Raw genomic sequence first — 72089 nt, 5'->3', positions numbered from 1 at the left:
TCATTTTCCCCTGAGGGGTTCCCTTTAGGGGCAAGGGCCATATGGACATGCCATATATGTCCAGTGGCATGTTGATATGGCCCTTGCCCCTAGATGGGTCCCCTCAAAGGCCATATCAAACATTGCATACATACAAGCTATTTTAGGATTGCAACCAAAATGGTGGTTGGTTGCACATGATAAGTCATCTAGGACTAATTGCCACCAACACATTTGTTTCTCTTTGATTATTGCAAGATGAATGGCATACAATTCCTTTGTTTAGGATTTGTGGTCACTAGCTTGATGGTTGTAAAAGATAAGTGGCATACATTTTCCCTTGTTGGGATTACTAAAACACCCTCATTTGGGATTACTAAAACACCCTCCTTTGGGATTACTAAAACAAGCAAGGGGTTGTTTGGAATTTCCTAAAACAAGTGCGGTGGTTGTTTGGGATTCAATAAAGACAAGCACAAACATTTTCCAATTTTCCAAGATAAGCGGGATACGTTTTTATTGGTTTAGGATTAACTACACCTATGCAATGAGAATACATTTTCTTATGGTCTTAGTTGTCCACCACTCCAAGATATGCCATGATGTGCTGATGCTTGTCTAAATCCATTAGAAAGGCACTCTTGCCCTTCTTTTGTCTAAGCACAACTTGCAACTAGAACTTAATAGCTCTTACTAACCTATGTTAGAGCCATTCTTGCCTGTGTTAGAGCCAGTCTTGCCATCCTCGATGTCTATTGTTGTCTCACAGCATCACTATAATGCTCATATGTTAAATACATTAGTTGGCAATGTCATTTGATAAATAGTGGCAAGTCCATAGAGCTAGGATTGTGCCTTGGAGCCAAACAGTCCAAAGGTGATTGTAAAGAGAATGAGGAAAGAGAGTGATCTAAAGGGACTAGGGTTGGTGCTCCCTTCAAAAGGTGGCATGTATAAAAGGCCAAATTGTTGACTTTGGTCTTCACTTGTTGGTTGCACACATTGGAATACAAGCTCTCCTTATCCTCTATGGAGTTGTATCTTGTTCCCTCATGGTGCCTCTTGTGAATGCCATGTTCTCTTCACCTCCTTTACCTTCTCCACTTCCCTCTCCCCTCCATCTTCACGATCGTAACAAGCCGTGAGTCACAAATGGGGATGGCATTTGCATGCATTACTCTTAACCCAAAGTAACTTGGAGGATAACTCCATCGACGTTCCTATAAGAACCCCAAGAATTTCAATTGCCAATCCAGAAGGTCCACAAATAAGACCCTCTACAGCCGAAGTTCCACCATTTCCTACTTGGTCACAAAACATGGGAGATATGTCATACCCAACAATCGGCCCTTATAGGCCTATGCCTGGGGTGAGCATGCCACTCCCCAGAAGGCCTCTAGCTCAACATATTATGTCCAATCAACCCCAAGTCACAATACAAATGCCTAGTGGGTCAAAGTCCCCAATCATACATTTGTACAATAACCAAATACATGGAACCCTCCACCAAGACTGCCAGTACATAGAGCAGGGTCACCATATGGTCAAGTTTTTCCCACTCCACAAATGGTACTTATTGATGAGGCAATGAGGATCCTAGTGCAAACACTAAGAAGGGGAGCCATGCCTCCAACATTTATGGGGAGAGACCAAAATCCTTCTAGAAGTAAATCCATCACAGTGTCCAAGTTAATCAACAAGTTCTTAGGGAAAGGAGACCCAGTCTCCCATGTTGAGTGTTTTGAATAGATGTGCGAGACATTTGGTGATATCGGGGATCTAGACAAGGTCAATGCTTTTGGCTTAAGCCTTGATGGCAAAGCTGGACAATGGTTTAGAGCACTAAATCCAGAAGAGAAAATTAATTGGGACATGCTACAAAAGTCATTTATAGTGGGGTTTGCCCCCAATGGACCTAAGTGGAGACCAATCAACCAGCCTTATGAGGTCAAGCAAAAAGATATCGAGTCTCTTTGGGATTATATTGCTAGAATCAAACACGAACTCCCACTAAGAGCCTCATGAGAGATGAGTGATGTGTGGTCATTGCCATGCTTTCTCATTGGACTATGGGATTCAAAGCTTCATGACCATCTTTTTGCTATGAGCCCCCCATCATTTGAGTTGTGCTACAAGACTGCAATGCACTTAGATGACAACATGAAAGAAAAGTCCCAAGGAGGGAAGACCACACTTGCCTCCTCAGAAGTATGATAGACGTTGAAGGCCACTACTTCAAGTGAAGTCAAGGAGACAACCCCACCAACCAAGGGTGTGAATATGGAGGGTCTCGCTACTAATTTATTAAATTAGTTAAGCCAGATTAGTTAAGCCAACAATTGGAGGGAGGGATGGCCAAGGAAGCCCCTAGTAATTCCCACCTACTCCTAAGGCATGAGAATTTGTAGTGTGGGATCTACGGCAGGAACCCTCACCATCATGGCAAGGCCTACACTCTACTACACTCATTGTGCACAATGGGGGAACCATGATACATCCTAGTGTCATTATCCCAAGGTCATTCCCAAGCTGATGTACTAGCAAAGGCCACCTCCTATCTTACCTACACTATCGAAGCTGTCTAAACCATGGACAATTAGCAATATAAGGAGCCACTCCTACCATCCAAGGGTAATTTAGGGCACAAAATCTCCCGTTGCCCCCACCTATACTAGGACCTCAACCACCTCCACCATGAATCACTCCTATGAACTAAGTCTTGGTGGAGGAACTACCTAGTAATTAGGAATAACCGGATCATGCCCTTAGTGGTAATACTCATTCTCAATCCGGTAATACTATGAGTCAGTCCAACTATATAAGTCATTATGTTATGCAAAATGACCAATATATCCCCATATATCAAATGGATTTGTCTCTCAAGATGCAAGAGATATGAACACCTTGAAAAGGAGACCACAGATTTGATGCTATACATGTCAAGATCCTCATAAGACTAATGCGTGTCCATACAACGAAGTGACTAATCCATCGGTCTCATGCTTTAAATGTCAAAGACCTCATTCCTTAAAAGACAGTCCCTACAAGGACACCCTATTGCATTAGCCACATCCCCTTCAAACACACAAGCACCATTGTGCATTAGGTGTGCAGTTGACCACCTCTATAAGGATTGCTTAGTGTAGACTCTGGAGATGAGCAACACCAGCTACTGCACCTAAGAATGCAAACCATAATCTTCTCAACGTTGAGAGAGGCCAAGTGTCCTCTATATCTTTAAATTTAATTATAAGGGCCGAGGATAAGGCACTCAACAAGGAACTTCATAAGGAAGCCAATAGAGATAAGGCCAGTACATCCCAACTTAGAGAGGTAAACAATAAGGGTGTAGTTAAGCTGGGAAAAGGTTATAACAAGGTGATTATCCAAGATGTGTCCGATGAGACACAACCACCTTTTCCACCTCATACTCTTCTTATCATACTCCCTCATCCGATAACGAATTCAATCAACCTCTAAAAGAAGGGGATGACACTAGGTGAGTGTTGACTCATAGGAAACCTACAACACCCAAAGGTTAAGGTGAATGCCTAGACTTGGTCATTGAGAAACAACACCTCACTGAGGCACAACAGCTAGTGCATGACTACCAAGGAAAATTCAAGCAACGGTTCAATGCCAACTAGGGGCCAAAACCATCCATCCTAACTACCATACCTTCAATAGAAAGATGAACGAGGAACAATCACAAGGTTCATCGATAGGACATTCACTCCTAAAGCAATTTTGGGCCAAGTGGGGATGACCTAAGATGGACAAACCTTATTGTTCAATTGGCTGATGGAGCAATAGCCCAATCGGTAGGAGTTCTAAGAGACATCAAAATCAAGACCTTCGTTCTAACCTATCGAGTGTGGTTTGTTGTAATGAACTTACCCAATCAATCAAATGGCTCTATGACATCATATTGGGTAGACCTTTCATGCGAACTGTAGGCTTGCTCCATGATTGGAGTTGAAATACAATATATTTATGTAAGGATGAGCAAGTCATGAGAGTGGATCTCCAAACTTGGAAGGCACATCCTATGTTAGGGAACCTATTCGTAGTTGAATCTTACATCACCAATAGGTCTATATCGATAAATGTATTCAATGCTTATAAGGAAGAGGACAACAAAAAGAGTCTTGAAGGCTCTAGGTGTGCTTCATTACTAGAGTTAGAAGACTCAATAAATTGGATGCATACACTGGTCACAATAGATCTACCAAGTACTAAAGGAACTCAATTTATGTAGCTTGACAATGATAAACCTACCACAAATACACCTTTTTACACCATAAGAGCAATATTACCTAATCAAACTGAGCATGCAATTGATAATTCCATTGATACTAAGGAGATAGACTCCATCTGAACTTTGGGTAGAGCTGACATCAACAGGTGCAACATGCCAAATACAAGCCTTGACAAATGTCGAGCAAGCAACAACCTCATCTCTTGGGAAACATTAAAACATCTCGGCGAGGTACTCCTTCAAGTTTGTGATTATGAATTTCAATCCATAGGAGGCACCTCAATTAAGGTTTTTGGTTTTTTAATTTTGAATGTTTCCATGGACAATCACATTGTGCCTTGCAAGGTTTTGTAACTCCTACAGGTACCTTACTAAAAGTTGCAATTCTTGACATATTTTGGATCCAAGACACTTACAAGGTTTGTTTAGTGATGAATCAACCCACCAAGATGTTACCAACTGGACCAACATTCAAGTATCGGCATCAACATCTACTTCCACCTCTCAACCTCTACAAGAGCCTCACCAGCAAAAAGACAACAAAGAAGAAGAGCAACTAAGCAATTGTGGGTCTAAGAGAATATGCTAGAGGCCCACGGTACTTTGAAGGTGAATCATACATTTGGGTTCTGACAAAACATCAACATCAAAAGCCACCCCATCATGTAAACAATGAGCCTTGACATCGCAGAACAAAACAATGCCATCCAACAAGGGGGTACAATACCGTTGGGTTCCTACAAGACTACTAGAGGCCTAGGGATATTACCTTGGAAACACCTATGTTTGGATACCCAAAGTACTATGTGTAACAAGACCACCTCCACCATCTTCAAGTAGCAACGACAATGCCCTCAATAAAGAGCAGAAGAAAGAGTGGAGGCCAAAAGCCTCTAAAATCATCAACAACAATAAATGAGAGGTAAACATCAATTTAGTCCTATCGATTATGAAAAATCAAGGCAAATATTGGAGAGCAAAACCATAAGAAACTACCTTAAAAAAGGTATAATCACAAGAACTTGCTTGCAAGGACAAGGGAAAAGCACCAGTACAGGAAGATCACACACAAAGAACATCCTCTACCTCCTATCGAGTAGTTACACAAGGATCTATGTCAAAAAGAGAGACTGTAACACAAGAACCTACTCGACCACCAATCTATTGAAACATAGTTGAATTCAATACATCATCTTCAAGGCAAACGGTAGTTACACAAGAACCTATCTCCAAAAAAGAGAGAGTAACAATAGGATCTACCAAGACAAGAATGGAAGCTACACAAGAACCTTCCTTAGTAAACAATTCAACATCAAGCTTTGTGACAGCTATACATGTCACATCAACCATGGAAGATACAATGGAAGTCACACAAGAATCTTCCAATGAGAATGATAAATTATTTTCACTAGCAACTTTCTCAAAAGCAACTTGGTCTCAACACAAATAGAAGATCTCCGAGACATTGCGGTCCTACTCACATTTTCTACAAAGAACATATATCACTTTATTACGGTGATACAAGAAAGTTTGAACATGCGAGAGGTTGTAATCAACAAAGGCACAACTTGAAGGTTGGGATCAAGAAGTCATTATGATGGCAACACTCACATGTGGATACCTAAGTATCATAAACATAGAATCCCACCTTCTCTTGCTTACCTCAAGGACAACTTCATCCCTCTTTAGCCACAATAGTCAGAGGAGAGACCTTAAAGTTTTGAGTCTATGACATCCACAATGAAGAATACACAGGCAGTAGCTACACAAGAACCTGCTCGTAAAAAGGGAGTAGTACCACAAGAACCTACTGCAAGGTTTGCGAAGGGCAAGGCAATGATAGTTCAAGGTCTTGACGAGCTTTCCCACAAGGAAATACAAAACCTAACCATAGTTAAGGGACCCAACCTTATGTGCCATATGGCAGACTGCTACAACGGAAGCTACAAGAGACTTAATGAAATGTTGCTACCATGGAAAGAAAATCCTCACCAAAAAATGGTATGCAACCCTAATTACATCATCAAGGTCTAGGGCCAGTCAAAGACATATCAACCCCTAGTGTCCCAAGCACTCCTTCACATTTGGATAAGTGGTCCTACACCAACAGCACCAAGGGTTGAGTTTGGTTGCAGGATAAATCTGATGACATTTAATTGGATCTGGATAAATTCTCAAAGCATTTTTCACTTTCATTTACCAACCCTTCATTAGCTAGCTCCAACTCTCCCTCCTCTTTTATTTTGTCTTACTCTTTTTTTTTTCTTTTGTTGCTTAACACTAGTACCCAATTAATTGTTTGAGCCTTGACACTTTCAACCATAGTCCTCATTTTAGGAGTTTGTATGGCGTATTATCAGACTCCTCTTGATTTAATGATTTAGATAAATAAAGCTCCAGATCGTCGCAACCTTATTAGGTTTAAAGAAACAAGCAAATCCCTCAATGTAATGGAATCCCATCAAATGGATTCAAAAGGAAGCTCTATGTAGAGAAGCGAGACAAAATGTCATGCAAAACTTTGAACTTACAAACATGGCATTTTAAAGACATAGTATGATGAGAACCCAATAAAAGTCCCACTCAAATCACATATGGGACTTAAGGACTCCAGAGCATGAGAATACAATGTACTGAATCTACTTATACTAACACTGCTAGGATCTTAAATCAACCCCTATTGACACATTCTTCCTACTAATTTACAACTTAGATTTTTCTTTTTCTTCCTCTTTCTTTGATAGGTCACAAGTACTCAACTCCCATCCATCCACACAATGTCTAGCCATTGCAATCACTCATCCCATGCCATGCCAACGACAATAGAATTTGGTGCTACCAGACAAAATATCCATCGTTCACGCAACCATTCCACAACAAAGGATCCACCAACTCCATATGAAGTGATGCAGCCAGGAAAAGTTCCACACAGGCACAGATCTTTAGTGACAAGCCTCCAACAACCATGACCTTTGCAGGATCCATGGTACTGGATTCGAGAAAAGGAAGGGTCGCATGTTATCTAAAGTAGTAAGCAATGTCATTTGATGGATAGTGGCAAGTCCATAGAGCTAGGAATGTGCCTTGGAGGCAAAGGGGCCTAGGATGATTGTAAAGAGAGTGGTATAAAGGGAATAGGGTTGGCCCTCCCTTCAAAAGGTGGCATGTATAAAAGGCCAAATGGTTGAATTTGGTCTTCAATTGTTGGTTGCACACATTGAAATGTAAGCCATCCTTCTACTCTATGGAGTTGTCTCTTGTTCCCTCATATTGCCTTCGTGAATGCCATGTTATCTTCTCCTCTTCCCTTCTTCTTCTCCTCCTCTCCCTTCTCCACTTCCCTCTCCTTTCCCTCTTCTTCTCCTTATGGATTCATGATTGCAACAACTCGAGGGTCGCTAGAGTGACAATAGTGGATGACATTTGCATACGTTGCTCTCAACCCATAATAGCTTGGAGGAGAACTCTATTGGCATTCTTGCAAGATCCCCATCTTACATGAGTCACCATCAGACTACACTTTTTTGGCATAAAATGTGTTGTTCGGCAGTGACTCATGTGCCGTGGGCCCACATCTTGCAAGAACATCGATGGAGTCCTCCTCCAAGCTACTCTGGGTTGAGAGCAATGCATACAAATGTCATCCACTAGTGTCACTCTAGTGACTCCCGGCTTGTTGCGATCATGAATCCATAAGGAGAAAAAGAGGGAGGGGAGAGGAAATTGGAGAAGGGAGAGGAGGAGAAGAAGAAGGGAAGAGGAGAAGAGAACATGGCACTCATGAAAGGCACTATGCGGGAACAAGAGGCAACTCTATAGAGGAGAAGGAGAGCTTGTATTCCAATGTGTGGAACCAACAAGTGAAGACCAAATTCAACCTTTTGGCCTTTTATACATGCCACCTTTTGAAGGGAGGGCCAACCCTATTCCCTTTATGCCACTTTATTTCCTCGTTCTCTTTACAATCCTCTTGGGCCCCTTTAGCTCCGAGGCACAATCCTAGCTCTATGGACTTGCCACTATCCATGAAATGACACTGCCAACTAATGTATTTAACATCATAGCTACTAACCTTTCAAATTGGAATTTTTAGGTCAAAACGAGCCAAGAAATTAAGTACTTCTCATCAAGGAGGTGGTCAGGCTTGGCTATTATACGCTTCATCCTTCCCAAGGATGTTCTAAACACTTCGACTTTCCCTTGCTTAATTTTTCCAAGTTGTGGGGTAGGGCCACCTTACAATATTTTGGCTTGGAATCTCCTTTTAAATTGATAACAGAGGGTATCCTAGGTAGCTCTTTCATCTACTAGTAGTTCTTCCTCTAATAGTAAGTCTAGATACCATTCAAAGGCTTCATCAATCAAGGCCATGGAGAACCATGCTGATTTGGCTTTGTCAGATTGGTCCCCACTGGGTATGTTAATGAGCTTTTGAAACCATTTTCAAGTCTCCTCATCCATTGTATTTAGGTGATTTTGCTTTGGTTGTCGCGCAGTTGTGGGAAGAAGTTGCTGCATTTGCATCTTCATGTATTTCTCCTTCATCCCTTTTTTGATTCACCATGTTGTGCTTGTGGAGGTAGGGATGCTAGAATCTTGTAGGGTGTTATACTTCTTCGATTTAAGTCCCTTCTTTATCAAACATTTTAGCCCTTCTTCACCAACCATTGGTGTGTAATCATCTTTATGTGACTCCGCGGTGAAAGTCTCTTGAGTAATTGGACATCTCTCTTTAGTTTCTTCCCATATTTTGAAATTTATATTTAATGATCATTTGCCCCTTTTGGATTTACTACGGTGCTATCATATATCTAGACATGCTTTATGGCCTCTTACTATGGTGCCATCACATATCTAGACATGCTTTATGGACTCGTCTAAGGGCTTATGATAATTTATTTTCCATTACACTTTGTAACCATCTTTGAGATCCCTCACAAACCCCCCCATCTTCAAGAATTCATATATGTCATAAAGTTTGCGAGCAACCTCCCCATAATTGATAATACATTGTCTATTGTGTAGTGACTTGATGCCTCCCACATTCACTCAAGTACTTCAAGTAGAAGTTAGTTTATATAAGTATTTTTCAAATTTAGGTCATTTTATGAGGTCTATAGTGCTTCCTAAGGATCATCCACCATTTACAAGCCTTCCAAGGGACAAACTAGCCTGAGCACTTGATTTTTAGGTGGGGTATTATTATGTAAGTCTGTGCATGTATCAATGGCATTTTTCTCTCTCTCGTTCCTCCCATTGAGTACTAGTGGCTTTAAATATTTCATCACATTGGAGGGATTTCAAATGAGAGGTATCCTATATATGTGGTTGAGGTGGTGTACTTACACTTGGGATGGGTATCTAAGAACTAATTACTTTTCAATACTATTGGCAAGATTTTGAAGCATAGTTAAAATGGTGTGTAATTGATTTTCCACTTCAATAGTTTGGCCTTCAAGTTTGTCAAATTTTTAGAATGGAATTCCATGAATTTCGGCGTCCATAATTTTGCCACTTTCTTTCCCTCTTGGTGTATCAATGTTTACTTCTCTACTACTCCCCCCCCCTCTTCTTTCTCACTCAACACTCTCTTCATTTGCTCCCATAATGAAAATAAGGAGACCTTACTTTTCCAAAACAAAAGAGATTTTTTGAGGGAAAGTTATTAAATTCAAAAGGGAGACAATAGAGGGATTCATATTTATTTGAGTTTCTAAAACACCAACTTTGCCTTGTGCTTCAAACATTTGATGTTGGTAAGAAAAATTGGTTCTTCTTGCCTTAATATGCCATTCTTGATTCCCCTTATGTTTTTCCTTGCTACTACTTTGGACTAGAGTGCTTAGAGATTGCATTTGTACACAATTATGAAGGGATGGAAAAAAGAAAGAGAGATTGATGATGTGGCTTTTTCTAGATCGACAAAGTTATAATTCACAAAGTTTCGCCTCTAAACCAAACAATGAAATGTAGTCTACAAAAATACTATTCAAGTGTGTCCCTTTCAATAATATATTAAGGTAGCGTACTCTAGCCAATGGGCTGACTATTCATCTGAGGTGGTCTCTTGGATGCATAGACTCACACATTCATTACATAGGTTAAAGCCTTGTACTTTAACCAAGCCAATAGATGAGCAATGCACATTCATTGATTTTTAGCCATTTGAAGCTACCCTCATGAGTATTGGATTCATATCAACATCTACCTTTGTCGTAATATAAAAAAGCATTGGCATACTATGAACTTTTTTAATTGTTAAAATCAAGGATGACGTGAATGTGTGAAGCCAAATTGCTCACAAAATTACAACGTAGGTCAAAGGCTATAGTTGGCAGTAGATACAAGTGTCACTCCTTGTCTCTGAGCATCAAGCTTTTGAAGTTCATCAAAAACCATAATATACTTAACTATAAGGAATGGTTGATGGACTAAGCAAAGCCATGATAGATGGGTTGGGACAACTAAGTTGGGAAGAGTAGTTTTCTCAACATCTCTACAACAAATTTGTGCCTCCTTAAAGGCTACACATGCACATCTCACTCTAATAAAAGTGAATCATCAAAAGAATTGAGGGCTACGTCTTTATTCATCTCCCATCCACAATTCTTATTTAGGTCTACCTTCATGCTCTATGGCCTCCTCTTTCAAACGAGATCACCTTTGGAACAATAGGGAAGCTCCCTTTTACCCAATGGATGCCATTTGGGACCCCACATAGGTGCCATATGTTTTATAATGACCCTTTCTTCGACCCCACAAGCCCTATCATGGGCCTCACTTTGTATTCCATGACTAATCCTAAGCCTAGATATATTCACAAGCCTTAAGACCCTTATCTCATAATGGCACATCATTACACAATGCCCCATCCTTTAATGTCCTAATGTTGCAAACACTGTCAAGCCCTCATGGTTTCCTCCTTACTATAACACATAAGGTCTTGCCATAACAATTGAGATTAATGCATAATGTATGTATGTGACATAGACATTTATATGCATGCATGTATGATAAATTAACTCATATACAAATTTGAATTTGTGCATTAAAAATATATAGGCATCTAAGTGAAGGGATGTGCTTGTGAGCGGTTACATTTTCTGACTCAATAGGTTGAAAAAATTATGGTATAAAACTCCAAGATCTACTTTAAAAGGTGAATAGTTTGACCATTGAAAAGACAAGCATTGATAGAGACATCATTGTAAAAAGCTTCATAGGCATGTTAGTTACAATATTAATGCATTGGAACTCTCGATAAAAAAATGCATTAAAAAAGTAGCACATGGGTTGTTGGATACTACCGTTGAGAAGTGGGAATAGGAAAAGAGAGCTTGGTAAAAAGAGAAAGGAAGGGCCATGAAAGAGATCACATACCCTAAGTGGGGGACAAACAAAGAAAACAAGCATACCTTTTTGGCAATAAACAAGAGAAAAGAGTAGGAAAGTTGTTTTTCTTGTCCAGTCTCTTTCAGGTACCTCCACATGAAAGGTTCTCGTCAAATCCACCATCTTTTGAGTACATTATGATTTTATTAAAAGCACGCAACCTCTTTTTCTTTAAAAACTATTTTTTCATGCATTCCCTCAACTATGTCTTGTCTTGTTTTCTATGCCCCTTGTTTAATATTCCAATGGTTGTCTTTTTGGTCTATACGCATCGAACCAACAAATAATTTTTAAATAGCTCATGTTTAATTATTGCTCAATGAGTATCATGCAAATTTATTGCGAACCTTCACTTGTTTGCTTTTACTTTATGCTTTGTCCTATTGATGGTCTTTTCATGTATTGTCTTAGATGTTTGTAAAGTACATTTTATATTTCCATCCACTCCTTTCTTTCTTTTCCTAAAAAAGTACGTGCTTTCACTTTCCTTAATTCCTTCTTTGATGTCGCATTGGAGGCAATTGTCAAAAGTATGGAATTTTACTTAGTGCCACCCTATTCCCCTTTTTGTTTAAAAATATTTTTGCACATGGAGTAAGATAAGATTGATTTTATTTAGGGGGTGACTTTGTTTGGATTCAAAATATGTTTGGTGGAATTGTCATAAAAGTGAAATATCTCAATGCCACATTCAATTAGCTAAATTATGAGTCATTTATTCTCTAAAATAATTAAAATGGAATCAAGTTTCCACAAATTGACGTTCAGTTTGCAACTTATCAAACTTTTAGAGTAGAAGTTCTAATTTTGGGGTAGCTTTTGACCTAAAACATTCGAGTTTAAAACGTGTTACATAAAATGGATGGACTATCATTTCCTTAAAGGCCTCAAATTTTTTATAAGAAGTTTGTGTATCCAAGTGGAGAATACACTTTTAAAGCTTGTCGGGAATAACTTCATGGGCCTAATTTGCAAAAATGAGTTTTCACTTTTCTTATATGGATTATATATATATATATTGTGTCATACCCTATAGAATTGATCACCACCCATGAGCTCTAGCCTCCACCTAGACCCATGGCTTCTTGTGCAATTTATCATGTTAGTATACAATTTTATTTAGCACGCATCTAAAGTATTTTGATTCTAGAGAATATAAATTTATTAGATTATGAAATGCTAGATATTGGTAAGGGTCTCCAAATTGTCATGTTATGGCTAGCACTGATTTCATGTATTTGGGAAACTTTGCTATATTTCTTTTGAGATGAGAGAGCTTTTATGAGATATAATATGGAAGAGTAAGACACGCTTCACCAATCATTTTCTATCATGTTGCTTAAACTTTATAGATTGTATCAAGGATCTCAAAAAGCATGATCTTTTTTTGGCACTTGACTACCTTGATGGGAAGCATTTCTAATGAACATTTTACTCCTCTCAATCATCTTAAACTTCTTGCCATTATAAGATTGTAGAAGAACACTGGGCAGTTATGTTTGCAATTTGTAGTTCTCAACCATCTTATTATTACTATCATCATTGTCATTGCAACCAATAGGAATTTTATCATATATAAATGTTTGCAAGTCAACTCTTATCACAAAATGCCCAAGTAATCTTATGATCTCATTTCATGAAGGTAGAGGCACATGTTGAGCTTTGCTAACTTCATCATCATGAATGATATTGTCATTTTTGCATTTGCACCCATGAATTTGGATAAAACTTGCGTTGTGATCTCCATCAATAATTTCTCTCGAAGATCTAATCATGGGCATCAAGCATCAAATTCTATAAATTTTGATGTAGCAAAATTCTTTTAAGGATGTTATTTTTGTGTTCTCAAAGATCGTAGTACTGCTAGTAAAAGCCAGATCGGTGGACAACATGTGATTGATGTCATGATGGCAAATGTTAAGTTTGATTAGATGGGTGGTTGCAGTTGAACATCAAAGCAGCAACAATAATAACAAATTTACGCAACATCAATAGTCCATTCTTATCATGATGACTTGATTGAAAAGACTATTTGGCCAAGCCTTAGCTCCCTTCCAATTTGGTGATTTTGCATGCATTGTGTGCCTTCTTTAGGTGCACGCATGTGGCCTTTTCTCACTTTTTCATGCACTTGTGCTATGCACATGTTGGTATAAAGCCTTATCTTTGTACATACATGATTAAGAGAAAGATCCACAAGTGTCTTGGCATAAGGATAGAGGCTATGGTTATTTGAGTATAAGATCCACACAACATGATTAAGAGAAAGATCCACAAGTGTCTTGGCATAAGGATAGATTGAAAGGCAAAGATTTTGATGATATTGAGGTTGTGCATAGAAATGGCCTCCACACATCATGATCACATCATCAACATCTGTGCTTCAAAGTTCCCAAGAAAAGATGAATGCTAGTTAGGATGGTTGTTTTTCCTAGTTACGATCACCATCGCCATCACCATCACCATCACCATCACCCCATCACTATCCCCATCACCATCATTGTCACTATCACATCCATGGCATTGCACACATCATCTTCTCATCATCAGTGCATCACCAACATCTCTTGAGTTGCTCCCAATGGCCAAAACTATGGTGCAATTTGTACTCTCCCAGGGAAATATCCAAAATCTTTGTATGAGTTTTTAAATGGTGTGTACACGAATGTTGGCCCATACGAGATGATGTGGCCACCTAGTGATTTGCTGTGCCCATGAGCATGGGTAGCATCAACTCCTCGGTCATAGTTTGCCCATCCACCAAATGCACTGACACAAGGAATTGAACCCTCAGTAATCAAAAAAATTCCCTTTGATACAACATGTGGGCCATCCACACTTCTTTGTCATTACTCTTTTGGTTTTTCTACTTATCCCGTCCAATCGATCTCTAACCACTCTCACTCACTACCCATCACTTCTCCCCCGATGGGCGGGGACTTGGCAATGTGGAAGCACACTAAATAGGTGACAAATTTTCATATGGTCACTGATATGAAAAAGAGGGGAAGGTGAAGGGGGCATTCATTCTGTTGATATATATACTATATAGTATTACTAAGGGCAAGAATCCAAGTACAGAGGAAGGGGGGCCTTTACTACTGAGAACTGTTGTTTGGGCAGAGCTCATCATCACGTCAACATCACATCAAGAGTGGCAGAAGGCCACCTCCACTCTTTAAAATTACTTTTGTCTGCTTTCTTGAGCTGCTGCTGGGCCTGCGCCTCTCTACAATACTGTAGACAGTAGAGGAGGCCCTTCCATGCATTCAACAACTGGGCACTTGTTTAATGCAATCTTGGGCCTTGCCACAACACTGTTCACGCAGATCTCTTAACAATCTGTCTGTATGGGTGTGTTTTGCTTTAGCATGCCATTGACATAGTTGTGTTTTGCTTTAGCATGCCATTAACAATCATCATCTTTTGAGCAATCCCCTCTCTCTCTCTCTCTCTCTCTGTCTGTCTGTCCCTGTGTGTCTCTCTGTGTTTGGCTGCAGCATACATCATCCTTTTGAGAACAGTTCTTCTCTCTGTGTTGCACACAATCATCCTCTGAGCAGCACACACACAGCCTCTGCCTCTGTGTGTTCTGTGTGTGTGTGTGTGTATATGTGTGTGTCTCTAGCTTTGCAAAAAGAAAGTGTGTTTGTCTGTAGCATACATTATCACGTCTTAAACAATTCTCCTCTGTGTCTGTCTGACTGTTTAGTTGTGACCAAATTCTCTCTCTCTCTCTCTCACTCATTCTCTCTGTTGCTTGCACCACATTAGCATTAAGGTCCAACTCCCCATAAGCTGGTGGGGGAGACGCGAGACCTACACCCTCTGGGCTGTCTTGCATCGATCAGTGAGCTGCAGGGCAACACTGAGCAACCGTATCTCCGTCAATCTGTGCAGGGAACAGTGTGAGAGGGGGGGATGGAGAAGGAATCAAAGGGAAACCTTTATTAAACGTGCAGGAAACAAAACATCTGATGGAAGGATCAAAGGGAAGGGAAGCTTGGAATGGAAGGTTACTGGATGTTGAAGAAAGATAGGAAGGGGAGACAAATTCAAATACTCAAATCTGTGTGTTTGTGTAGACATCTATATGTGTCTTGTGTATGTGGTCATACATCTCTGTCTCTGTCTGTGTTTTTCTCTTTCTTTCTCTGTTTCTGTGACTGTCTGTCTGTCTATCTGTCTCATCCCCTCTTTCTTTCTGTGAAAGGGCTCCAGCTTGCCCGCAGGTACGGTGCTGTTGCAACCCATCTTCATTCCTTGAAAGCCCATTTCCAAATTTTCACGGAGATCTATCTGCAAGCATATCAATCCCCCCCTCTCCGAATCCTGCTGCTTTTGGAGCCCATTTCGAGGTGAGCAGTATTGCTGTTACTTTTCTGGGGATCTGCAAAGAGTAGGAAATGCTTCTTCTCCACCCCACGAGGGTTTCACAAACCAGCAGCAGCAGCAGCAGCAGGAGGAGGAAAAGTTCCTCGTAAATTGGAGGATTTTGCCCAGATTGTGTCTGTTGTCCTCGGGAGCTTCGGGATTGATGCTCATTGCATCTTTCATCTTCTTGTTGTTTGGAGAAAATCGCAGATTCCCATGGCTATGGAGTTGCCTTCTCTTCTTTGATCACTTGCTCGGGACCTGCTCCTCCTCATCAGCGTCTTCTTCTTCTCTCCTCCTTCTTCCTCCTCTGCTTTTTTTAGCTTGGGAGCTGTGCCTGCTGGTTATCCCTCCTGTTTCCTGTCGGCAGCCTTCCTGCCGGTCGGTTCCGCATCATGTCCCTTTGAAGCGATTGCGATTTGAAGAACCACGATGTTGACTCAATTCGAGCTGCCTTTTTCAGGTCTTCCTTAAGTTGTCAGCTGCCTTCGCCTTATTTCTTGTTGACGCTCTCGCTTCTTTCGGCCTCTATCATTCCCCATACTGCCCCTCGTCTCTCTCCTCTCAATGCCCCTGTCGGATTGGTAACGCTTCTGCGTCTTGGTTGGCCATCTTATATTCGTTTATAGGGTCGGATCATTCGTGTTCCTTTCTCTCATTCTTATGCACCTCGTTGTTACAAATGGCCGCAACACTCTGACCTAGGAGTGCCATACCTTCTTCTAGCTTTGTAATCCCGCTTTTGGAAGAATTTCATTGTAATGGAGCCGTAGTGTTCAGCCTTGAGAAGACTAATCTTTGTGAGCAGCACGCGGTTGGCTCGTAACATACTAGCAACACTACGTTAAAGGTGAAATGTATGGACATGGTCCGAAAATAAATCATGCTTTGACGTCGCTGACAGTGCAACCTGAAATGATCTTCTCATTCTGTATTTGAATTCTTTTCTTTTGGGGCACAATTGTGGCATAAGCTTCGCTATATCACGGACATTGAGACTGCATCTTTTTCTCATAAGCCTCCCTTTCCACAGTATCAACACCAGCTGAACACCAGAACAATGTGAGCAGCGATTAGCTCTTATTCAGCGAAATGGGAACCGGAAAGGGGAAGGATGGAAAAAATGCAGTGGACAGCAAGTATGTCCGTTATACGACAGAGCAAGTTGAAATCCTCGAGCGAATTTACAATGAATGCCCGAAGCCTAGCTCTACTCGTCGCCAGCAACTTATCAAGGAGCTCCCCATTCTTTCGAACATAGGGCAGAAGCAACTCAAAGTGTGGTTTCAAAACAGGAGGTCAGTATGTTCCCGCGCTCACTGGCTTTTCCGCGATAGAGCGTTCTTGCCTTAAAGGAAACGAATAATAAATCGTGTCTATCGTATGAATGGTAGTAAGCTCCTTCCAGGCCCAAAATTTTGAGCTTCTGAACGAAATTCTACCGGGTGTTGTTAGGTGTCGAGAGAAGCAGCGGAAGGAGACAAGCCGCTTGCAGACCTGGAACACGAAGCTAAATGCTATGAACCAAATCCTTTTAGAAGAAAATGAGAGGCTGCAAAAGCAAGCAGCTCAGTTGAGCTCCGAGAACCACTATTTGCGTCAGCAGCTGCAAATGCAGCATGCAAACACTGACATAAATCACCGGCCTACTCAGCAGGTTGGTTCCAACTTCTGGGTGGATTCGGCTCGAGATAACGTATCAATCATCCTCAGTGGTGCATTTGACCAGCCAGCCAGCTTTCCTGTCGACATACCTTTCCTGAAGTTTGGGGTCTTGAACATTTGAAAGTGATGATTTGCCTTTTCTTTAATGATAATGGCTGGTTGAGATTGCATGTTATTACTACAAGGATTGTTGGTTGGATGAACTTACACTGCAGTGGATTAGTGCTTTGCCTACCATGTTCAAGTCTGTCCTTTAGCTCGGTAGACACGATAGCAACCGAAGACATTCTTTTGCACATTATACATATGCACAGGAATACTAAAGTGGACACCCTTAAAGGGTGTTACCTGCTCCTACTTTTTTGGGTGCACATAACAAACAGTAGTACGGAAGGCATAGCACTTAGTCCTTGCCATGCCGGTAAGGTATGGCTTGAAGGTTGGTCAGTGGTTTTCACTTAAGGTTTAAAGCTTTGCAAATGGATTTCACTGATGGTCTGAAGCTTTGTGAGTGGATTTCACGAATGCCTTTAAGTTTCTTTCCCGAGTGCACATAGATTTTAGAGGCAGAAGAATTATATTTTTGGCTTATAACTTAAAAAACTATAGGGCACTTGTTATCCAAGAAAAGAGGCTCTAACTGTGCTGTATTCATAGCAAACTTGTGTCTTTTGCGTATGAATTGGAGTTTATGCAACATTTCTCTCTTCATAAACTTGGTCAAGCTAGCTGGTTCATAGATTATTTATTTGTCCCTCAAGATTTTATCCTGGTGATTCTAGTGATCTTAATTGCACTGCAGTTACAAATTGTTGAATTATTTCACCACTATTGGTCTAAGGGTTGATATTGAGAATGGTAGCAACCTGAAAATGCTACCATGAGAATTATTAGAATGCCTAACATTGACTTCAACATATTTGATGTGGCTCATTATGGATGACTGCTGCTCAGTTTTATAGGTTCTTGCGTCTTTTTACAAATAGAGTACTTCTATAGATTTCAAATCGGCAAGATAAAGGAGTTATCTTACTATGAAATTCCAATAGTTGAAGAAAACTAAAGTCTCTCGTTTTTGTATAAGTAAAGACTGCCTTTATATCTCTCTTGAGCAAGTTAAGAAAGTCTGTTATTTCAAGAAAAGTAATGAATCGTTCCGTTCTGTGTTGTGGCATGTTTAGGAATATGAATACCAATTGAAAATAAAAATCAAGGAAAATAATGAACTTCTCTGTTCTGCATTTGGGAATCTTTACATACATAGAATGCATAATCGAAATAAAAAACTGGACCTTCATAGCCGCCTTTCTTTCTAGTCTCGAGATTAGTGCCATTTGTAGATGTCCATCATGGTTTTTTTGTATCCTTGTGTGTCTGCGGTTGGTTGTAATATTAAACATGTTAGTAAGCATCATGTCAGAATCGTTAGAAATGCAGATGGCATGTTATGCTTTGGTGCCAATGAGAACATAAGGGAGCTTTGCATGCTAAGTAGCTTTTCTTTCTTCATTTTAATGCCCTCTTTTAAAGACACTCACTTTCTTTGCCTCTCTGACTGTAAGTACCTTTAGTAGCTCTAAGCCTTCAGCTTATTTATTTTGTTGTTCTCTTTGATGAGACAACACTAGCAGATGTATCAATTGTTTTAGCCTCATAGGCCGTTTGACCTTTTAGAGACGTTAATATATATCTATCTATCTATCTCCCTTATTTTTCTCATGTGTGCAATTTTATTTCCTTTCTTATGTTAGGGTCTGTACACACCACTGCCCACCACCTGCCCTGAGTGAGCTGCACCAACCAATTGCAGAGATTTGAATCCTTCTTACAGACTGCTGAGAAGCCCAGCTCCCTCTGTGCCATGCTGGAGTCCACGACCGGCCCCTGTTTTGCTTTTGCGTGGGCAGGGGTGTTTGGCCGATCATGTGTGGGTGCTCCATCTCCAGCCCAATGGCAAGAAACTTGTGGGTCAGAGCTTCAAAATTCATACCTGCACATTAATGCCTGCTCAAAGACTTGTGCACTTATTGTGTAGTGGGGTGCGCCCATTCACGCCTGACCATTACACTTTTTGGCTGCCCAAAGCAATGTTTGTTATGCTCTAGCCGAGATAGCATGACCTCGGAAAGATCGGTGGGCATTTTCTCTTAGATGACCGACTTCTGTAATATTTAATGTGCGTAAATAAAATGGTCAAGAGAAGTAACTGCTAAGGTCCTAGGTGAGGGTGAAATGGCATTGACTAGGTGGTTTTGAGTGCTAAGGCCGAGGTGCGCCTAAATGTGAAATAATGCCAAGGGGCAAATGGTTTAATTGTGCCCCAAGAGAGGGGTAAAAGGTGTACCGAGTAAAAAGGACTAAAATGATGACATGTGGCAAAGGGAACCATCTAGGGAGTTGTGGGTCTTGTGGATAGGCATGAGGAAAAGAAAATACGTATCTGTTGAAAATTGCGATCCACGAGAGCAAGGCTGGGTGGAATAACGATGTGCCATCGCCTGTGATTGACTTTGACTAGATTAGGGAAAGAAACAGGTTCGTTTCAATTGGTATCAGAGCCAGGTTGGTAGAAATCAAGAGCTGGAGCGGCCTGATTTAGGGAGAATTTGGTTGCCTGTGACGACGAACAGCAAAGCATGAGGATAGCTGTGGCTAAGTTCGTTGTGAGGGAGGCCTTCAACGAGCGTTCAATAAATAGTGAACGATAGGCGTAGAATGCAAGTTGACGAAGGGGAAAGTCAATGGAGCAGGTTGGCGACGTGTTGCGTAGGCGTGGCTATCTCGGTTAGTTTGACGGACAACAGGCGTGGAGCGTAGGTGTGGCTATCGAGCTTGAGAACGGGGGAGAAATTAGCGGAGCAGGTTGACGGTGTTCTCCGAGTGAACGAGTTGGTGGTCCAACAATTTGCTGTTAGTGCTCGATGTGGCAGCCATGGCGATGCAACAACACAGAAATTTGGGCTTGGCAGAACGAGAACCACGTAAAAGCGAGAGGCACACGTAGAGAGGTTTGTGGGAAGCACGACGCCGGCTAGCCAATTTCAGACCCCGAATAGTGACGAGCGGAACTTTGTCCCGATTCCTTTTTAAAACCTGCGTGGAGATTCCAGGGAGCCGTTATTTTCTTTTTAAATAAATTTTGAGTTGCAGTCGACTCGTTTTGTACAGCAGAGGCTGTCGTTTATTTTTTTCTGCATAACAAAAGGGGAATTTGAAAAAAAAAACTATTTTTCCTTTTGAAACTATGGAGGCAGAAGGACAAGATTCCAGGGTGAATCCTAGCGAGTCTAGAGCACGGTCTACACAACAAATGTCCCATCACACAACACCTACTCTTGTGGGTAGGATTTCGGTATTAGAAGATGCTTTACAACAAATTATGAACCAGCAGCTTCAAGTGAATGCTGGTCAGAATGAGATTAGGGAGATGGTCCAAGCCTTGTCGGCTAGACCATCTAGAATTGATAAGGGCAAAGCTCCAGCAGAGCCAGAGCCCAGTATACATTCATTAGAGCGTGCGAGGGTCAAGGTGCCTAATATTGCTAACTATAGACCGGAGAAGTACGCTGGTCGGATGACCGAGCGCAGTTCTGATGTGATCGAGGTTTGGTTACACAAGTGGGAAGAAGCCTTCGCCATTTGTGAAATCAGATCTGATCTAAAGAAAATCTGTGAGGCCACTCACCTGTTTATTGAGGTTGCGGATAGATGGTGGATAAAGCAACAGAAAGATCAAGTTGCTCCTACCACCTGGGAAGGGTTTAAAGCTGAAATTAAGAAACACTTCCTTCCACCTGATGAAGAGTCCCGAGCTTGGGATGCTTATAGAAATCTTCGTCAGAGGAGTCTATTGGTGGCAGAGTACACTGACAAGTTCAGGGAATGTGTCATGAAAATAACAGATCCTCTCCCTATGTCGGTTCAGTTAAAAGACTATATCGATGGACTAAACGACAAGATTAAAATGGAAGTTCGGGCTAAATATGTGACTACATTAGATGAATCTATTGCAGTAGCCCTGAACTATGAGGATGCCCGAGGCAGATCTAGTGGATTTGTGCAGGCAGGGACTCAGTATGAGTACCCGAGAAAAGGGGGATTTCAGAGGAAATGGACTTCAAAGGCAAGTGTCTCGCAGCTAAGTGGCCAAACCAAGCAGGTGAAGCCGGTTGAGGGACCAGCAAAACCAAGTACCACCGTTGGGGTGAAAAGGAAAATAACTCCAATGGCAGCCCGGGCTTGGTCAAAGTCCTCGTTGACCCCTGAACAAAAAGAGAAAGCTAGAAAAGAAGGATTGTGCTTCGGCTGCCTTCAGCGACATCAGTGGAAAGATTGTCCACTGAATAAAGACCGTCGCACGGCCAGTATGATAATATCTGAATGCGACTGAATGCGACGCGGAAATGCAGGAGAGTCCCAATGCGGAACATATGCAGATGCAATTGGCGGGACCTCTCAGAGGTTAGTACCTGTGTTGTTAAGTGTGTTTGTTACTAAGTTAGTAAGCGGTGCACTTGATAACATCCTTTCAAAGCCCGCAGCATCGGGGTATACGGTTTTCGATGAGCCTGAGTTGATTAAAATGAAAGGGCAAGTAGCCAGTCATGATGTGATTGTGTTGTTTGACTCAGCGTCAACACACAATTTTTCTCAGAGTTCCTTCGCACTCGAAGTCGTTGACTTCAAGAGAGTGTGCTAAGTTATCACCTCGATACTGTGGGCCGTGGTTAATTCTAAAAAGAATAGGTAAGGTAGCCTATAAATTAGAATTACCACCGGGGTGTAAGGTGCACCCAGTGTTTCACGTTTCTCGTTTAAAGAAATTTTTGCATATTGGTGACTCATTAATCGAAGGTGTGGTTTTGTTTCAGGAGATAGAGGATAATGCAAGACGCAAACCTACAAGAATCCTGGACCGAGGAACAATGCAAATACGAAATCAGAAGATACCCACGGTGTTGGTTGCATGGCATGGTCAGCCTCTATCGGAAGCTACCTGGGAATCCGTATACCAGTTACGGAGAGTGTTCCCAGATTTCATCATCGAGGATGCTGATGCTTGAAGAGAGAAGAAATGTTATGCTCTAGCCGAGATAGCATGACCTCGGAAAGATCAGTGGGCATTTTCTCTTAGATGACCAACTTCTGTAATATTTAATGTGCGTAAATAAAATGGTCAAGAGAAGTAACTGCCAAGGTCCTAGGTGAGGGTGAAATGGCATTGACTAGGTGGTTCTGAGTGCTAAGGCCGAGGTGCACCTAAATGTGAAATAATGCCAAGGGGCAAATGGTTTAATTGTGCCCCAAGAGAGGGGTAAAAGGTGTACCAAGTAAAAAGGGCTAAAATGATGACATGTGGCAAAGGGAACCATCTAGGGAGTTGTGGGTCTTGTGGATAGGCATGAGGAAAAGAAAATACGTATCTGTTGAAAATTGCGATCCACGAGAGCAAGGCTGGGTGGAATAACGATATGCCATCGCCCGTGATTGACTTTGACTAGATTAGGGAAAGAAACAGGTTCGTTTCAATGTTTGTGCTGCATCTCTCTCTCTCTCTCTCTCTCTCTCAGGGCCACAGCTAGGAACCATTGCCAGCACTCTATCACAGGTTAAATGCCACTGCAGCCTCTTACACTGCAGCATTGTACACCACCGGTTTTATGCCCATACACTACCGTGCTCCTGCTTGGGCTTGACCCCTCTGCCGGCCTCCAGAGGATAATGCAGTGATGCCACACCACAGCTTCCGTCCTCTCCAAGGGTTCAGACATTTTTATTATGAGTGTTTCTATGATTATGCTGTATTTGTCTTGGGTGTTGATGCCCATTTTGAGGCTCCTCTTATTCAGCTCATTGTATTAGGCTCTTCCAATCTCATAGACCCTTTGGTCTATCGAAGACTTTTCATAAACTCTTTAAATAAACTTTCTTCCTTTCTCCATACATGTGCGTATGCATATGTGCACACACCACACACATGAAAATTTCGCTGCTTTATATTACAAGAGAGCTTCCCAGAAAGGGAAAGCTGGACAATACATCAACAGAAAATCCTTCTCCTGTGCTGGGTTTCATCTTCACAGGTCCTTTCAAATTCTGGGTTTTCTTCTTATCAGCTCAAGATGGATGGATATGAATTTGACAAGACTTTTCACACCACACACTTTTTTTTTGTGAAAGCTTTGATTGATTATATTACAAGAAAAGTCACCTCAGAAAGAGGCGCTAGAAAATACATCAACTGAAGATCTCAGTATAAGCCAAATATACATCCTATTTTTTCACACCACACACACACATGCGCGCGTGCGCACACTTTTTTTTTTGGGGTGAACTTTTATGCTTTATATCACAAAATAGCTATCCCAAAATGGGATATGCCAAAATACATCAACACATATGCCCCAGACTCGGAAGCTGGAAAATACATGAAGAGAAAATCTTACTGTAGGACAAGTATACTTCATAGTCTGTGTAGTGAGTTTGCAAACAATCAAAGAGAGATTGCTGCAAAGAGCGACGAAAGAAAACGAAAGTAGAAAACATAGGATGACCATAGACTTTGTGGTTTCTATCTTTCCAGAGTGTCCAAAGTCCCCATTAGCGAACCCTGGAGAAGAACAACTCAAACTCGAGTCGGCGAAGATAAATCCCAAAAGCTAGAAAAACCTGCTGAAAGTAGCATGAGGAAATCTCAATTGCAATCTCTGCCAAAAAATATGAGACACAGACTCCCTCGGAGCCAAACAATGAAGACATAGTTGGAGCAATGTGTCGGCATGATAGAAGCTGTCCAGATGGAAAAACCCCAACAGATGTGCCATAAAAAGACATGTTGTCAAAGAGGGACCTTGGAATGCCAAATTTGCCTCAATCTTCGCCGCCACCATTTGGGTGGACAATCCAATCACCAAATCTGATTTGCTTGAGCTGAAGCCCAAGGTGGGGGCAATAGAACTTTATATAAAAAGGACATTGTTATATGAGATAGCTTCAAAGGACGAATGGACGAGTGTGTTGGAAGAAGAGTCCAATATTGAAGCCTGCCTTGAAGTTCTAGGGGCGGTAAGGCAATAATGCTTTCCTAACCATACTTTCCAGCCGCCAAAGGAGAGGATAAGAGAGTCCCATTGTCGTGAATGACATCAGCCACATATGGGATCCCTTTGGAATTAAGGAAATATGATTGTTTGGGCTCCTGCAAAGCCAACGGTGGAGAAAAAACCCATGACCAGTGGATGCTCTTAGCTCTCAAAGCCTTACAACGAGTCACAGCCATGCCAAGCCAAATGTGAAAGAATATGTTTCCAATCCAAAAACAAGAGGACAACCTCTGACCTTGCCTTCAATACGACCCAACAGAAAATCCCACTGAGTAGGCTGCTAGTAACCATAAGCAGGGGTGGTGATTTGTAGAACCAAAAATCGCATCATAGCAGCCCAAGGGTGATCACCATGTAGGAATTGAAGCATCATTTCCGCCTTATGGGCGAGAATATGCACATGAATATTAAGAATATTCAACCCCCCATGCATTTTGGCCAACATATCTACTGTAATGGAAGTAAGCGCAAGCTTTTCCTGCCATGTTTGGAACGCCAGAAAATTTCCATGATGGTGGACATAAAAGAGGTAAGATCTCCTTTGCTAAAAAAGATCAAAGGCAAATAAAGGAGGTAAGATCTCCTTTGCTAAAAAAGATCAAAGGCAAATATAATTGAATGTATGCCACCAAAATGGATTGAACAATTCAGAGCCGAACATACACAGGCCAAGTAGCTAAGTTCCAATATTCAAGCTTTTTCTTTAATTCGGCAAGGACCCACTCGGTGTGTTGGCGACGAGTAATCGTCCAACCAAGAGGATAACCAAGATGGCGTACTAGCTGAGTGGGCAGGTCAATTTCCCCCGGTCATACAAGACTGTGCTAGTCTTTAGATTGCAAAGGCAATGAGCGAGATTTTTGAAAATTCACATGAAGGCCAGCAGCCAGCCCATACGAAGAGAGAGCGTGCATAAGGGAGGAGAGGTCCCTTCAGTGTTCCGTGGCACACAAAAAGAATCATCTGCATAAGCCTGAGCAACCATAGGGCGACTTCCAGGAATCTCCAAACCATGTAACATGTCAGTCGCCACCAAATGATCCATATATTGAAGCATAGGATGCGTAGCTATAGCATATAAAATGGCACTAAGAGGACAGCCTTGGCAGAGTGAACAACGGAGTGTCCAAGATTTAGCGATATCCCCTGACAATATGCATGCAGATTTGCTGTCATTGTAGAGCCAATAGATAACATGCTGCAATTTCTGACCAAAACCCAAAGCTTGCATGGTCCGCATAATAAAATCCCATTGAATGGTGTCAAAAGCCTTGGCAATGTCAACTTGCAATAAGAGAACATCCTACTCTATATACTTGGCATATTGAATCCCAACATAGGCATTTGCAATATTGTCAGTAATATGCCTACAAGGAATAAAACCATATTGCGTTGGATGCAGGCCATCATGTAAATATCCTTTGATACGATCAACCACCCTTTTGGTGATGATCTTATGAATAATAGGCATAAGAGTGATAGGCCTCCAATCACACACTTGTCTCACTGTCTTTGTCTTCACATTGCATGCATGTGCACACACATGCACATGCATATATGTGTGCCATGCATACACATTTATACATACATACATGCACACATTTATACATACACATTTATACATATATACATTTAGATGTAGATGCTCATTGGGGAGAGACTAAAATGAAAACGTTTATAGACTTCACAAGAAGTTGTAGCTTGAACGAAGAGATTTTGGACTACCTTTTGATTAGCCTTCTCCTTTAGTGCTAGCCTTCGTCATGGCTGAGTCTACCCTTCACCTCTGGAGTGCCGATAGAAACTCAGTACGAAGACTTTGTATAAATGGATGCTCAAGTATGTGTGGGTGTGTGGATTTGTATGTGTGAGAGCGTATTTTTATACTATGGTCTACACCCACTACTGGGCACTGATGACGTCAGTGGGGATGTCATAGTAGCTAGTCCTTTGTTAGAAAATACCCAACAGAGGGTACACGCAGCGGAAATAATGCTGAGGACCTCACACAGTGTGCGGTGTGGATGTGGAATCACAAACTTCTTTACTTATGTGCATTCAATAGGTGTGCAGACTCGTTAATAGACAATGAACCAAACCAGATAGAGAAACCACCAAATAATATATTTCCGTCCACAACTATGGACACATTACAAAAGAGACAGATCCATAGTTCCACCAATGGTGTGGTCCTCTGATCTTCCCACAAAAGTCCTTCTCCTATCTGCTGGCTATCTCTAGACTAGAGTCCGCGTGCTCCACCTCGAGCGTAAGTAGACTTTCCGTCTAGGATGATCCTCTCCACCTTGCTGTCTGGAAACCAGTCTAGGTGGGCAGCTTCCTGGCTAAGTCTGCAGCCCTGCTAGCACCTCTCTATCCTCCTGCTTGTAGGTCCAGAGGGTGGCTACCTGCTGCTCCTTTCTGCTCTGGATCTGCTGCTGCAAGTGATGAGTAAATGAGGCCTGAATGGCCTCCTTATATAGGCCCCAAGGGCCTGGCCAAAAAAACCGACCCAGTCTGTACAAAAACCGACCCAGTCTGTATGAAAACGACCAGACTGCTTGGGAAAAACCGCCCTTAAAGGGCTCACAATTCAGGCCTTTTATGGCCCAAACTTCCAGGGCTTTTGGCCCTCCATTCAAGGCAAATATGCAGCCTATAAAAGGCCTGCCACCTCCCCACTGCCAGTCACATTCCTTGCTGCAGATCTGAGCCTGCACTCCCTGCCATGTCTGCGCCTCTGCAAACAGTGCGCCTCCATGTCCTAGATCCTCTGCAATCTGTCCCAGACTGTCTTGCTTCTGCTCCGTACTTTCCTGGCCCTGTGTCCTGCCCTTAACAGTCCTAGATGTGCTGCCCACATGCCAGCCATGATGCTGTCTATGTGGCAGCCCCTTTCTCTCATTTCCTGTTGGGTACTGCCCTAGGTCTCCCTCCCCCATGCTCTCCTCATATGGGGGCTTACAGATTGGGAGGTGACCTTTCCAACATCCTTGCCATGCATGATGGAGTTTATGGTTTTCAACCTTGTGAGTGATGATGGGATATCTCAAGGTGTATGCCCCAGGCTGACACATCCCAGCACTCCTGAAACCCCTGATCTGCAAGCAAACCACACACAACGTAAGATCTGAGTAGGCTGCTCACCACCCAACCATGACATCTACGGGATGTGATCCCGAATCAGAAGATGTCCCCTCCGAGCCACGAGCTGAGCTATTGGCACGAACTCCCAATCAGATCCAAACCAGCCTGGTGTCCCATACCACCAGGTGGCGCTGTGAAGCCCTGGATCTGCCACTGGGACTTGGGCTACGCTAAGATGCAGGCGCGCGTCCGCGACTCAATCCAGGATCAGACCTGGCACCTTGGAACGAGACTTGCTCCCAACTGCACACTGAGAACTGAACCCCTTGGGCCCCTTTTATAAACTCGGGCCCCGGCGCCAAAAATAGCGAAGACAAATAAATAGTTCGTACCCTTGCCACTCAACCCGAGAATCAAGCCTGCCTAGCTCTAAGCCTCCCCAGGCTAACCTAAGCTAGTCCTGTGTACCTAGTACACGTCAGATACTAATCCGTGCACATGACATACTCCCCCTCCTCTAAGAACTCACTCTTGAGTTCGCTAAAAAATCTGGAAATGTTCTTTGGAGGTTTTGTAATGTCTCCCATGTTGCATCCTCCTCAACACAATCCTTCCACTTGATCTTGTATTCCGTGATAGTACGATTACGAATCTGTCTTTCACGAAATTCAAGAATACACTCAGGTTCGTGAGGAATAAAAGTCAAATCTATAACTTCTATAATCTCATGAGGAGAAACAAGTTGATCATCTGCACCCAAGACTTCTTTCAGTCTACTGACATGAAAGACTGAATGTACTTTAACATCAGGAGGAAATTCGAGTCGATATGCAACTGGTCCAATTCTTTTAATGACCTTGAATGGGCCACAGTATCTGGGGGATAATTTCGGAACCAAACCAGTACTTAGGCTCTTGGATTCCTTCGGAATTCGCAAATATACCATCGTTCCTTCAGAGAACTCTCTAGGTGAACGATGTCTATTAGCATAAAATCTGTCCCGATCTTGGGCACTTCTAATAGACTCCTTGGCAAACTGCAACATTTCCTGCATATCTAGCAAGAAGTTCTTAGCAGCATCATTTTGAATCCCTTTTAATCCAACCATAACTGGTGACTTAGGTTGAAACCCGTACATAAGCATAAAAGGACTGTAACCCGTACTAGAATGCTTTGCACTGTTGTAAGCAAATTCAATCATAGGTAGATAATCTTCCCATGAAGAAGGTCTCTTAGATACATATGCCCGAAGCATGTCTTCAACAAACTGGTTGACCTTCTCTGTACTGCCATCGGATTGTGCATGATCCGAGGAACTCATACTTAGAGTAGTTTCCAACTTCTCAAATACAAGTGTCCAAAAGTTACTTGTAAACTTTGAGTCCCTGTCACTGACTATGTCAGATGGCAAACCATACAACTTAAACAAGTGGTCCACAAACTCGTGAGCCAGCTGAACAGCTGAAATAGTTGTTCTAGTAGGTAAGAATCTAGCCATTTTTGTCAAACGGTCGACTATGACCCAAATGGAGTCATGACCCTTGCGCGTTCGAGGAAAACCAGTAATAAAATCCATGGAAATACTTTCCTATTTATTACCTGGAATCTGTAATGGCTGTAATAAGCCCGCGCTTCTAAGGCGTTCTGCCTTAGTAACCTGACAAACCCGGCAACCTACTACATAGTTCTCAATAAATGCACGCATCTTAGGCAAATAAAAGGTATGCTTCACAAGAGACAGAGTCCTATGTATACCCGGATGTCCAGCACTAGGAGCATCATGACACTCCCAGAGAATCTTGGATTTAAGGTCCGAAACATCTGGCACACAAATCTTGTCATTCCGGAACAGCAAGCCGTTCCTAATCATCCACTGACCTCCCGCCGCCTGTACCATAGGTGGCACAATCCCTGAGTCCTGGTCAACCATGGAGCTCCCATCCTGGACTCTCTGCCAATAAGAACTGAAATGACTATCAGTTGCGTATAGCCCTCTCAAGGATTGAAATAGGTCTGAGGATATTTCCGTAAATGACAAAGCATTTACAAACTTAACTCGACTTAAGGCATCCGCCACACTATTCAACGAACCCTTACGATAACGTATTTCAAAATCAAAATCCTGCATTAATTCTGCCCATCTAGCTTTCCTTCCCCTCAATTCTGATCCATCACACACATACTTAATTGACTGATGATTAGTCAATACAAGGAACTTTGAACCATACAAGTAGTGTCTCCAAACCTTAAGAGCATACACTACAACATAAAGTTCCTTCTCAAGTGTGGGCCAACGATATTGAGTGTCGTCTAGCTTCTTACTCTCGAAAGCTACAGGTCTGCCCTCTTGGAATAGAGCTGCCCCAATCGCATAATCACTCGCATCGGCCTCTAAAACATAAGGCCGGGTAGGATCGGGTAATGCAAGAACGGGTGCTTCTTTGATAGAAAACTTCAAGGTTTCAAAAGCCTTGTTCATTGCATCATTCCAAGAGATCGGCTGAGTAGACCTGCATCCACGATCTTTCAATATGTTTGTCAGGGGTGCCGTGATATGTGAATAATCACGCACAGATTTTCGAAGAAATACCGTAAATCCTAGGAAAGAACGAAGTTGTTTCACAGTCTGAGGGATAGGCCATTCTAAAACCTTCTGGATACGATCCAGATCAATGCTAATACCTTCAAAAGAAATCTTGTGTCCTAGGTAAATGATCTCCTTCATAAAGAAGTCACATTTACTCATCTTGGCATAGAGCTTATGCTGTCTTAGAACAACTAAGACAACGCAGAGGTGTCCTATGTGATCCTCAAGCGTTCGACTATATACCAAGATGTCATCTAAGAACACTACAACAAATTTGCCCAGAAAATCCCTGAACAAATCGTTCATCATCTGCTGAAAAGTAGCAGGAGCATTGGTCAAACCAAAAGGTAATACGAGGAACTCGTAATGACCATACCTAGTCTGGAATGCGGTCCTATCTATGTGTTTAGCATAGATACGGATTTGATGATAACCCGTACGCAAATCAATCTTAGTGAAATACTTCGCTCCGGCCAAACGGTCTATTAAATCATCGGAACGGGATAAAGGATAGCGGTTCTTAATTGTCACTTTATTTAATCGTTTATAATCTATACACATTCTCGAGGAAGAATCTTTCTTCTTTCTTAAGAGGACAGGTGCACCCCAAGGTGATTTACTTGGGCGAATATAGCCCATATTCAGGTAATCCTGCAGCTGGCTAGCTAACTCATCCTCCTCTACCTGGCTCATCCTATAAGGTGGTACACTGATAGGTTGAGCCCCTGGGACTAAGTCTATGCGATGATCTACTGCCCGTTCTGGAGGTAAACCTTCCGGCAGTTGAGCTGGGAATACGTCCTTAAAATTATCTAACAACATTCTCAATTCACGGTGTTCAAACACACTTAATTCATTTTTGTTAATTACAGAAACAACAAATGAAGAAAGTGGAATCAAAACACACTGATAGACATCATAATGAGAATTGTTTAATATATTCCGAAGCTGCATCGCAGATACAATAGGCCCCTGAGAAGAGGGAATTTTATCACACTGAATACAAAATTGGGTGTCCTTATCTACAAAAGAAAGCGTATGCTCCGTCCATCCGATCTGAATATTGTGGATTTTAAACCACTCTATTCCGATCAACAAGTCTACATGCTCCAGATGCATAACATAACATGTAAGAGCTCCCGTGTAGGTCTGAATCCGGATAGGAAGCGCTTCAACCTTGCGATCCCAAAACTGCTTCCCAGCTGGAAGCTGCACCTCATAGGTGTGGTCGCTAGGTACTGTGGACAGCCCCATCTTCTGCACAAATTTGTAATTAACAAAGTTGTGAGAGCTGCCCGGATCAAAGAGAATGTGAACCTGTTGGTTCATAACTTCTCCATAAACTCGGAAAAGATCATGGGAACCAAACAACGAAGTATTGAAAGTACAATTACAAGAGAGTGGACAGGTAATGACATTTACTGAAATACCTGTCATCGCGACTTGGTTCGCTCCCTTGGCTGCGGTATGTGGACCCGCCTGGAGCTTCGGTCCAAGCACCAACTTTTGGTTCTTACGCTTGGGACACTCATTCTTTGTGTGGCCCCGCTCCTCGCAATAGAAGCATCGTCCTTCTTTCTTGAGCCTCAGAGTGCGAAGAAAACGGGCTTTACCATTCTTTGCTGGAGTCAAGTTTTTCTTGGAGGCGTTGTCCGTAGACTTCGTCTCCCCAATACCAGTCGTATGCTGAAAGAACTTGCGTTTGTTCTTTCCACTCGTGTCGGAAACGGTGGTTGCTTTGGCACCGGCCATGGTATCATCGTATATGCGCGCATAAGTCATGGCCTCCTGCAACGTTGTGCATTTGTTGTTCTTTATCTGCAACTTGTAGGAGTCTGGCAAACCATCCACGAAGAAACCTAACAAGGTCACTGGATCCATCTTAGTGGCCCTGGTTTGCAGATCCCGAAATCTTTGAAGATAAACTTCAAAGGTCAAGTTTAATTTTGACATATCGAGGGCTTTGAGCTTGCCAACGATATCGTAATCATCCTCCTTCTTCAGGAACTCCTTCCTGAAGACCCCTTCAAAATCTGTCCATGTATCGGGCTTAGGCTGGAGTTCCTTCCACCATAGCAATGCTTTACCTGACATGAACCCCGCTGCAAGCTGGATCTTCTTCTCATCTGGGTATGGGTGGAACTGGAAGTGTACCTGCCACTTGTGTAACCAAGTGTCAACTACTTCCTTCGTTCTAGACTTTTGGTCGCCCGGAAAAGGGTCTGGAGTTATATTCGGGCCTAGCACTGAAGCCATAGCATCCACATGCGTGAGTGCCTGCACAGTGCTAGCCAGAAGGGTGAGAGTAGCTTGAATCCCCTGGAGTTGCTGTGTCAACCCCGTTTGATTAGCATTGACCTGCTCGAATTTTCCATCTAGAGCAGTCGTAAATTCACTGAAGGCCTTTTTGGTTATCAGGTCATCATAGAGACCCTGATCCTCCTCTCCCACAGGAGTGTAATCCAAATCCTGCTCTCCCATGGTGAACTCGGGAGTTACAGCATCAGACATAACTGAAATCTGATCTGAATATAAACTGAGAGAGATAACTGATTGAAACGAAGTGCAAAGGAGAATGGAGCAGAGGAAAACCGTCCCAAAAGATGCCAACGGAAAGAGATGCTGGAAATTGGCGAACCGGAAGCCCACGAATCCCGAGACCTCGCTGAACCCGCTACCGGATGCACGTGCAAGATCCTGCGGCAAACGTGCTGCTGATGTGGCTGTACGGTCTGCTGACACAGGCCGTACAGTTGCTGACGGAGGCCGTACAGTTGCTGACGTGGCTGTACGGCGTCCGTACAATCTGCAGGTACAGGTGCGATGCAGGAGGTGCTGACGCAGGCAGAGTTCGCAGTTGTACGGTGCTGATGCAGATCCGTGCTGATGCAGATCCGTACGGTACAGATGCAGATCCGTACGGTACTGATGCAGGGCTGGCGCTGGTACGGACAGGCTGAAGCAGGCTGGCGCAGGCAGGCACGCAGTTCAAGGGGCAGCTACAAGGCACTTGGCGAGGCTGTGGGTCGGCTGGTACCTTGCCCCATCTATATAGGGACCAGGGCAGCCTTATTAGGAAGCCCTGCTTCCAAAAAAGGCCAACATCCCCCAGCTTTGGAGGGGGTGCTTTTTTCGAAAAAAGCACCCTCCACGCAGGCTGATCACAGCCTGTTCGCTGCCCTACTGTGCCTCTTCGTGCACCCGCCTGATTCCGTACAGCCTAGACGTCACCTCTCCGCCTCCCTCGCAGCCTTTTCGCCTCTCTCTCCTACTTCTCTGCTCTCTCTCCAGCTTCCTACAGCCTTCTCTCATAGGCTCCTTCAGGAATCTCGAAATCTCTCCCTCCTTTCTTCTACCTTTTCCCTTACATCTGTCCACCCCTGCTAACCCAGGTACCCAGCAGAAAACGCAGCAACAGATTTCGAATTTTGGGCATACTTGGAGGAAAAATTCGTCAAAAATTCCCGCATCAGAAGTTCCTACCTCAGGAGCTGGCTCTGATACCAACTGACACATCCCAGCACTCCTGAAACCCCTGATCTGCAAGCAAACCACACACAACGTCAGATCTGAGCAGGCTGCTCACCACCCAACCATGACATCTACGGGATGTGATCCCGAATCAGAAGATGTCCCCTCCGAGCCACGAGCTGAGCTACTGGCACGAACTCCCAATCAGATCCAAACCAGCCTGGTATCCCATACCACCAGGTGGCGCTGTGAAGCCCTGGATCTGCCACTGGGCCTTGGGCTACGCTAAGATGTAGGCGCGTGTCCGCGACTCAATCCAGGATCAGAGCTGGCACCTGGGAATGAGACTTGCTCCCAACTGCACACTGAGAACTGAACCCCCTGGGCCCCTTTTATAAACTCAGGCCCCGGCGCCAAAAATAGCGAAGACCTATAAATAGTTTGTACCCTTGCCACTCAACCCGAGAATCAAGCCTGCCTAGCTCTAAGCCTCCCCAGGCTAACCTGAGCTAGTCCTGTGTACCTAGTACACGTCAGATACTAATCCGTGCACATGACACAGGCACACCTTGGTTTCTATGTGTGTGTGTGCTAGAGGCACAGTTAGGTGCCCATAAGCACTGTTAGGTGGTGGTAGAAGCCACATAGGATGATTGAGAGAATCTAGGAGCAGATTGAGGAGATGATTGTGGAGCTCAGAGGTCATCAGTGATGTCAATGATCATGTAAGAGGTGCCTACTTAAGGACCTCACCTTTCTTCATTCCATAAGCAAGAATTCTCAGTTTGTGTTCACTCCATGCTTTCCTTTCAGCTCACCAACATGGTATCAGAGCACTTTGATCCTCCTTGAGCCCACTTGTGCCACATCATCTTCTTCTTCTCCATCTTCTTCTTCTTCGTCTTCACCATTTCTTCCCTTTCTTCCCAAATCTTGCTAAAGCTTGTTCTCCCTCAGTTCTCGGCAATTCTCCAAGCCCTTCCTGCTGGAGATACCCCTCGTTTGGGCGAACTTCCACCTGCAAGCAATTGAAGAAAAGACATCTCTGCTGGTCGCCATTTCCCAAACGGCGCATTTTTTCGTCATTTTTCTGTTGCAGAATGCTCCCTGCCTGCTGCACCATTGCTCGAGCCCTCTTAGGAGTAGATGGGTGACCTCAAGACGAACATTTTGAGTCACTTTGCGGCCCATTTGGTTCAGTAACGAAGGAGAAAACGTCAAAACACAGGTTCAGCCTGCAGTAACTCCCCCGGGCAATATCGCGTGCCATTTCGCCCAACCTCTGTGCTGGATCTTCTCTGGTATATGAGCTTTCTTTTGCTTCAGAAAGCCCTCTTTTCTTTGCTTTGAAGAGTGAGATACCAGCCCTCCAAGTTCAGGCCTCTGTTTTGGACAGTTTTGACAAGGTTATGAGTTTGATGCTACATTAGATGCTACTTTAGCATTTCTGAGATTTTAAAGTATTGAAAAGCATCAGTACAATTGTGGCTACAACTTTCTTTTAAGTTGCTATACCTGGATTTGCTTGGAATACTTTCATTTAGTCACCTCTATGAAGCATGCAAGTGAAAACATCATTGATTTGTAGTATGGATTTTGGTTGCATGCCTTTGCTACTCTAAACGCTTGTATTTTGAAGCTCTTCAACTCTTTCTAGCCTTGTAAGAGAGTAGACACTGCCCATTCTGGGTTAGACCCTCTCATGGCTACCATCTTGAATATGGATAAGTTCAATGGTAAGGGCATTCACACATGGCAGATGAAGGTTAAGTTTGCATTGATGAGGGAAAACCTCTGGAGGCTTGTCAAACCGGCTTCAACTTTTTCTTCAACAGCCTCCAATGCTGGAGAATCCTCAGCTCCGACACGCCCGGCAAGAGATCCTGCTAGAGAGGAGAAAGCCTATGGCATCATTGCTCTTGCCTTAGGAGATGACTATATTCATCACATCTCTGATTTGGAGTCTCCTTCAGAAGCTTGATATTATTTTTGGTGCTAGCTCTCACATCTCAAAATTGTTACTTAAGATTGCTTTCTTTGAATTGAAGATGGTTAGTGGCACTCCTTTGGCTACCCATGTCAATTACATGCGGAGTCTCATGACTCAACTTGCTTCTATCAACTCTCTTATCACTACAGATGATGCAATGGCAGTGTTGCTCAAGAGTATGCCTGAAGATTATGATCATGTTGTTACCACTTTGAAAAATCTTCCTAATCCTAATCTTGAAGGTCTTATCTCTGCTCTTCAAGAAGAAGAAAGGCACATGGAACTCCGGAAAGGCAATGACACAGCCTATGCCATAAAAATCCAAAAGGGCAAGTTTTCACCTTGCAATCATTGTGGGAAGACTAATCACCTCTCAAGAGACTGCTTCAAGATCAATCCATGCAAACACTGTGGCAAAAACAATCATCATGAAAAGTTTTGTAGAGCCAAAAAGGAAGCAACTTCAAAGTCAGAAACTGCCAATCTACTTTCAGTTGATGTGCTTCCACAAGATGAGGCATCCTATGAAGATTATGCTTTTTGAATCATCTCCATGTATGCTCTAGATCTCTCTTGTTGAGTCAAGGTACTCAGCCTGGATAGTCCTCCAAAATGAATGAAATAAACTATTGTGTGTTTTGTAAACACCTTTGGTCACCATATGATGTAGGCCATGTGTATGTGTTTTTGCTCCATGGTACCTCCCGCAGACATTGTGTGCATGTACATGCAGGGGAGATAACCATTGGAAGGTCTTTTGTATCCCTTTTGTTTACTTCACACCCTTGGGAACCCCTTGCTAGCATGAGAACCTAGCCATAGATTTATCGTTGACCACCATGAGATGGCATGAGAAACTATGAGACTAGATGTATCCTTGACATAGCCTGAGGCATTCCTTTGAGGGGAGGTATGATGGGATATCTCAAGGTGTATGCCCCAGGCACACCTTGGTTTCTATGTGTGTGTGCTAGAGGCACAGTTAGGTGCCCATAAGCATTGTTAGGTGGTGGTAGAAGCCACATAGGATGATTGAGAGAATCTAGGAGTAGATTGAGGAGATGATTGTGGAGCTCAGAGGTCATCAGTGATGTCAATAATCATGTAAGAGGTGCCTACTTAAGGACCTCACCTTTCTTCATTCCATAAGCAAGAATTCTCAGTTTGTGTTCACTCCATGCTTTCCTTTCAGTTCACCAACAAGTGACTATCATGAGATTGAAACTGCACTATTTTGTGTTTTTAGAGGATGAGTTTGGCAATGTTCGTGGATTCATCTAGGTATATACATACATGCACATATGGATATTATATATGTATTTCTCTCTTTTTCTCTCTATATGTGTGCATATTCGTTTATGTATTCATTTATTTATATAAATGAGAGTTAAAGAGTGCTACACATGTTGTATTTGACTGTATATGCATATCTGTCTTAGTTTACATATATTTATATAAACTATGTACATATACATACATATATACAGATTGTGTCTCCGTGTCTACGCGTGCGCACACACGCATCTGAAAGTGCATATTTAGTTTAGTATGTATGCTTATGTGTTCATTTGCGTGTTCTTTTTGACTTTCTCTCTCTCTCTCTCTCTATCTATCTATCTATCTATCTATCTATCTATGTATGTATCTATGTATGTATGTATGTATGTATGTGCGTGATGGAGTTTATGGTTTTCAACCTTATGAGTGACCATCATGAGATTGAAACTACACTATGTTGTGTTTTTAGAGGATGAGTTTGGGCATGTTCCTGGACTCATCTAAGGGCTGTGTGTGTGTGTGTGTGTGTGTGTGTGCAGTGTAACTAGAAAACGCATTTCGAGCAGTAGAAACATGAAAAAACGTTTTCTGCTTGAAACGTTTCTAAGAAACGTGCGAAACGTGGAACGTTTTTGGAAATATAATTTATATAAAATACACTATTTTTATCATTTATATAAAATATACTAATTTTACACTTTTCTAGACGAAACGCTTGTCAAGATCTCGAAACGTTTCTAGAAACATTTCTTGTGGCACTGTGTGTGTGTGATCTTCGGAATCTTTCGAACCCAGCTGGCAGCTCATATATAATCTCTGGAATCTTTCGAACCCAACTGGCAGCTTATGCATGGGGGTACTGATGAGAACGTGTAGTTTCACTAACTAAGTTATTTGTTTTTCCTTTTATCTTTTACTTTTAATTTTGTTTAATGTCTTTTACAAACTTCTAGTCTTATCAAGCGTGTGTGTGTGTGTGTTGCGCACACATATGTATATGTATATGTATGTATGTATACATGTATGCGTGTGCATGAGAATAGTTCACACACACACACACACATTTTTTTAATTAGTGAAATCTTTTATTTCTGTGTGGGAAATCCCAAAAAGAGGTAAAAACCCACCAATAAGTATAAAGAAAAAATTTAAAAGTAAAGCCTCAAAGCAAAAGTCATGAGGCAGCCAAGTAAAAAGTTACAAGATCAAACTGGAGGAGGATCAAACTCAACATCCTCCAGTTTTAGATTGTTGCTTTGTAAAAATTGATGCAGTGAAGAAACTACACCATTAGTAAAAACCACCTGTTTTTTGCCCTTGTGATTCTTCTTAATATAAGCTGGAAGTTGGAAATTTTGAATCACAGGGTCAAAAACCTGTTGCAACATAGGATGAAAAGACTCCAGAGAAAAAGAAACATCTGCATCCTGAACAGAAAGAGAAGACTCTGGCACAATCTTCACAGACATAGAAACTGGATCAATATGTGTACTCTCTAAAGAAGGAGCATCTGATGAAAGAGCTGCATCAAATAAATCAAGACTCATCATGTCAGCTTTAGTCGGGATAGTAACCTGAGAGAGAGCATGCGGATCATCCTGTAAAATCCCCTCTGTAAGGGGCACATCCAAATCTTGAGGAGAAGGAGACTGATGGTGCTCAACAGGGGTATGATCCTGAGCTTCTTCAGCAAGAGAAAGATTGGCTTGTGATTTATCTACCTTCCTCTAGTAGTGCTTCAGAGCAGTAGAAGAAGACTTCTCCAATGAAGCCATAGTAGAAACCGGAGGAGAAGGGAGAGTAACCTTGACAGTTGAAGGAGCAAGAGGAGTGGGCCTGGATGCAGAAGGGCAATCACGTGCAAAATGACCAACCTTTCGGCACCGATAACATGCAGTGGGGAAAGATGCAAAATGTAGCCTGATGCGCATCGGATGGGCAAATCCCAAATCAAGATCCAAACTAGATGGCACGGGCTGCATCATATCCCACAAAACGCAAAGGCGAACATCACGGGAAGCTTGCAAAAACTTCTGTCTCGGAACATGAAGAGGCTTTCCCAAAAGCGCTGCAAGAGTAAGAAGATGCTGAAGAAGAGGCACAAGCAACGCTTTGAGAGTAATCTTGACCGGACAGTGTGTCAGAAGGGTGGCAGAAGGATCGAAAAGTGGATCCCAGGGCATCACATAAGCAAAGAAACTAGGCTCAAGAACACCAGCATGACTGACAAGCCGCTCCACCACATCAGTCGAAGAATAGTGGGCATAATAAAACCCTTTGCCTAGAAAGACAAAGGAGGAAATACAATCCGGACCCACTGCGGCTTCAACCCAACGACGAAGATGAGCGGCAAAAAGAACCCTACCCATAAAGTAGAGACAAACTCCAAACTGCTGAGCCTATCGAAGACCTGAAACCAGAAGGGCAGAATCCAATGAACAAACAAACGGGGAACCCGATGAAAGAACATATGTGACAGAGGCTGAACATAACTGGTGTAGAAGATCCAGCTGAAGGGAAGAAGAAGGGCCATTTGCGAGATCAAGCTTTGCCGGTTTGAAAGAGGATGAAGAAGGCAAAGCATTGCGCTTCCGTCGAATGAAAACTCGGCAGGAGGAACAGAGGAAGCAAAAAACACAAAAGAGGTTTCGGGAGGAGCAGCAACAAGAAAAGATGGAGAGGAAGGTGATGGCTGCAAGGAGTGTACAGATCGCACAGGATCAACAGGAGAGAACTGAACAGAGAAGGGACTGGAGGCTGAATCAAGAGGCGGGGACTGTATGGACGTCCGTACAGCCTGTACAGACGACCGTACAGACTGTACGGATGGCCGTACAGATGGTACGGACTGCAGGGAGCACGGGAGGTGTACGGGGGACAGTAAAGGGGGCTGCACGGGGGGCTGCAGGGTGCACAGAATCTGTACAAAAGGTCGTACAGCTGATGGCAGCTGTACAGGCAAGGTAGGCAGCAGGGACATCGAGGGTGACTGCACGGACGGAAACGGGGAGGAAGACCAGGCTGGCAAGGCAGAGGAGGAGGTCTCCGTTGCACCTCTAGCATCACACTGCAGCCAAAAATACCTCACTCACCAAAACACACACTTTTTTTTATAGTAAAATCTAGTGCAGTGTATTTATATTCTCATAAATTTACAAGATGGGAATTCTCCAAAATGGAGAGTATCCCAAAGATCAGAAACATAAAAAGAAAAGCTCTATGCAAGGATTGCCGCAATGAGGCTCGGAAAGATTCATATGACTTGTGAATCTGCCGACCCAAGTATGCCAAATTATGCTCACTCCAGATTGTCCAAAGAGCCCAATATCTCACCCATGAGAGAAATAGTGAGTATTGAGACAAAGACCTCATAAATCTGCCAAATAACAAAAAATGTTTCCCAAATCTGTGACTTGGGAAACGGAGCCGAAGATGATCTGAAATTCTCCCGAGGAGGTTCCTAGAACACGGGCAGTGCCAAAGCAAATGAGGGACAGTCTCTAAAGGAGCCTGACATCGTAAACATGTGGATGGTGCAATGTGACGTTTGGCAAGTGTGATTCCCACTGACAACGTGCCGGTCATGCATCTCTAAAGAAAAGTCTTTGTTTCAAAGGCATTTTACACTTCCATAATATCCAGAGATTCTTCCGCCACCATGAGAGGGGCTTCCTGATATGCCACAGAGTATTAGCATATTGCTGAATCCATGGAGCAGGCTGAAGAAGCCTGTAGGCTTTGATGGAGGTCAAGGCAGGCAGAGGACCAGGATGAGAGCATGTAGCAGAGGGTTGCAATTGCCAATCCATAAGCCTGTCTGTGTCAGCCACAGGAGGAACAGGTAGAAGAGGATGTAACAAATCAGCAATTTTCTTCCATATCGACCTATGATGCATTCCCAATGCATAGGAAACAGTGGCCTGAGGAAAACTTAAGACATAGCCTTGATCATCTACCACATCATTTATGTATCTAATTCCCAATTTCATGAGATTATATGCCCGAACAGGTTCTTGTAAAGCAAGTGGAATGTCAAAGATGGCACTCCAATGAATACTCTCTTTCCTCATTGAGTTTGTCCCCGAGCAATTATCGGGAGCCCATTTGACCTTAGAAAGTACTTGTTTCCAGTCAAGTATCAGAGAAGGACAGCCAGGTATCTTCCCTACAAATCTCCCAATGACAACCTCCCAATGATCAGTAGTCCAATGACCATAAGCAGATGTCCTCATGTTGACACACATGGATGCTATCATACAAGTTCATGGCTGTTGTTGACGGAAAAAAGTATGGAGCATAGTCGCCTTCCTTGCAAGTACATGATATCTTATATTGAGAACATTAAGTCCACCATGCATCCGAGGAAAGCACACCATTTGCATCTTCATCAGTCTCAATGCTTTCACAGCAATTTTTGTCCTCCATAACATCTCCATAGCTTGAGACATAAAGGCTGAAATATCTCTGGAGGGCCAATGCAGCAAAGGCAAAAAGAACTGGACATAGGACATTACAATGGATTGTACTATTCTGAGCTTGACATGAAGTGGCCACGTAGAAATTTTCCAATATTCCAGTTTATGTTGAAGTCTTTGGAAGATCCATTTTAACAGCTGCTTCCTGGTGATATGCCATCCTATAGGATATCCCAAATGCCTGACTACATCTTTGGAATGCACCACCTGACCTGGCCAGAGAATAGAATGCCAGTCACATTGTTTCAGGGGAAGCAATTCAGATTTGTCAAAATTGACATGCAATCCCGCTGCCAATCCATACTATGATAGTGTGGTCATAAGCATGTGAACTTCCCGGGGAGAATTTTGTGGCATAAAGAAGGAATCATCAGCATATGCTTGTGCCAAAAAAGATGTAGCCCCATGGATTTTAAGACCAGTCATCTGTCCTGTGTTTGTAAGATGATCAAGGTACATCAAGAGGGGATGAGTCGCAATGGGATAGAAGAGAGCACTAAGAGGGCAGCCTTGTCTAACTGATCTACCCAATGTCCATGACCGAGATAGATGACCCCTAAGAATGCACTGAGAAGTAGAGCCAGAATAAAGCCAATTAACTGCATTTGCTATCTTGGGACCAAAGCCCAACTTTGTCATGATTTGAGAGATAAAATCCCATTGAACTGTGTCAAATGCCTTAGCAATATCTACCTGCAATATGAGTACATCTTGATGCGAGTACTTAGCATATTCAATTGCAGTCAATGCATTGGAGATATTGTCATGGATTTGTCTTCGCGGCACAAACCCATACTGATGAGGATGAAGGCCCGCATTCAGTATCCCGTGAAGCCTATACACAATCATTTTGGCAATGAGTTTGTAAACTACAGGCATCAAAGTAATAGGCCTCCAATCTGACATATGGTCACACAGATGTTTTTTGGGCACAAGTTTGACTATGCCATGCTTCCAAGGGTGCGGCAAGTGATTTTCTTGCCAGGCAACATTGATCATTTGCAAAAGGACATCTTTCAAATCATCCCAAAAAGAAATATAAAATTCCACCGTAAGGCCATCCTAGCCAGGGGACTTGTATTTGCTGAGGTGGGACAATGCATTATCAAGTTATGTGTCAGTAAAAGGTCTCTCCAATGTAAGAGCATCATCCATTTCCACTATCTCAGAAACATATTGAAGAAATTCAGTCCTCGCATCAGTCATTTGATTTGATGGGGAACCAGGAGCAGAGAACAATTTTTGGAAATAATTTTGGCATTCATCTTGGAGATCAGAGAAAGAGTGCGTCTAAGAGCCATCTAGCTTCCTTACCCTTAGACATGAGTTTTTCTTTCGAGTAGCATGCAGGCCCTGGAAGAAGGCTTTTCATGAGCAGCCCTTATCCATGAGGGGCTTCATTCTTGCTTTAATTTGCCATTTGTGCAATTTCCTCTGATCATTATCAGTCAGTTTGATCCGAGCATGTGAAAGGGAATCATTTTCTGATTCAGAGAGAGGCCTTAAATGTGAAAATTCAGTCAATTGTCGTGCTGTCCTTTTTGCCCATTTAACCTCATTCCTCCATTTAGTCATATGCCAGTTTCCATACTCCCTAATGACATTCTGTATACGAGAGACAAAACTGTCCCAAGCATAATCCATGTCCTCCTGGGCATGCAAAGGCAAGGGATGAATTGCAAGTTTGATCATTTGCTGGAAATAGTGATGTCGGAAATAAGCCTGATTAACATGCAGTAATCTATTGGACAGAGGTGGCAAATCATCCAGTGGCATACCAAGTTGCAGAATCATCCATAATGGCTCATGATCTGACAAGCCCAATGAGAAATCCATGAGGAGATGAGGGCTAAAATCTGCATATTGTTGTGGGTAAAACAAATACCATCTGTCAAGCCTTGCCCAGTATGTAGTAAATGCATTATGATGGAAAGTATATCCAGGCAGTGACCCTTGGAGAAGCAGCCATAAATCTTCAGCCTGCACAGAAAGAAGCATGCTATCCCATTTCTGCCTTTCCGATGATAGCATATGAGATCTTGAAGTGGTGTTATCTCTTGGTAGAGGGGAATTATTAAAATCTCCACAGATAAATGCATTAGATCTCTATGGATATTTACTTAAAGAATCCCATAAAGAAGCCCTCATGGCAGAGGTCTGGGAGGCATAGACTGATGCAAACTCAAGAATATCACCATTGACATTACATTGTATGACCATCCATCTGCCACTGCTGTCATTGAAGGCTAACTGAGGCTCCAGCTCATGTCTAACCATTATGCATACACCTGAGTAGGTAGTGGTACCAGCATAATATATATCATAACCGCCAAAGTAATCATGATGACCAGCCTTAGAGTGTTGATTATGCTCTTGCAAACAAACAATATCTGGCTGCATTTTATGTACATAATTCCAGAAAAGCCTCCACTTTGAGACATTGCAGAGGCTCTGTACATTGTATGTAAAGCACTTAAGTGTTTGATGCATGAAAGAGGTATATACAGAAAAGTATAAGTATGAAACAAGATATCAGAGAGGCAAAGCCTCTGCCTGCATGGGCTGCATGCCTTCATGATCCATGAAAGATATAGCATTCTCCCCTTCTTCAGAATCACATATGGGGATGCCCTTCTTCAAAACCCCCATCCAATTTTGAAGGACAGGAGCTGAAGTGGAAGCTTGTCCTGGTGAGGGAGAAGAAGCATCCCATTGACGAGATTGAAAGGGGCGTTGCTTCAGTACAACCACCTTCTTAGGCTGTTGAAAATTATCCCGATCTGTTCCCACAGATTCCTTCATCTTCTCTTTTTCTTTTTCTTTTTCTTTTCCAGCAAGTGATTGCACCTGATTGATTGGTTTGGCATTCTTTGCTCCATTTCTATTTGCTGTCTTAGCTTGCAAATTCTCATTCTTTTCCCGTGTCTGGGGCGGTAATGCATTGGGAGGGGGCTGATGTAGAACCATTGGGCATTCAGAGGCTAGGTGCCCAAACTTGTGGCAGGGAAAACAAGCTCCTGCAAACACATCCCATTTCAATTCAAAATACTTTTTTCCCAATTGCACTCCCTCAACTTCCACTGCAATAGAAGGAGGGGTGGGTGAATCAGAGTCCCAGAGAATGCAGAACCTGTCATGGTTTCCCATAGGACTTGGAGGACAAATGACCTGTCCCAAAGTAGCAGCCAGGCCAAGCAATTCTTCATGCATATAGTCTGGGAAGTTAACAACCTCAACCCATACGGGACAATGATGTCGTATAAGACTTTGATAATCCTTGTTTGGGGACCAAGGCATAGCATGTACCATCTGCTTCCCCTAAAAAAGGGGGAGAAAGCTGAAGTAACCTCTGCTTGCATAAAGCATCTGATAAATGCACCTCATAAAAGCCTCTAGATGCAAAATATACTCCCTCTACAAAGCATCCTCCAAGGATGGATTTAATCCACTGTGCGACATCACTGGCTGCTAGGATTCTTCCTGGAAAGAAAATTTTAACCGCTGTTTGAGATAACTTCCTGAGAGGATTCACGAGGGAGGCAATTTCAATTTGTATGTGACCTCTGGAACTGGTTTGCCCCATTCCTGTCGTGACTGCTGAAAGTCATCCTTGAGGGTATCAAACACATATTGAGCTTCCATAGTAAGTTCATCATCTTGTGTTGCAGGCTGTGAAGGGCAGCGCTTAGCATCTGCAGATCTTTCTTTTCGAGCATATGTACTAACATCCGAACCTGAAGCCATGATTGAAATACGACAAGGCAAGAGGGACTGTACGGAGAAGTAGAGAATCAGAAACAAGCAAGACACAGGAGGGTACGGAAAAGCACAGGAGCGAGAACTCAGGACTGTATGAAAAATGTACTGGTGTGTACGGACAAGACTAGACTGTACGAGGGTACGGACGGGGTTGTACAGGAAAGAGCAGACTGTACGAAAAGAGCAGACTGTACGGAGAAAAGCAAACTGTACGGAAACACGAGCGGAGCTGTACGGATGTACGGGAGGTGAGCTGCATGGAAAAGTACGGCGATGCAGACAGGCAAGAGCTGCGTTCGAAGCTGCGCAGAGGTAAGCCAACCTTATCGTGGGTGTTGTACTGCCGTACGGCGGCCGTACAGTTGTACGGTCAGAAAGGATGGCTGTACGGGAGCTTTGGCAAGGGTGAACAGCAGAGGCCCGCTCTCTCTCTCACACACACACACACTCACACACACACCACACACACCAAAACACACACACACACACACACACACACACACACTCTTTGGGCTGAATTCGAGTTAGAGTTATATTACAATTTGCAACCCCCTAATAGAAAGGGGAAGCAAATACAAGATCAGAAAAGGTCATTATACAACAGATGTGTAGTACTATCAATCTGATGGGCTCGCAAGCACTCAAAGAAAGATTGCCTTAACGATGCACACACACACACACACTACACACACATCCATCCATCCATCCATCCATCTATCTATCCCTTGAAACCTAGATGGCAGCTTGGGCAGTGATGAGAGAATGGCAAAGCTTTGCTTACAATTATTTTGAAATTTCCTTTTCTCTTTTGCTCTTATTTTTTTTCTCTTTTACTCTTAATTTTGTTTAATGTCTCTTACAAACTCCATTCTTCCCTTGTCTATTTTCTCTCTCCTTTGTTATTTTGCTTTTTAAGCAAGAAATTTTTAATGTGTATATAAGTACGTACACACACACACACACACACACACACACACACACACACACACACAATACATACAACAACATACATACATACATACATACATACATACATAGATAGGTAGATAGGTAGCTAAGGTAGGTAGGGAGGTAGGTAGAGGTAGATGGTTGGTTGGCTTGCAAAGGAGCCTCTCCTTAAGGCAAGGCTGCTAGCTATACAGCCCGTCACTGCAGGAAGGTGAATCATGAAACCTTGCTTGAGGCAATACGCGCCATTGCCTGAAGGAGAAAACTCCAAAAGAGATAAAATGCTTTGGATCCTCTATTGTAGAAGCACCATGAAGTGACAATGGGTGTAGAATCAAGTAGTGCACATTGTTTAGTGCCACCCAAGGGAGGTGCAGCCTATTACATATGTGTGTGTACTTGTAATATAGTGAGATTTTCTGCTGATGTACTTTTGAGCTCCCCATTCAGGGGAAGAAACTGTGTAATATAAAGCATAAAAAATTCCACCCAAAAAAAGTGTGTATGTGTGAAAGAGGGGACTGCTTCTCAGAATATAAACATACATGGATTTCACCCCAAAAAAAAAGTGTGTATTGTTCCTCCCTGTATCAGTCTCTCCAAGATGTATGTTCTCTTCCTCTGGCCCAATTGGAAGTGTTTGATCACAGTTTCTAGTTTTTTGAGTAGTAGCTGCTCTGCTTTGGGCAGCTATGAACGTCTATTCTTTCTAAAGTAAATACTGCTTTTCACAAAAGTAATTATGTGTATGTATGTATGTATACATGTGCGTGTGTACAGTAAATGTACATACAGTTGCTCCATTATGGGGCAGCTATGAATGTACAATTTATTATAATGAGATAGTGCTTTTCAACCCCCCAAAAAAGTGTGTATGCATGCATGCGTGCGTGTTTGACAAGTATCAATAAATAAATGTAAAATGCTATTTGTATATGTGTGATGTGTATATTTAAACACTTATATGTGCGTTTACCTATGCACACACTCATGCATAAATAAATACATACATGCATGCATTACAATGTAAAAACATGTAGATATGCATACATGCACGTGTTACATACATATTTATAAGACATACACATGTACATATAACAGAGAGTGTGTGCGTGCGTGTGTGTGCACGTGTTGCTCCTTTTGATGTTTTTGTCCTTTTTGTAAATATTGCTACTTAAACATAAGTGTGCCAATTGGGAAAGGAAAGTTCCAGACACAAGCATGGTGTCAAAAATGTTGGAAGAGAAGCAAGGTTGTATCTCTCCATATATGTCTATATGAATAGATACATGTATCTATATGTGAACACATGTGTGTATTACAATGCAATGCACTTTGTTTGTATTTGGATGTCAAATATGTCGTTACTCATTATCTAACCTAAGAACCGGCAGTATGGTAATATACGGTAACTGCATTGGTTGCCCTTGGATTCAGTTTGCAAGATTGAATCTCCTAACCAGTCCTTGCCATGGTTGCTGTAATCATGGTTTCAGTGGTTTTCAATGTCAGGTTTAAAACTGTCAAATTTAAATATCCAGGTTCCTGCTCTTAATGCATCTAGTGCATTTAAATGCGACTATGATGAGGTAAAAATTGTCAAATGTGTCATCTCATATAGCAGCAGGCTCAGTTAGGAGCAGCATATCTTCAGCATTGGAGAGTAGCTAGCGATCTCCAATCACCTCAGCCACAGATCAAGTGATTGGCAACCACCTTGAGGCCCCATGAAATTGTATTCACACATTTATGACAAGTTACAACATGCTGTGAAATATGCGATGAAGGGGGCTTTGGAATGTAGTACCTGATGATGTATATGGTCTCTCTCTCTATCAGTTATCTCTTATGCTTAATGTTTATTGACTAACAGGAGTATGCTAGGGTGCCATGGATATGCATGAGACAATAGCAAGCAGGCTTGAAGAGTGATACATTGGTAGTAGGGACAAAGCTATCTCCTGCAGAATAAGACACTGTGGGAGCGTGCAAGCAAATTGGAGAATATACACTTGTGGTGCATTTTTGGAATGCAAGGCGGAAGAAGACAAGACTAATAGTGGCAGGTTATGATATGTCAACGCTCCTCCCTTTGTGGGAAGATCTTGTGAATACATGTAGCATAGGTTCCACCTCCATCTATGAGTCTCTATTTGTAGAGGATGGAAGCCTTAGGTTAGACATGCATCTAATTAAGCATGCACTGGGGTAGCCAAGAAAGGAAAGGCATGGCAGAGGACAGCATGAATGTGGGCAATCCAAGAGGCAGCCACGGTTACGTGGAGAGCCATGCTGCACTAAGAAGAGCCTTAGGCTGTCACACAAGCAAGGGGACAGCAGATCAAGCATGGACAGCCATGCAAGGCTGCCAGCCAGCCCAAGAAGGGCCTGGACCAGATGCGGAGGCAGTACAGGGGCCTGTACAGATGTAGTTGCAGCTTCCACGTGGCAGTCTGCCACATGAGCAAGCTGTCGGCTATGCTACCAGAAGACCATTCTTCCCATTCATCAGTTCAAGAGGGCTTAGTCAGCCTCTTTTGGGCACACAAATGCCCTCTTAAAGTTGGGTCGCAAGTGGGACCTTTCCTCCGCATTTGTCATCTTCTTCAGGCAGCATAGTGGAAAATGTTGTGCTGTTTCAGCAGCCCAGCAGCCCTCATGTGGGCCCTCATATCAGAGTGACCTTCAAGGTTGTGGACTGTACTTCGGTATTGTACTTCTCCAATGTACCTAGCGAGCATATGTAACGAAGTTAGTCTTGGGATATCTTGTGTCAGGGATGTTCTTGCTTTTTTGTTTAGCTGCAATTCTGCATGAGCTCCTTTGCCTCCACTGGAGTCATCATGTTGTTCAGTTTATAAATCTCATTACACTAAAGTGGACAGATATTGTGCATGTGCCTGCACTTTTTGTGTGGGCTGATGTCAGTATGGATAGCATAAAATCCATGGAAATTTAAAGGTACAAAAACTATTAGCAGAGTATTGTGGAATTGTGGATTGAAGACTGTGATTGTTTTGTGTGAGTTTATGATATCAATCTCTTCGACACCTATTGAACCTCTGCATTTTTCTTCTACAGCTTTGTTTGCCAGCAGTCTAAAACATTTAACTGTTAGTTTAACGTGAGTTTGTGTATAAAAGCTTCTGTAATCCACCAAATGTGGACTACTTTTTGATTAGCTTTCTCCTTTAGTGCTAACCTTTGTCACGGCTGAGTCTGCCCTTCACCTCCGGATTGCTGACCCTCTGTAAAAATGGATGCTCAAGTATGTGTGGGTGTGTGGATTTGTATGTGTGAGAGCATATGTTTATACTATGGTCTACACCCACTGTTGGACGTTATGACTCAGTACGAGCAGTGTCACAAGGAATATTTTCTAGAAATGCGTTTCTAGAAACGTTTCTAGATTTTGCTAGGCTTTTCATCTAGAAACGGGTAAACAATTTGTATTTTATATAACTTATATATCAAACATAAATAATAATCTCCAGATTCTGTGTGTGTGAAAAGAGCTCTCAGATACACTTATACACACTGAGCACTCTCAAAAGAGTCAAAAACAGTAACAGTCTGGTACGAGGGCGTTTCACCCAATGCACTGGTGTTTTGCCTAGAAACATTTCTACACGTTTCGCCTAGGCAAAACGCGTTTTCTGGTTACATTGAGGACAAGACCCTTTGTATAAATGGATGCTCAAGTATGTGTGGGTGTGCGGATTTGTATGTGTGAGAGCATATGTTTATACTATAGTCTACACCCACTGTTGGGCGTTGATGATGTCAGTGGTGATATCATAGTAGCTAGTCTCTGCTACTATGATATCGTTTAGACTTCACAAGCAGTTGTAGCTTGAATGAAGAGATTTGGACTACTTTTTGATTAGCCTTCTCCTTTAGTGTTAGCCTTCGTCATGGCTGAGTTTGCCCTTCACCTCTGGAGTGCCGACAGAAACTCAGTACGAAGACTTTGTATAAATGGATGCTCATGTATGTGTGGGTGTGTGGATTTGTATGTGTGAGAGCATACTTTTATACTATGGTCTGCACCCATTGTTGGGCGCTGATGACGTCAGTGGGGATGTCATAGTAGCTGGTCCCTGCTATGCATGATGGAGTTTATGGTTTTCAATCTTATGAGTGACTCTCGTGAGATTGAAATAGCACTATGTTGTGTTTTTAGAGGATGAGTTTGGGAATGTTCCTGGATTCATCTAGGTATAGCTAGTCTCTGCTATGCGTGATGGAGTTTATGGTTTTCAATCTTTTGAGTGGCTATTGTGAGATTGAAACTGCACACTGTGTTGTATTTTTAGAGGATGAGTTTGGGCATGTTCTTGGATTCATCTAGATATATGCTTCTGTTGTATTAGCGGACATGCAAATTTCACCTTGTGAAGTTTTCATCCATGTTGCGGCCTGCGGATATTGTGATAAAGTCTTTCTATCTTAAGTGGTGCATTACCATATCAGCTAGATGGTCTAAGCATTTTTTTGCTTGGATGCTCGTTTGGGAGAGACTAAAATGAAATCATTTAGTCTTCACAAGCAGTTGTAGCTTGAATGAACAGAATTTTGATTAGCCTTCTCCTTAAGTGCTAGCTTTTGATTAGCTTTTGCCACGGCTGAGTCTGCTTTCACCCCCGAAGTAACTCAGTACGAAGACCTTTGTATAAATGGACGCTCAAGTATGTGTGGGTGTGTGGATTTGTATGTGTGAGAGCATATGTTTACACTATGGTCTACACCCACTATTGGGTGTCGATGACGTCAGTGGGGATGTCATAGTAGCTAGTCCCTGCTATGCGTGATGGAGTTTATGGTTTTCAATCTTATGAGTGACTATCGTGAGATTGAAACTGCACACTGTGTTGTGTTTTTAGAGGATGAGTTTGGGCATGTTCCTAGATTCATCTAGATCTTTGTCAGGCAGAACATGAGCTTATGACTAGGTCAGTAGTTCAAATGGCTGTTCCCACTTGTGAAGTTGCTACTATATTGGTGATTTTTGAGCTTTGGTGAAATTGTTCTATGTTTTGGCGAAGTCTCTATGAAAGGTTTGTTAAAACACATTCTATTATTTTCTTTTCGTTTGTAGTTTTGGAATCTTAGAAAATTTGAACAAGCAGCGGCAACTCAATGGACTCCCTGATAAATTTAGGTGAGATTTAGGATCCACAAAGCCTACTATTGAGGACAACCCCCCTGAAAAAGAGCAGGCAAAACCTTTTGTCTTCGGTCTTTTCTTCCTTTTCCAAAACTAGGCTTTCCTGTTTGCCTCTCTGATCTGTTCCTGGTTATGTGATTGGCTTATATGTGGTTCTTTTATATAGTGTTGAGACACACTCCAAAGTTTTCAAAAGTGGTTTGTATGGTTTTTCTTGCTGTTCCTTTGGAAATATGCACTTTAATATATTTTGTGCCAGAGAAGAATTCCTCAGATATTTAACTGTTTCTTTGCCTTTTTGTATTCACTTTGCTTGTACTTTTATGTTGACTTGCTTATGGTCACATTGAACATTATTTACTTGAGAATGGATTTGATTCTTGTTGTTCCTCTTCTCAGTCTGTAGTGAATAACACATATTCTGAAATATGATATCCCTGTGCAGGTCTTTATGGCCACGACTGACACTAGTTCCGAATCTGTAGTTACAAGTGGACAACAACATCAGCAATCTCCCCTACATCGATCTCAAGACACAACCATTCTAGAGTTACCTACCTTACCTATTCTGTTAGCTGTACATTCTCTTGATGGCTACTCCGTACATTGCTGAGTTGAATTCTTATGTCCATAGCAGAATTACTACCATTGCAGACAAGACCTTACGAGAATTCCTAGCAAAGGCAACAGGAAGTATGGTGGACTGGATCCAGATGCCTGGGATGAAGGTCAGATTAATTCTTTACATATACTACAAGATGAAGAAAGATTGCAACAAAAGTTTGTGAATCTAACTTGCCCTTGTGATCTCAAGCCTGGTCCGGATTCCATTGGAGCTGTAGCTGTTTCACATTCTTGGGGAGGAGTAGCTGCTCGTGTTTGTGGCCTAGTGGGATTAGAGCCTTTTAAGGTAACATTTTCTCTGGGTTTTATAGGCCAGAGATATATTATCTAGTGGTTTATAACATGATTTTGAAAGTCCTGTCAAAACTTTATCACACAAATGGAAAGGGTACGTTTTGTCAACAGTGGCGCTGTTTTGAAAAAATTGCACTGGAGAGAAATTTGATAGTCTTGTCCTTGTTTGAACATGTAGGTGGCTGAAATAGTCAAGAATCGACCCAACTGGCTCGAAGACTGCAGATGTTTTGAAATTCTGGCCACTTTTAATACTGACCATGGTGGATTGGTGGAGCTTGTCCATACTCAGGTGCTAACATGTGCTGTATTGCATTCCTTATTTCTTCCTTTCCCTTTCTAAAAAAGTTGGCTCATCCATTAATTTTGAAAAATCGATTGATTTATTCCTGAAAGCAAAGTGCTTTGAGCAATGTTGGCAATGTGTGCAGTTGTATGCTCCTACCACACTAGCTCCACCTCGGGATATGTGCACACTCAGATACACGTTCTGTATGGAGGATGGCAGCTTGGTGGTATTTTTTCTAGCCCATCCTAGTCCAGATTAGAAGTTTTTTGACTCTTATTCATTTTGAGGCGAGATCTGGTGACCTGATGGTGGCTTGGATTGTCCTTATATGAATCAGTTTGTCTTTGTGATAAACACAGATCTGTGAAAGGTCCTTGACAGCCACACATGGAGATCAAATTAGGCCTCGTATGCCTGGTTTTGTCAGGACAACAATGTTGCCAAGTGGATACTTAATTAGACCTAATGATAGCGGTGGATCCATGATTTTTGTTGTTGACAATTTAAACTTTGAGGTACTCTATATAGTGCACGTCGTACCTGTTAACAGTTTTTCTGCTAGATATGTCCGTCATCTTGGGTTGTTTTGTCTATTGTTTGATTGCTTGGATTCCCTGCTGTGCAATTGCAGTCTGAGAGCATACCAGGCAATTTGCATCCCTTGTATGAGTCATCAGTCCTGCTTGTGCAAAAAATGACTTACAGAGTAAGCTATGACTTCTAATTGATGCCTTCTACATTTGTTAAATATTTGTGGGAATTAAGAAGTAAGCTATTATTTTGAGTCGAGAGGTGTTCTGATGTCTGTAAAGAGAACTAACTTATGTGATTTGAGGTGCCTTTAGGTCTTGTGTCATCTGCAATGCATAGCACGGGAACTCAAGGGAGCAGTCTCCACAGAGAATCATCACATTACTTCGCTGCGGGGTTTTAGCCGACGCCTTGTCAGGTCTTTGATGCTCTCTATGTATTTTGCGCTGCTAATTTCAATGCGGATGCCAAGTTTATGTGTGTTTGAATCTATTGTCTTTTGCAGGGGTTTCAATAGTGCGATCAATTGCTTATCTGAGGATGGCTGGATTTCAATATCAAGTGATCGCCCTGGGAGAGTTAGTGTATGCATGAATCCATCTCCAAATTGCAGACGGCCAGGCCAGTCTGATTCCTTGAGTGATTTTAGTCCAGTGGGAGGTGGTATCATTTGTGCCAAAGCTTCTATCTTGCTTCAGGTAAGGAAGTAACAGTATACATGTCTGATTTACCTTAGGTCTTAATCTTTTATGTTTTGTGATCTGATGTTAACAAGGTGGCTCAGGATATTTCACCTGTATCATTTGTTCGATTCATGCAAGAGCATTATACAACTTGGACAGAACTTGGCACAGGATTTTGTCAAGAAACTTTGCTTGGATCAAGCACAAGTAGTGCATTTCGTGGGTCAAAGTACAGTTCTGTGAAGGTTCTTCAACCTGCTGTTGGGCTAGATGAGGTTAACATGCTCAAGCCTTTTTTGTGAAGGAAAAGTTATATATTGAACTTGCAGTTGGCCCAAGGTTCTTTCTTGTGTGTTTCCTGTTTCAGATTTTGGAAGTAGTTAGACTGGAAACTGGTAGATCTTCAGGAGCAGATGATGCTGGGCAGCATGAAACATTTATGTTACAGGTATCCTTTGAATCAACCATTAACAGGTTTGCTGCTAGGTTAAGATAGAAAGCTTTTGTAATCAAATGAATTATGTGTCTGACCACTTACGATTGTTCTGGCATGGGTTTGAAGCTGTGTAGTGGTATAGATGATGCTTCAGCTGGTGGTCATTCCCAAATTATTTTTGCTCCGATAAATGCTGCTATTCCTGACGATGCACCTCTCCTTCCTTCTGGTTTTCGGATCTTTTGCTTGAATGGCAACACGGTGAGTAATTGTACAATGTGTATAGTCTTGTTGGTTGGATATCTCTTTGAGTCAGTGGTGGTATTCTTGTAACTAATAAAACTTCCTCTTTTGTCTGTGGTGCAGGACAAATCCCGCCTATCTCGGACTTTAGATTTGGCTTCCACACTTGAGGTTGGACCGGATAATTGTAGACCAACGGATAAGCATGCTGGTTTGTTGTATCGACAGCAGTGTGCTTTGACAATGGCATTCCAGTTTATGTATGAAGCGAATATGCATGATGCCATTGCTCTCAAGGCTCAACAATATGTGCAAGGACTTCTAAATTTTGTCCAGTCTGTTGCTAATCTTCTATCCCCACAACTGACATGGGGTACAAACTTAATTTTGGGTCTGGAAGGTTTTGCATTTGTACAACGGATAGCAGACAGCTACAGGTAATGGTGTTGCATTGATATGATACATTTAGCCAGTCTTTCATCTTACCATTTCTGGATTGAAGCCTCAGTTTTATCCATATGGGGCTTAACTCCTTTCTGTAAGAGACCAGTTTCTTTTTTGATTCAACCTAGAACTTTAGCCATTGTTTTTTTGTTGTACAAGATCTCTCATTGCCGCCACTTATTTTGAGAGATTCTTTTGTCTATTGGGGACCCATTGCTTTATCACTTCTCCTTTAGTGCTAGTCTTTGTCATGGCTGAGCCTGCCCTGCTCCTCCGGAGTGCTGACATAAACTCAGCATGGAGATTTTTGTATAAATGGATGCTCAAATATGTGTGGGTGCTTATTTTATTCTCAATGCCCACCGTTGGGTGCTTATGATGTTGGTGGGGATGTCATAGTAGCTAGTCCCTGCGTTGTGTTATGGAGTTTATTGTTTTCAATGTTGTGAGTGACTATCATGAGATGAAACTGCACACTGCATTGTTTTCAGGATGAATTCGGGCACGTTCCTGAATTCATCTAAGATTGTGTATAAACGTAGCCTAGGAAACTCACAGTGCTTGCTGTTACCATGTTTGGAAACAGACACGGAGTTTACTTCCTGTAGCCAACACTCTTGCAGCAGAAGATTGTGTATAAACGTAGCATAGGAAACACAGAATTCCAAATATCTCTCCTTTTCTTTGTGAATGTAGATAGAGATATATGCAGACACAGTTATTGAACCCTGCACACTAGAGTGGAAACAGTAATATAGATTGCTCATATAGATGGAGAAAACCTCATACAAAGGTGTGCCCAATGTGCCTACCGTCTTGCAGATTGGGTACTGCCCAGATAGGGACCCCTGGCACCACAAAACTGTGTTCTACCTCCTGCTGGTACCTCCAAAACTCTGTCAGCCTGTGTGCTTCTTTGATGCTTAAGTAGGCTGCTTTGATGTCACATAAACAGGTCTCCTTACTGCTCTGGAAGCAGCCAATGGGGAGACATTCTTGACATCCCTGCTGCTCTAGATGCAGCCCACACATAGTGTTTTCCATACGTTACCATACACATACGGCATACTGGTATGGAGCATGATTGGAGTATGGATCAGTCCCTAGGGCTGAGTCATCCGTGACCCTAATTTTACAAAAACAGCAAAATATACATTGTACACATTTAATTGAACAGAGCTACAAAAATCTCAACTTCAAACTTCAAACGTGTATTAATGTTAAAGTCAAGAAACTGATAAAAAACGGTTTTCATAAAGGTCTGGGAACCCCGTTTACCCCCCAAAAAAAGACAAGTATGATTGGCTGTACCATACGTGTACGGGATAATTATTTCATACGTGTATGGTTCAGCTTCAGCCAACCGTACGTGTACGGACCCAACTATGAGCCCACATGTGAGGCACAAGGTGAGGTTGATTCCTGGCCTCCTGCTGCTCTGTTTATAGGGCACAGCGCCCTCCAGATCTGGCTGACTAGTCTGCCGGACTGACCCAACCAGCAGGTCCACAGACCGGGCCAACCCAGTCTGTGATAACCGACCTGCAGCAGTTTTTAATGCTCCAGCACAGCAACGTGGCAGGTGCTGGATGGCATGCGCACATCCTGCTCAAATCTGACTGCTCCCATCAGTTTACCGACCGTCCTATGCATGGTGCTGCTGTTGTACTGTCCTGTGTGGCCATATACTCCCAGACTAGCCTGCCTTCTGCTCCAGTCATCTGCTGCACAGCCTGCAGCCTCTGCCTCCTGCCTACTCCAGCCGCCTGTGTGTACTGCTGCTGACCAGGACAGGTCCATAGCATGGACCCTCACAGTCTGTCCTTCACCCGTGCTAGTTTTATACCAGCCTGATGTCCTACGCAGCACTCCTGCATGCCGCCTACATGGTAGGCTGCATGTTGGTAAGACTTTAGTCCTGCGCATGTGGTCTGCCTCAACCCAAATCCTGCTGCTGGTACACTTCATCATGTCCTCATTTGGATGCTCACAAGTGCAGAGGTGGCCACAATAGTGCGAATCTCCCCTCTCATTGAGCCACTGTGGACCAACACCTAGTCGTTAATGCATATGCTTCATCAGCTTCAATTGAGAAGGTCTCAGGAACAAGCTGGAGACTTTCTCGACTTTGGTCTACGAATCCGCAGCTCATGTTTCTCCAGGTTCAGCTCCATTGAGGTAAGTCATTCCGGAACATAGGTACGATCTTGGTGGCACCAAGCATCCATGGCACCCCCTGCCCTTGATCACAAAAATGCCGGTGTACTTGAGCGGTACATACATGAGGCACATCCATCTGTCCCCCTTAGAATCCAAGGACAGCCTGCTTCCTGTTAAGCACCATACTCCCAATGTCTCCTGTTTCAACCTGTTACCACTCGCAAGCAAGTGCTCCATCTGAACAATGAAATTCTTGTGGTTGTTTCACATAGATCTCGAAGGTCGAGTGTCTCTCTAGAAATCCTGGACCATAAGCTCCAGAGGTGTTCACAACTGAGTAACCCTCCAGCAACAATATACTGTCTGGATCTGTAGATGTCCCCATCGCACAATAAAGGCTTCAATAGGTTCTCTTTTCCTACTTCTTGAAGAAGCCTTGGAAACTCGTCCCTGTCAATAATTTATGCTCCTCAAACCCTGTCAATAAGTCATACTCCTCAAAGCAATCATCATTGCTTTTGATGAAAGTCATGTAAGGCTTTCAGCATCCATGTCCTTAGCACATGAGAAAAACAATCCAACACACTTTGCACAAAGCATTCTACTGAAGCTTAAATGTATACACAAAGAATATCCATACCATTGGATCCACCCGTTTGATTGTTTACTTATAAAACAAGCTAGATACCTCCTAGAGGCACCCACAACATCTCTGTATAACCATGTATTGCGATCTTCAGTGTCCATGTACTCCTCGGACTAAATCTCCCCAATACCTCCCTTATGCAAGCGGTGCTAGCTTTGTTCTCAACAACATTCTAAGCAAACATTGCTGTCCTCCATCTTCACAAGGGCCTTTCGTTGTTATGGCTCATCAGATCATCTGAGACATAAGAGCAACTCCACCTAAATCTGCATACTTGATCTCGAAAGATACTCGGAGTTGTCACCAAGAAAAAATTATCCTGTTTGTGTTACCACATTTGCTGCTGGTTTTGACTCATCTGATTCTTGTTTAGGCTCCTTCCTTCTCTTCTGATCAGCCTTCTTCTTTCTACAGATCCACACATAATGTCTTGGCTGGTCAAATAGAAGCATTTCTTCTTTTTCTTGTGAATCTTTTTTCGACTGTAGAGTCTTCCTCATTAGATTTATCATCTCTCTTCTTGTTAGGCTTGCTGTTACCAGGTTTTCCCTTTCTTGTACCCTTGCTCTTGCCTTGTGCAACAAAGGCTGTCATTTCCACTCTCCCTGTCATACATACTTGCCCTAGCTTCCTCCTGTATCAACATGGCCCCAACTCCTCAAAGGTGAGCAGAAATCCAATGTCAGATGGTCATGCTCATTTGCAGATATCATACATTTGTCAGATAGTTCTGCTTGGTGTCACCCTCCTCCATCTCACGGTGAATTCTTGATGTATTGTTCGTTTCATACACGTCCTTTAGGGTGTCCCATGCCTCCTTCGAAGTATCTGCCTAATAAAAGTGCGGGATCATGCCATCTGTTGGTGTTCGGATGATCATTGACAGTGCTTTGGCATTGTTTTCTTCCCACTCTTCTACCTCATCATGATCAGTTAGTTTTATTAGTTTTCCTGCCACATCTTTGATGTCTTCGAGTTTTACATCTTCTCCCATTGTTAATTTCCACATCTTCGTTGCCACTAGGTGGCTCCATAGCTTCACCTTCTAGTTAGGGTAGTTATCCCCATTTACTTTGCCAGCTTCTCCAAAGTTTGGAATCGGCACATGTGCTGCCATCGAACTGAAGTTTGGCATAAACAGATGCAACTGACACACCATCAAGCAATCCCTCACCAAGGCACATGTGTCTGGCTCTTGGTCACCTTCTGTCTCGCAAAGGTATTTGTACTTCAGATGTAGAACTTGATTTCCATGGACTTGAACTGAGATCTCCTCCAAAATATTCTCAATTCCAAGCTCCTTGCAATTGTGGTTCTTCCTCAGGGCTCTGCTACCATGTTATAAAATATACACGGAGGTTGCTTGCTGTAGCCAACACTCCCACAGCAGAAGATTGTGTATAAACTTAGCCAAGGAAACACACCATACTTAATTCAAATCTCCCTCCTTTCCTTTTGTGCACACAAGTGAATGTAGTTTGAGATAGTGCAGACATAGTTACTGAGCTCCAATGAATGGAAAAAACCTCATACACAGGTGTGCTGAGTGTGCCACCAGCTGACAATAGCGTATTGCCTAGATGTGGACCCTTGGCACCACAAAACTGTAATCTACCTCCTGCTGACACCTCCAAAACAGTGAGCCCGCATGCACCTATGGAGCTTCTGAGGGTTGCCTTGAAGCCACACAAACAGGTCTTCTTGCTGCTCTGGATGCAGCCAATGGTGAGACAATGTTCACCCTCTCCTTGACGCCCCTTCTGCTCTGGATGCAGCCCCTGTGTGAGGCGTAAGGTAAGCCTGATTCCTGGCCTCCCTGCAGCCAAACAGAGTGAATGAGAAACTTCCCCAAATAGAGGCCTATTTATAGGTCACAATGCCCTCCAGATCTGGCTAACCAATGTGCTGGACTGACCTGACCAGCAGATCCACAGACTGGGTAGTGGACCAGTGTGCTGGACTGACCCGACCAGCAGATTCACAGACTAGGTTGGCCACATGGCAGGCGTGTGATGGCCTGCCCACGTCCTGCACACATCTGCAGTTTGCCGACCTGTTTTATGCATGCCGCTGCTATTGTACTGTCCTTCGTGGCCATATGGAAGTCCCAGACTGGCCCGCCTTCTGCTCCAGCCATCTGCTGCACAGCCTGCAACCTCCTGCCGGCTCCAGCCACCTGTAAGTATGGCTACTGACCAGGTGCAGGTCCATGAATGGACCCACACGGTCTCTCCACCTGTACCACAGTCTGGTGTCCTTTGCTGGTCCTGCTGCAGGATTTCTACTTGCTACCTACATGTAATCTCTGATCTGCTCACATGGCCGACTTTCCTGCCCACATGGCCTCTCTCAGGCTTCAACCCTGCTGCTGCTGGTACCCCTCTACCATGTCCTCCTCATTTGGGTGCTCACAGGTGGGAAGGTGACCTCATAACAGTAGTACAGGCCACATGCCTTGTTTCTCATTATGTATGCAGCTCCAAGCAATTTAGGAATACCTCTGCTGGGGAAGACAGGGACATGCAAGGAAGTCTTCCATATGTAGTAGGATATAGTAACATACTCGCACTATCCCAATGTAGGTCAAACATCAGTATCAGAACTTCACATGCACACTCAATTTTCCTGCAGAAGGCTATTTATTGACAGCACATGGTGGTTTCTGGGCTGTTGGAAATGGGAGAGGCTACCTTGTCTTGTACAAGTCTGTCTTCTCTTTGATCCACTCCTTGTGCCCACATGGCATCCCTATATACCCTTTTTACTTGATGCAAATAGCGTGCCCCTATATCCTCATTTAGGGGCCACAAGTGGGACTCGTGCCCCTATATCCTTCTCATTTAGTGGCCACCAGTGGGAAGTGCTTTGTTAAAATTCACACACAAGCATAGAACATACGACTCAAAGCAAGTAGCAAGCACACCTCTTTGCGGCGACAATTCAGCTGTTACCAGATTACTAGAAACCCAAGTGCACCATCTACCATCCCTAGGCCTATCGGCTACTTGCTAAATGTGTCGTAGGACTCCTAGGACATCTAGTTAGTACTAACTATACTAACTATCCTACTTAGGCACTATTATTTACCATAGGCATTAACAAAATCCATCAGCTACCATATTATACAGGCCCTTTCCTTTCACGTGGCTCTCCCCCATGAGAACACTTAAGGTGACCAAATGGTCCACTGTAATGTGTTCAGGTCTAAAACCTGCTTGCCCCAATGCCCGCTTTCTGATCCAAAATGGTGCTGAGTAGTTTGGCGTTTGCAGAGCCCACTGTGATAGTCCTATAGTTGCTGAACTGTGTTTTGTCTCCAACATTAAAAAATCAGTTTCACCCAATTTTCTTGCCAGTCTGCAGGGAGGTCTTGTTGCATGGCTAGGTTCGGCATATTCAGAATCCATTCCATAGCTGTGGGCTCTGTCCACTGCAGCATCTGTGAACTTTATTGTGCAGTTTCTGCTTTGGCCAGTGTCTTTAGTCCCATATTGACATCCTCCATGGAGAAAATTGAGGTATTCATACAATTGTGCCTATCTACTAGAGGCATTGATTCATCTCTTACATGCTTGGAAAGGGTACTCAAACATCATGCATACCAGCACCAATGATTGCCCTATGCTGCTAAAGTCATAGATGAAGATAAGGCCAGCCATGGTAACCTACATCTGCCTGAGGTTGAGGAGCCAATCCCTGACTTGGTACAAGTATGTGATCACCTGGAATGCTGCGTCAAGCTGTAGTGGAGATGCCCCAAACTCAGCCAGACTTATCTGATGTGTGTCCGAGGCTTATTGTGGATTATCCGTGAGAAGAAGAGCCTCTCAACTCAGCCCAATTTGCCTCTGATAGGTCAGGCCGCAGCAAGGACTGCCATACATGCCTGCTGGGTGGACCACGGAGAGAGAGAGAGAGAGAGAGAGAGAGAGAGAGAGAGAGAGAGAGATTGTTCATGAGGTTTCCATTGCAATTTCCTGTTACAGACTACAGTTAGGTGGGGAGCTCTTATCGACTAATGGAGGTGCTGAATCCGTAATGAAGAGTTTTTACAGTATCAAGGATGCCATCATTTGTTGTGCATGGAAGGTATGCATAACGAAATGTGCTTTGGTTGTTGAAAATCGTGGCTTGTAGATTTATGGCTAGAAAGCTAAATGCCAGTCTCTTTGCTATAATCTTTTTTTACTCATGCTGACTGTCCATGCTGCCTTTCCAGCCTTTCCCAGAGTTTGTGTTTGGCAATCGTGCTGCTATGGATATGTTTGAAACTAGTCCATCAGCTTTACGAGAGATCTCTGTTGAAAGGACATTTAATGATGGTAGGAGAACCGACTACTCTGAGCCCCCTCCTTTCATGCACAAGGAGGTCAGTGAAGAGGTTTTCAAGTTTAATTATCTTTGCTAGATACATCTCATGTCTTGCGGTGATATTTTATACAAAATGAATGAACTGAGTATGGATCACATGTATGGAGCAGGGTTATGCACACTTACCAGCGGGGATGTGTTTTACAAGCACAGGCCGAGCTGTCTCTTTTGAGCGTGCTATTGGGTGGAAGGTTTTGATAGGTGATGGAAAAATGCAAGTCACAGCCTTCATGTTCAGTAACTGGTCTTTTGTAAGTCCTTATTATTGATGTTATGCCCATCCGTTTCTTGATGCTAGATGTTATATTCCTTATATTGCTAAGCGAAAGCTATAAATTTTGTGGGAAGCAGGTTCTATAACTTAATTGAGGTCTGTTTTCAAGCTTGGTTATCCTCTTGTATCGCATGATCAATCATATTTTTGTAGCTCTTTCACTTACAGATTGCTCTGGCATAAACATGTCTCTGGGATGCCCTATCTGTTGGTCATGGTGTCTGTGATTGTCAGGCCAAGAACTGTAGTATGCCTGCTGAATTGGGAACCTTTTAAGCCTGATCCAATTCTATTCTCATGTTCACCTTCTGGTATGGTCATTATACAGAGCAAGCTCGATATGGTCTTGATCTGGGGCATCAAGGTTTAGTTGTTTAGGTTTCAGACACTAGAAGGATTGAGGCAGTTTGGCCTACTTAACGTTTATTTTGAGGAGTGTTATCATATTTACCTTTTTCAGTGCAAATGTAGAATACCAAACTTGAGTACTAGCATCCACCCTGTTGATGTTACATTATGAAATGGGCATTTGAAATATTGGTGGCAGGAATGCCCTAAATACTGGCACACTGGCTAGACGGGGGAGGGGTTATTAAACTACCAGTGTTGGGGGAAGAAGGATTGATCTTGCTGAGAGACAAAGGGTCACACATGGAAGGGTAAAGAGGCAAGGTGGAGGTGGAGAGCAAGAGAGACATGAGCAAGAGGCACTAACAACATGCAAAATATATTTCCACAAGCGAAATAAGTTTTCAAATATTCAACTCAATTAGAATGCAGTTTCGAGTGAATTTCAATATTACATGTGTTGATGTGCCCTTCATCGACTTTTTATTCATTTATGTTAGTACTTTAAAGACTTAGTTACATCTAGGTTTAATAGTTAACAAAACATTAAAACTAAATAAGGTTCTACCTAAGCATGACTTCACATTGATAGCTTTATCAGTTGCAAAATACATGTTCAATTCATCCAAAATTTTGTAGAATGCATGTTAACTTCACCAAATTGTAATTATTGCAACTTCACCAAATTGTAATTATTGCAAGCACGAGTTCAGCTTATTAAAAAAAACTTAGTGTAACTTTCAACTTGAAATGGGACAAGCTTGGCTCTCCTATTATAAATTGTGAAACAGTAGATTTTCCCTCTTGGCAGAGCTTCAATGCTTTCCACAAGCTTGGCTCTCCTACTAGGTGCCTTAATGATAGGTAATGCAAAGGCTTCAATAATCTCTTTTGCATCAAGCACGACGATATTGGCAGGCATAGCTGTCACTACCAAGATTCTCCTTGCAAGCTTCTTTCCAAAGGTTCTAATCTCTACATCTTGCCTCACCAAAATAGAAATGCATTTGTTTACATATAAATTCAAAGGTGCAAGAGGCATCAAGTTTGATAGATCCGCACTCTTATATCCCATGAGGTTAAGAATGTTAAATACTTGCAGACTAATGTGTTCTCTTAAACATTATTATCAAAGGGACATTCCCACTTGATTAGAGGACCAATTAGTCTTCTCTTAAACATTATTATCAAAGGGACATTCCCACTTGATTAGAGGACCACAACGCATCGTGGTCAATTATGATTGTAGCCCCATCACCATTTTGCGTAGTCTCTTGGACTACCATAACTTTTGACCTAAGCATGCACTCTATAGTTATAGTATTTTTGAAATTCATAGACTATATATTCGTTTATCTTCATCATTAAAACTACTCTTGATTCATTGCAACCTCTGCTAGACCAGTAGAGTCAAAGAAGAAAAGAAAATGGCTTGCTACATCATTTTTATTGACAAGTAGACTAGTTGTAGTCTAGCACAGTTTTAGACTCCATAAATCCAATTAAGCCCTTGCTTGAAGAATGTGATTAGTTCCTAGTGAAGTCAGACCACTTGGACCTACCATTAGTTTTCAGATTAACACATTGATATACCATTTTAATAGCACTACCAGTTTGGAAAAATCGTCACACTACCGTAAATTTTGATCTAAGAAAAAATTGGAGGCGCTATTAAAAGCAAAAATGCTCAGCAATGCATGCACTCTATAGTTATAGCATTTTTTAAATTCATAGACTATATATTCGTTTATCTTCATCATTAAAACTATTCTTGATTCATTGCAACCTTTGCTAAACCAGTAGAGTCAAAGAAGAAAAGAAAATGGCTTGCTACATCATTTTTATTGACAAGTAGTCTAGTTGTAGTCTAGCACAGTTTTAGACTCCATAAATCCACTTAAGCTCTTGCTTGAAGAATGTGAGAGTTCCTAGTGAAGTCAGACCACTTGGACCAACCATTTGTTAGACCACTTGGACCTACCATTTGTTAGACCACTTGGACCTACCATTTGTTTTCAGATTAACAAATTGATATACCATTTTAATACCATGGTAGTGGCTAGTATCAAAGTCATAACTCACTAGGTAGTTTAATCATTAATTAAATCAGGACAATCATTTTCATTTACACTTACATGTCACCATTGTCAAGTCACTTATTGACTATTATGGTATTGATTCATGCATTTACATGCCTTGTAAAGCCTTTTGGCTATTTTTGACATATTGTTACCAATATCTCATTTATAAGTTTGTTTTTTGTTTTTCATCCAATTGTACCAGAATGGACAAACAACGTGATGATATTGTCTCTTTGGACCAAACTAGCAATTTCGGTCATAATAATTATGTTAATTGGAAATTGAAAATGGTGAACATCCTCCAATTAAAGTTGTGGGATATTGTCATTGATAAAGAAAAGAGATGCAACTCTTTTGTAAAAATTTCTAGTACTGTACTTACATTGATCAACTTCAAGAGATTGCAAAGCAACAAGCTAATCAAGATGAGATAATATTGTTAGCATTGACATCAACAACTTCAATGTGAAAGATGTTATGATATTGATACTCAAAGGTCAAACATCTGACATCAAATGCATGGAAAGATCTTGAGATTCACTTCAATGCAAACAATATGTCATGGACCATTCTACTTTACAATCAATTGAAAACAATACATAAAAGTTATAAATTGAGACAAGACTAGGCTAGCTAGTTAGATTGAAAGACATTGATGATCAATTTACTTCGATTGGTCAAGAGTTCATCTAGATTGCTCTCAATGGTCTAGGAAAAGGTTATGATCAATTTATGACTGCAATGGTCTCTAGAGTGCACTGCTTTCATTTGAAACTATGTAAGATATGCTTATGCACAACAAACGAGAAGAGGTGCAAACACTATTATAAAGAATCACGATCATTCCTTTTTAGCCAAAGGAAGAGGAGTCCATAGAGAAATAGGTAAATACACTGGTAGATTCAACAATCCATCTAGAGGAAACACTTCTCATAGGATATCACAAACAACACCATGGTCCTTCTGTCCATAGGGGACATGGAAGACAAAGAGGTAGAGGAAATCATGGAATAGGAGAAAATCAATCCAAGACTCCTAAGACAGCTATCTATGGTATTCTAGGGAATGGAACCCAAATGTAGAAAGAAATAAAGATACTTAACTATGTGGTGAAAACATCAAATTTTAAAATCCACATTAGCATGGATGCAATCATTAGAGATAGTTAGCATGTTATGATCTTGACCAAGATAACTTTATGATTATTATCAACACAAGGTCCTCATCTCTTAGTATGCTCTTTCAAAGAAGCCGGTTACTTAGAGTCACAAAGATGAGAACACATGGTGGTTTGACTAAGGTGATAGCAACCACATGACACTAGAAAGGGATCGAATCTCTAACCTCCATCCTAATTAAAAGTCTCAAGAGAATTTGTGATGTGAAATGACAAAATTCACAACATCGAAGGAATCAAGAACATAAATTTACATAATGATGTAGGTATTGAAGGTGCATTCTATGTATCAACAATTTTGCTAGTCAAATCCCAAAAAGTGAAATGGAGGTTGTCTTCCAACACATATGGATGCATAGTTAAGGAACATAAGAATCATTTTTGCATCATCTCTATGTCTCGCTAAAGAGGGTCTAGGCAATTCACATGCAACTACACTCTTAAGTAGGATGGAGTATTCAAGAGGAAAAATAGAGCATTATAGAATCAACAAGAAATATACTTGAACAAAAGGAAGTGCCAAGACAAGATTAACAAAAGCATGTGACTATTTGATGAATAGAAGTCCCATAGCTATCAGTGGTGGATAAATATAAGGAGAAACTTGTTTTACAAAGTTATGCAAAAAAATATAGTATAGACTATGATGAAACCTTTACAATAGTTTTGCAAAGATGATGAATGTCAAGACAATTATTGTTTTAGCAACTCATTTTGCTTGACCAATACACAAATAATGTCCAAAAGTCCATGTTAATTTGCATACTTTCTTTTCTTGGACTTTGACCACTACATATCCTTGTAATAACTAGAAGTATATATAGTCAAAGGCCAAGAAAAGAAAGTATGCAAATAATTCAAATCCTTGTATGGATTGAAGCAACCATTTAGATAATGGAATGCTAGGATCTACAGTCCTTTTACTAGTATGGGATTTCAACCATCCAATGCAGATTCTTTGTTGTATATAGTTCTTGTTGTTTAATATGTGGATGACTTGATCCTTATAGGATCCAATCGAAGACGTATTTTAGAAGTCAATATACAACTCACATAAAAATTTGATAGAAGGACATGGGAGACCTCTACTAACAAGATGATCTTACATCACTTTGAGGAGCTCTTTTCTCCCGATCGGTACGTGAACTATTCTCTCCCATGAGAGTCGGTGAAGGTTACTCTTGGTAGCATCTTGGAGGCGACCTCATGCTGATGGACCTCATGGACTGAGAGGAGTCGTTGCTGGAACAGAGAAGAAGCCAAAAGGAAATGCCTCGGAAGTGGACAAGAAGTCGTGGGAGATTAAGAATGAGAAGGTAGTCGGTTACATGGGACGAGAACTTGGGACTGAATTCTTCCATCACCTCGATGTGAAGGCGTTAGCAGCAGAAAACTAGCACATGCTGGAAACTATTTTTGGTGTTCGCATAAAACATTCAAAAGCAAACTTGAAACAAGGTCTTTTTGATCTAAAGATGCTCGAGAGAGAGAATTTGGGCATGTTCTTGAACAGGATGCAGAGTTTGCTCAGGCAACTTAATGATCTTGCAGCTAAGGTGGAGGATGAAGACAAAAAGGCGATACTATTGAAGAGTCTACCACTTGATCAGTATGAGGAGACTCTTAAGGCTTGATGAGGACATGGATTATTTGGATTGCATTGGGATGCTTCTCAGCGAGGAGAAGCGCACGAATGCAAACACCTATGACCCAAGAGTGTTTGCGGTGATGGACAAGAAGAAGAAGCAAAGCCGAGATCCTCATAGGTGCAACTACTGTGGTAAGGAAGGCCATATATAGCGCTACTGCTATACAAAGCAACGAGATGAAATTCTAAAGCTAGACAAGGGCAAAGCACATATAGTGGAGGGAATAAGGCAAACAAGAGACAACTATGCTAGTGGAAGCAGATCATTTAAGTGATCAAGATTGGGCATTTTGATTTCGATCAGAGACTCATCATATTCTTTTGAGAAGTAGTTTTTTTTGTGTTAGCAGTCGATGTTCTTTGTGAACTGTTTATTTGATTTAGCTCTTTGTGGGTACTAATTCCATAGTGGAAATTTTAAGCTCTTTGTGAGCTTATGGTTGTCATAGGTATCTATTAGCTCCCCATTTTGGCCGAGGGGGGTATGTAGGCATTAAGCTTGGTGAAGCACGTCCTCATGGGGATTCCCTATCAATTAAAGGGGTTGAAAAGGAGAGGTTGGCAAAAGACACGTGTCTAGTCTGCATGCAAGCTTCTACTTAGATCTACAAGATGATCTTACATCACTTTGAGGAGCTCTTTTCTCCCGGTTGTGGTATGTGGACTGTTCTCTCCCATGAGAGTCGGTGAAGGTGACTCTTGGTAGCATCTTGGAGGTGACCTCGTGCTGATGGAACTCATGGACTGAGTGGATCATCTTTGGTGGATGTCACGTGAAGAGGCACTGCCACTAGTCGGTTGATGGCGATATCGTCTTGTTTCAGTTCACTCAATTAGTTGTGTGGTTTTCTTATGATTGTAAGAGCCTTTGTGGGTATGCTGGTGTAGTACACCTTCCATTTTGTAAGAGCAACAAGCCTGGTTGGGCTGAGCTCATGTCAGTAAGAATAAACTGTCTTTTGTGAGCCATTTCAATTCCACATAGATTACTAGTTTCATGCAACAAGTGTTCTAAGTTAAATAGTCTATATTCTTAGAGATACTTGGTCTCACTTATTTGCCTAGACTTGGCACTCTTCAATGTCAAACGAGTTGATGTATCGAGTCAAAATCATATGTGTTTGAAGATTTCCAATTGATGTATCAAGTCAAAGTCATAGTTGTGTGGAGATTTCCTATTAATTGTATTGAGACCTATCACTTTAGAGTATTTCAAGGCTATTCTAAATGAAATAATGAGGCACATTAGCCTTCAAGCCTATGAATCCTATCTCAGTGAAGTAGGTTGAATTAGCCTTATCAAAGAACACAAAGAAAGGGAAGATGTTGAAAGATTAAATAGTCTAATAAATCCATTTGCAATTTGTATTCTTCAACTTCCACTACCAGGTGTACAAAGACAAGGATGAGAGAATGTGCAAGTCTCTTTCCTACTTTGCTCTATCATGATTGAGCTAGAGCTTTGAATTCCTCTATGAACTCAAATATCTCTTGATATCCACTCTCTTTCTCTATACAATGTGTGTTTTGATCTACTTTATATTCCTACTTATCTACATGCTCACCCGCAAATTGGTGGTTTCCTTAAATTGCCACACTAAGCAGTGTTACATGTACAATGTTTGACATCTTATTACAATATAATTTTTCAAAAAAAAAAGGACACATTACATCAAAAGAAAATAGACTACTCAAAATAGATGAGGTGAAAAAAGCAATTTGTTCAATGTCTCTCTCTTGGTTTTTGAAAATTTTCCTTTTGGAATTAATTGATTCCTATTGCACTTGAAGAGGACTATGAGTGCTCTCTCTTTTCTAGAGTTCCTTGATCAGACTTAGAACTTGGTTTTTCTCACTCACCAACATAGTGTTGGATGATTTGTTCTCTTGTTGGCACCTCTACAATTGCATTTGGATCTCTTGCTTATGCAAATATTTTAAATGAACTCAAGAATAAACATAATGTGAAATCAATCAAATATGTCTTCATAGGTTATTCAATAAAATCCAAGGCATATACATTATATTACCTAGCCAAGAAAAAAATGATTATCTCCAGAGACTTAATTATTGATGACTTTGTGAGGTCTTATTTGATTTGATGATGTGATAGATAAGGTGGCATGGTGTGGTTTCCATGTGTCACATAGTGTGACCTTACTTGATCTTCCACAGGTCCAATAAATGGATGTGATAAAGTGGTAGTGTCTTTGTCAGTAATGAGAAGAAAGGACTGGAAGAAGAGGCATCAGTGGTTTGTGGAGGTTTTGATGGGGAACCTAAGCAAGTTGTCAGAGAGCTCAAGGAGTAGCTGTAAATTGTTGTCACTATCATGATGCTATTGGCTTTTCTTGTCGTCGTGATTTCATTTGAGGTGGTCACCATTGTATTTCTTGTGTGTTGCTAGTCTATTATGTGCTATTTGGGAGACTTTTGGAAAAGTTTAGGTTTTGGAGGAAAAATGCTATTTGAGATCAGAGGCCCACCAAAAGAGAAGGGAGGTGAGGGGAGCCCACTCAAAAAGGATGTGCAAAGTTACAATGTGGATAGAGCCATAGGTGGGGTTGAAGATGAGTGGGGGACTAGGGTGAGGAAGTGGGGATAAGAGGGGTTTTCTCTCAAAATGAGAGGCCAATGTGGTTTTCTCCAAATTCTAAATGCCCAAAATTCATATTGGCTAGTGTCCTAGTCTCTATATTAAAGGATTGCTTACCTTCTTAATACAAGAGGCTCTCTTTAGTCCAATGTAGTGTATAATTTTGATGTGTGTGAAATCATCTCTCTTACTTGTCTTTTTTGATAGAGTGTCTTGTTGGGGTAGATGGTAGAGCGAGCATTTTCACGCAATCATTGCACAAGGTGGGAAATGGTTCATGAGCAGCGAGCACCTGTGAGTTAACCCATTGGGAGTGAGCAAACAAGAGCATCAACATTTGGTGGATTGAGTTAGCAAGCATAGAATTGAGTGGAGTCATTATGAGGTTCATACTGACCAGTGATGAGTTAGAACAATTGCTAGGTATTGTGAGCTATTAAAAGAAATTTCTCCAAGACTACAAACTAGTGGCATAGTTGAAACAATTGCTAGGTATTGTGAGCTATTAAAAAAAATTTCTCCAAGACTACAAACTAGTGGCATAGTCTGGTGGTGTTTGAAGACCACAGTGTGGAATATATAAAGTATTTAGAAAGATAATTGGCTACTCTCTAACTTACACAATGGATGATACATACTCGAAAAGAAGACAAAGATGGGTGTCTAGGCACGAAGAGTTCCTGAGCTAAAGGAACTGGCAACATCCTACCATGAGAACTAGTGCAATCTCAAAGATAGATTTCAATGCCCAAAGGAGGCTGTAGAAGCATCAAGTATCCAAGCACAGAGTGTGAGGAGAGAGAGTTGGCAATGCTACCCTAGGGGTGGAAGTTGATTACTATGTAGATCCAAAAGGACAAACCGTTGGTAATTGGATGAGGCATTCTAGAAGACCAAGGTCTGTCATGGAAAATGGAGTCTGAGCCTTCTTCTATTAAAAAGCTTGGACTTTGAAAGATTGGCCATTTCCTCTCTAGATCCTCAAAATGAGTGTGAGGATAATGCCAATGTATGAAGAGAGATCACCTCCAAGTTCGGGGTCTGATAATCACTCCATCCTCTAAGACCCTAAGGAAATGGTCCCGATAGAGCTGGATCTTGGTGGAAAAATCCTGGTCCCCACCCCAAGTTCATGTCGTGTGAAGCTACAATAGATCCAGCTCTATGATACGGTTGATCTCATCTCATGGGATCAAATGAGATGGGGCATCCAAACATTACTGAAAGGGCGGGAGTCGATCCATCTATATACCTTAGCTATCAAACCATCTGGACATACATGCATATCAAGCTCGACATACATGCATATCACTGTACTAACCCCACTATCTGCCAGTCTCACAGAGATAACTCAAAGTGTTAGTCTTGGCAATCTCCCGCTAGGCAAAGACCAAACCATGTTGATGTATGTCACTATCTAGAAGATAGCATCAATTTGGAGAGGTTTCATGGCAAACTATGCCTTTATAATTTGGTGAGGGATTGAGGGCTTACTCTGGATCACCCGGGAGCCCATGATCACCTGTAGTTGGTTAAACCTCTTCCAATCTATCGCCAAGAGGTCACCTCCCCGAAAGGGTGCCGCGTACATTATAGCTGTCTTGGCCTCACTAGTGTATCAAAGAGCCATCCTTTTCTATGGGGGTCCTGGAAGTGTGCCTGAAAGCACTATCACTCTAGGTTGGCTAGAGCCCCTTGCCCACATGTGAGT

General features: G+C 42.2%; 1 protein-coding gene across 7 annotated transcripts; it reads left to right on the top strand.

Annotated features, from left to right (window-relative positions):
* Positions 1–14900: 14900 nt before the first annotated feature.
* Positions 14901–63251, top strand: LOC147880443 (homeobox-leucine zipper protein HOX32-like). 7 transcript variants are annotated; one of them, XM_087370572.1, is made up of 20 exons: positions 14901–16853; positions 17037–17301; positions 17459–17660; positions 51979–52082; positions 52171–52261; positions 52348–52443; positions 52630–52743; positions 52883–52966; positions 53100–53255; positions 53372–53446; positions 53586–53689; positions 53777–53969; positions 54056–54229; positions 54322–54402; positions 54517–54651; positions 54757–55070; positions 61870–61972; positions 62103–62252; positions 62365–62505; positions 62763–63251. In XM_087370572.1, exons 2-20 carry the CDS (start codon positions 17096–17098, stop codon positions 62802–62804), a joined length of 2565 nt encoding a protein of 854 aa, XP_087226698.1. In that variant the 5' UTR covers positions 14901–16853; positions 17037–17095; the 3' UTR covers positions 62805–63251. The 7 variants fall into 7 exon arrangements, with proteins under 7 accessions (XP_087226698.1, XP_087226697.1, XP_087226696.1 ...); XM_087370571.1 differs by having other exon boundaries at positions 14902–15987; positions 52168–52261; XM_087370570.1 differs by having other exon boundaries at positions 14902–16466; positions 52168–52261.
* Positions 63252–72089: the final 8838 nt, after the last annotated feature.

This window comes from Dipteris shenzhenensis, chromosome 32 (genome assembly GCF_047967505.1).
Source record: "Dipteris shenzhenensis isolate YYH24624 ecotype China chromosome 32, Dip_SZ_1.0, whole genome shotgun sequence".
Taxonomy (NCBI): domain Eukaryota; kingdom Viridiplantae; phylum Streptophyta; class Polypodiopsida; order Gleicheniales; family Dipteridaceae; genus Dipteris; species Dipteris shenzhenensis.
The sequence above is the reverse complement of the archived record's forward strand: the minus strand, read 5'-3'. Positions and strand labels throughout refer to the sequence as shown.

Bases quoted from the DNA above. Each gene is read 5' to 3' on its own strand.
- LOC147880443 (XM_087370571.1), top strand. From the start codon at position 17,096: ATGGGAACCGGAAAGGGGAAGGATGGAAAAAATGCAGTGGACAGCAAG. The intron at 52,744-52,882 runs GTGCTAACATGT...CAATGTGTGCAG, and splicing joins TGGAGCTTGTCCATACTCAG to TTGTATGCTCCTACCACACT. The intron at 54,403-54,516 runs GTATCCTTTGAA...ATGGGTTTGAAG, and splicing joins ATGAAACATTTATGTTACAG to CTGTGTAGTGGTATAGATGA.